This window comes from Apostichopus japonicus, chromosome 16 (genome assembly GCF_037975245.1).
Source record: "Apostichopus japonicus isolate 1M-3 chromosome 16, ASM3797524v1, whole genome shotgun sequence".
Lineage (NCBI taxonomy): Eukaryota > Metazoa > Echinodermata > Holothuroidea > Aspidochirotida > Stichopodidae > Apostichopus > Apostichopus japonicus.
The window spans coordinates 40,336,731-40,408,819 of record NC_092576.1 but is presented as its reverse complement, the minus strand read 5'-3'; the positions used below and the strand labels follow the sequence as shown (position 1 = coordinate 40,408,819).

The following is a 72,089-nucleotide window of genomic DNA, read 5'->3' as shown; positions in this document are numbered from 1 at the left end:
TGATTGTTCAATCACTTAGAGCTATTGAAGACATACCCCGTACGAATGAATGAGGTTTAAACCTTCAAGTAGTCCGGCTATGATACCCATCACCTCAGACAAGTACATAGTATTTTCAAATGTCTCTTTGCTAAAAACCTTAACTAGCCAACAACCAAGCCTCTCACAGGCAATGTGCTCGTACTAAATGCAGTTGAGCTTAAAGAAATTCAAGAGAGACATAATTATAAATTTGATACAATGGTTTTGAAATTGGTCAAATATTAAAGTTATTTTCTCTCATTCTCCTTCATATATCAACATTTCCATCAATCAGTATACACATTTTAATATGAAAACTTAATCAAAGAACGAATTCAACATGACTAACAACTAAAACACGTGTTTTTTGTGGCTAACTGGATTGAGTTCCATTTTGCCAAAGTCGTTTTTGCCTTAGCAACAATTAGTCTGAAGTTTATATTAATTTGCCATTTTCTGGTTTGTGTACTGCAATATACTTAAATAAAAACAAACAAGAATTTCGGTCGTAATCTCTCAGCATTCCTGTAATAGTTATATGTAACTACAGCGTCTCCTTATCTATTGGACAGACAATTAGGCAAAGGCATAGGATATGATGAAGATATCCTGAAATTAATCTTATATTTGAAAGCATACGAAACAATCAATCAATCAGAAAACATTTATATAGCGCCAAAATCAACAAAAGTTGTTCAAAGGCGCTCAAGACAGTTACATTAAATTAATTACAATACACTTCTTGAAAAAGATAACATTTGAGCAGTTTCTTGAAAATATGAATAGTCTGAGCATCCTTGATGTGATTTGGAAGAGTGTTCCACTCTTTTGGTCCATAGCAGGAGAATGAGCGATCTGCAAATGACACAGCATGGGTTCTGGGCACGATAAAGTGAGGAGAAGATGTATATGATCTAAGCTGTCTTCGTGGTGCTTGCAGCTGTAGTAAGTCAGATATGTAGGATGGCGACTGTTTATGGTGAGCTTTGTACACAAGAAGAAGAACTTTGAATTTAATGCGCTGTTGTATAGGGAGCCAGTGAAGAGCAATGAGTTCCGATGTGATAGAGTCATACTTCTTACGCTTGACAATGATGCGAGCAGAGGTGCGTTGGACATTCTGAAGTTTAGTGATTGGGATTTGTTTACACCAATCAAGAGGCTGTTGCAGTAGTCCAAACTGGAGGTAACTGATGTGTGCACAGCTAGCTTGGCTGCCTCAGTAGTGAGCATTTTGCGTGCACGACTCATGTTATTGAGATGATAGTTAGCAGATCTGATAATAGTTGTGACCTAGTGTTGACACAGAAACCAATGCTACCGTTAGCGCTTTCTTATTTTGTCATTTGCAAAATCCATCTCCACTTTCCCACATAACCATGTGAGTAAGGTGGAAAAACACGGACATGTGGCTCGATGATGTCATATTTAGACTTGATCAAGTCTTCAACCCTGTGTGTGTGTGTTGAAACATTAAACCAGTGATGATATCTTCCACATGGAGTAACATTTCTCTAAGCTTCTTTTGAAAGTTGTTCATGGCAGTTATCTATATCAACTACATTAATGATGACATGGCTGTATTTCATTAAAATGTTAGAATTGTTGTATATCTGTTCTGTACCTTCCTTTCCATATTCCAACTTTTACAGGATGTTTCGTATAGGGCAGGTCAAGGGTCGTTTTGATGACTCATCCAAATGAATGTCTTTTCTTCGAAAAACTTGCTCTGCATTAATAAAGTTACATTAAGAAATAGTCACAAGGTATTTACCTATTTCAGTTGGTAATTCCTTGAACTGGATTAGGCCTATACGACATATTGTAGGACATGATATAATATTTCATTACAATTGAAGTCATCAGCAAAACGTTTGGTTCTTTTGGAAACGCTTAGACAATACAAGATATTCTAGTTTATAACTATGTTAAAACACAAGCATACTTATCACTTTATTATCAGAGGTTAACTTGATCATTGTACATGTACAGGCTCCATGGTTAACTTGATCACTGTACATGTACAGGCTCCATTTAACATCTCGGAACCATACATGGCAATATAAAGGATATAAATTAACCAGTGACGGTCGTTAGCACCACACATGCCTTTGTTCCTTTTGTGGCCGGTATTGTTCCCATCCACCTGTTATGCCACTGATCCAAACTAATATTCATGATAAAGCAAATATCCTTGTCTCCAAACACTCCTCTCTGTTTGGGACTTTCATCAGTCGGGATGTAGTAATCTAAGAATAGAAGAGAATATAAACCTTCTACATGGCTTTGACTATCAAATTAATTCATTTTAAATTTTGCATCAATTTATCCATCAAAATTATATTTTTTCCGGTTATTTACGGTCTTTATTTTCAAAAGTCTTAATCAACTCATCTACCATTTTGGCACAATACTTAATTTAGATTGTTATGAATTAAAATATGTGAAAAGCAATCGTTGCGTTTAAGATTAACAATCCCATACACTTGACTATTTCTTTCCCTTCACATATTTTTCTTCTTAGCATGTTGCTGCTTGAAAACACCTAGGAAAATTTTGTTTACGTAAAACACACGTTTGCAAGCAAAAGAGTGATTTGATATGGACCATGAGCAGATATAAGCCGTATAAAGCCATTATGATTACATATAAGTAACTTTGCTTCGTGAGCTCATCAACGATATAAATTAAGAGGATATTTCGGTACAGATAAAATAACAATTGCATGTAAGCAACCTACAAATACTTTTAATTTCGGATAAAAAACGCATTTCTTGCTTTGTATTAATAACATCATGTAAAATTTACTTGAATGCACTGATATTGATCCACCCCTTGGTGTCAATAGACGAGTCATTGGTTTTGTCCATTCCCCGATTCCTTAAATAAAAACAAAAGATAAGAAAAAAGAGATCAAACGCATTATCTTAAAAATGTTTAGTTTTAATCTTAAGACTCATCACAATGGACAATATAATTCACAAGTTTCATTTCCTTATTGAACAAAGGGTAAATATGGTGATTTCAAAACTTCTCATTTTTTCGTTATTTGTAGATGTTTCAGATTTCCTTGATTTTGTCAACTTGAAAAATAAACATACTATTTCAGTAGAATTTTGGGTATGTAACAAAGTTAATTAGAAAAATATTCATTATCATCTAAAAATGCAACAGATTTTCAAAGTGAAAATGAAATGTACACTAGTTTATATCAATTTCGTTTTATGTACACATTGTTAGGACAAATGATATTAGGGTTCTCTACTGTAAAGTGATTGTCAGCTGTGAAAAGAGAAATCGAAACGAGACACTTAGTAATCAATGCTACTGAAGAGGCTTAAAGATGATGTCCCGATTACTCACAATACTCAACTTAACCTATTCAGGCAATTAGGGCAACGTTGTAGTGAGAAATGGATATCCATTGCTTATTATTGATAGGCATTTACAATATACATAATGGATTAACTGCGTCTTAAATCAAACTTCCTTCTAACCTATTGCATACTAGGTAAATTCAATGTCTTCTTCATGTCATATATATTTTGACGTCTCTTTTAGTTAAAACTGTTTGTCCCTTTTCTCTACATTTTTGTTTCCAGCATTAACTACTGAAAATCAATAACCCACTGATAGGGAAGAATTTCGCTGTTAATTGATGACCGAATAACTTGCTACCCATGGTGAAAGTCATAATTCTTCGGACATAACATCTTTTTCAGAGTCCAATGATTGGACAGCTTCTGTATTATTCATTTTTATTTGTGTTTAAATAATAGTCAAGTATGTTCATCCAAAACTATGTGTCCAGCTTTTTGAAATAAAATACTCAGATGTTGCATCAAAAGTTGCACGTTTGGGAGTTAGCTTATAGAAACTTTGTGAAAGAAACTTATTGAAACTGATAAAAAATATCTCTACTAATAAATCATAGGAGTCCCCTTTTGCATAGAAAATTAGGCTACCATTGTTGTCAAACTTCAGTCGTCGACTTGTAGAAAAGAAATGTCAATGCAAAGAAATTTGCATTACTGAATGCACAGGATTTTCATTTTGCCTAGAATTTTTCAAGTCTTCCTACTGAATGTCACTTGCCCCCCGTCCCTGATCCTCAACATTTCAATACCCATATTCAATCCCTTTCTCCTCTGCTGCGCTGTGAACCAAGAAATTTGATAATACTGGCGAATATCACATTTTGAATTCACAATGCCAAAGGTAAATGGTTCCCTGTAGGCTCTCTTGTAGAATAGTATTTGTATATTGTTAAAATAAAATTCTTTCTTGAAAGAAGACAATTTTTCTCTGTTTTTAAAATTGTTACAACGTGTCGAATACTATGATCCAAATAGTCGAATACTACAAACACTGTCCAAAACCGGACTTCGAACGATGTTTCTCTTTGTTCCTAATGAGATAATATTTGGAAGGGTATTTCGAGTAAAGTATATTATTTCCGGTATTTGGTTTTCTGTATTGTAAAAATATTGTGTTGATTGTCCACTATCAATATCTTTTATCAAAGTCTTATCAAAGGACGAAACGCGCTTTCGTATTCTAATTGACAACAATGGGAAAGTAACTTTTGTTTTATTTCTAGTGTTTTCAAATGTAGCCAACGAGCTTTTGGCGGTTTATAAAAAATAAATGAGAGTTATATTACTACATCAAATACGGCATGACTATGATTAATTAGTTCAAAATAAACTATAAATATATTTGAAGTTGAAACTTGACTTATATTTTTAATAAATTAGCCTTTGGTAAATCGAACTTTAACCTCATTGTACTTAAATTTGTTTTTTTTTTTTAATATAGTGCCGATCTCTGAGAACGGTCAAAATATTATTAAACAAATTTCCTAACGATTTTAATTTGCTTAAGATATGGAAGGGGGTTTCACAGAACGTGTTTTGAAGCATGCCAAGGTACCTCAGTCATTTTATCTTAACGAACATCTACCATATGGATTTCCTAAAAGTGATAGTAGATGATTTTCGTCCGTCCGAACTGACTGTTTCCTGTCATATCATGGAATCACACATAATAATGCGATACACTTATACCATCAGTAGGTACTTAGTTTAGGAATTGATCATCAATAAGAATTTGCAGAACAGAATGTAAATATTGCACTGAAACAGTCACGATAACTTGAGAGACTAAATTAATTATTTAAGAATATTAATATAGTAATTGTTATGTTCATATCTTATGTTCATTTCATGTTTATCCGGAAGGTTTATATGTTAGACGTATTCAATTGTAAATACGTTTCACATGATATACATATTATTATTATTATTGGTGACATAGTCCAACCATTCTGGTTTGCAAATGAAGCATTGAATATTTAACTTCATAGCAGGTTTGACCCGAGTGTGCGACATTTAAATCAATTATTCAGGATTGAACAAAATAAACGAAGAAGAACTGCTGCGATTTTAAATCTGGTGTCGAACTTTCCTTAAATGTAATGGCAAGGAAAACGTAACAACAGCATAAAGGCAACTTATTAACAGCCGTGTGACTGCCGCTATGACTTCTTCGACGTTGCTATATATTGGTAATCATTACTATTGAATATGAATGTAAGTAATTGCCATGGTAACGGAAAAGTAATTTCTTCACACCCTCTTAAGTATGTATAATGCAATTCAACATGTCTTTGAGAAACGAAGTAAATATCAACAAGGCGCAGCTACACTAAATTGAAACAGCATAGTTGCGTGACCGTAATGGCTTTTAACAAGTAACTTTCATTGACACTAATCGGGAAATAAATTAAAAGGTGGATATTATGCAGCTGGGATACTTAGTGCATTAATTTGAAGGAAACGTGCAAAGTGATTTTTCGTGTAGCTTTACACAATGTAACAAAACGAGAATAAAGTAAGATAATACTGAGTCACACTTGCAATAAAAAAAAAGGAATATGCGTCATGTGTGTATATATATACACATCGAAGATTTTAATAGCAGATCATTGACCAGTCACTGCCGATTTCTACACTGGCTGTTTTTTTTTAATTGAATAGCTCAATGCGACGTATATGATTACTTGGTACTATCGTTTCTTGTTATTGGATTTTGGACCACATTTCAATGGACTTATTCATTCTGTATCTTACTATATGATTTAATGAGAAGCGTCGTGGTCAAGTGGTTAAGGCAGTGGACTTGTGATCTAAGGATTGCAGATTCGAGTCCTGGACATATCATTGCGTTGTGTCCTTGGGCAAGGCACTTTATCTCCATTGCCTCTCTTCACCCAGGTGTATAAATGTGGACCTGTTTGATAAAACTGTCAGCTGCGAGCTACCTAGCTGTTGCCATGGGGTAGGGATTGTCTCTATGTTTGACAGGTTATCGTTGACCGAGGTAACCTTGCGATTGTAAAGCGCATAGAAATGCATTTGCATATATTTGCGCAATAAAAAGGAATACATTATTATTATTAATGGCTATATGAAGGTTTGTTAATTGTCGCTTAATCAAGATTTTCACACACTCTATGTGTGTATGCAGGGAACAATCTGACTTCCGCACAACAAGAGCAGTGGTTCCACCCTCATAAAGAGCAATCTTAATTGGAAGACCATAAACCTGTCAACATTCAGTTACTTTCAACTTGGAATCCAACAGTGATTGTATCAGGTTCTAATATCGTTGCTCAATCTGTGCTTCCGTTGGTTACCAAACTGATGTCGAAACGAACGTTTCCGAGAATGAAAGAATACCGAGAAGTAATTTTACTCCAGAGCTGAGAAAAACTGGATACAGAATCATGTTTTTTCTTATGTATTACAGTTTTTACTTTGTCTAGAAAGTGTGCCATTTACTCACTGCTCTACATCAAATGGAACAAGAACTTTTCATAATTGTGGCTTGAAGTTTGAGTTTTTAATCTGTAAAGTATTCTCTTGAAAGAAAGGAAAGAAAAAGTCTATACAAAATATCATCAGTAAATGTTGTTTATTTAGTTTATAGTTTAAACAGGATGTGGATGAAATCTTCATTGATTTTATAAACTGAAAGTGAAATCATCTTGTCATTACAAGTAAAGTGTTTTCTTCTGTTGAAGAAAAAAGAAAGAAAGAAGAAACGAAACACTTTTAAGGACGGCCCGGAATCTTCCTCGACTTCCTCGACTTCCTCTTTGTTTCAAAACACTTGAAGCAACACATCATTGAATAACTCGAGAATATAGTTCAACTTCGAACATTTATAGCATATAGACAAGGTCTATAAATCCAATCCTAGTCAAATTTTGTTTTTATAGGTGAGAGCTATTCCTTTGCTCATTGTACTGTGAATAGCATATTTTTTACAACTGTCAATTTGTGAGTGATTTATAGGACAAAGACATTGATGAACCTATTGAACCATCATGAAGCTTGCACATAAGCATCAAATGGGATTATTGAAGTTGCGCAAAAGTACGGTAATGTACAGTATACTTTTGCCGGAGCTAATCAGCTTAGTAAGAACAAATCCTACCTTAAACCTTTGAAACTTATGATATTATTCACAAAGGCTCAGTGAGTACCCGCAAGGTACCCTGTAATAAAAGCAGCGCCATTGAAGTTATGATTACTTAGAAGTATACTTTCAGTAATTTACTGTGAAAAACATTTGATAACTGAATCCATACGCATACATCGCGAGAATGGAAATATACAAAAATCTAACAACCGACCAGTCAAGCTTTGTGACGGTGCACAGTACACTGGATCCAACCTATTTAAACTATTTAGCTTTGCCGATACCACCAGTAATAAAACACTTCTTAATTATATTATGCAGTTTAGGATTTATGTTTGGATCTTTTGGTAACGTTCTCGTTGTACTTGCGATCACCCAGAACAGAAAAATTGCGGATTGCTGCAAATAACTATTTAGTAAGTTTGGCATTTTCTGATTTTGGAACTTGCTGCCTTGTGTTACCTCTACTCGCGGTTGCGTTTGCTTCATTAGAGACTGTGATTTCAAATTCATTTTTGTGTCGATTATTTTACCAAACGAGTACAACATTTACTCCTGTTTCGATTCAACATCTCATATTGATTGCTATTAACAGGTACGTACTTGTGACAAAGAACCGCACCGTATATCATAAACTGTTTAACAAACGAATTATAACATTGCAGATTGCATTTGTATGGATTTTTAATATACTTCTAAATTTGACAGTCTCCGTTACTTCGTACGGAACAGAACGTTTCTTCGGTAAAGAGTTTTGCTTTTACGAAGAGAATAACTTCATCGGAATCTTGTACAAAGTTTACACATTAATTATTACATTTTTTAGTTGTTTTGTTATAATTCCATTGTTTTATGTCCTGACTTTCCGAACTGTTCGCAAAAGTCATCAAAGAGTGAGACAAAATAACCCTGCCACAAGCAACGTGTCAGTAACTCTTGTATCAACAAACCCATTATCATCATCAGCTGGACAAAATCATCAAACGACTGGTCATCAAAGACAATCATGTAGACAATTTTCCTCCTATGAAATCAAACTAACAAAAGTCAACTTCTTTATATTTATAACAAATGTTTTGTTTTTGTCACCTTTGTTTTTTTCTTCTCATTAGAGGTACAGAATTAAAGCATGGGGAATTAGTTTTGATATTTTTCACCGTGGCAATGAATTCAGTCGCAAACCCCTTGGTTTACTGTGGGTTTAATAAAAACTTCAGACGAGTTTTCAAGCACATGTTGAGACTATAATATACAAACAAGCATAATCTTGTATATTGTAATAATCTCATGTTAACTATTTACATAAATGTTGTAAATGTGAACTGTGTCGCAGGAATTGATAACATGAATAAATTTCAACTAATAACCCTTTGAAGCCATGTATTGGTGTATATCATTAACGCTGATATAACACGACCGGAATCAGGCAAATAATATAATTTATGTTTTCATAAACGTGTTCCAATGTGCTGCTGAATTGTCGATGACAACTGGCTGTTTGTTTCAGTCTTAGTTGCTTTGGTGTTAATATCACATGAAAGCAACATATATTTTATACAGAGCATTATTATACAATCGTAATACTGAATACGACGGTTAATATCATACCTACTATGTATCTGCAGGAAATCATCGATTTCATATTCAAAGAAAGCGATGAGAATTTGAAAGAATACAATGGTGAATGTCTTATTGACTAGAATTAATGTAGCTGTATTACCTGCGCTCATACTTTCTTGTTAATATTTGGTTGGTTTATGAGTATAGAACAATGAGTTTGATTAAGTCTATCCACTCCTGTGGAATTGTTATAACTGATTGAAACATATATTCAACTACATGGATCACTTCATAATGTTCCCAGAGGTATAGCTATATAGACATGGGATCCAAGTGCTAATTGTTCCAGCAATCTTAGCCAACAGATCACAATTGTCGGATTGAATCATGTTCTAACATGAATAATGGAATGGATGCTTACAATTTCCTTTTTTCATTTCTCTAGTTTTCCAGTTTTCAAACCACTACATTCACTGATATGTTTTAGGTCACGGTGGATCCTTCTTGTACTCATACTTATATATTGCTCGTGACATATTTTCAATTCATATAAGATAAACAAAATATAATTGCTGCCCTTTCTTTCAATAATATTACTGCACTAAACGGCATTGCTTAAGCTTTAGTTTATTGCTTTATTCACAAAGAGAGTGCCAGGCAATGCATGTTTTCTTATTCTTTTCAGAAATGGTTTTAAAGTTTTCTGAATTAACAGCATCAACTTTGAAAAAATAAATAAAATACAATCATATTATGGTGATGATTTCCAATGATATAATAGGTTGCACTTTTCAACTTTGATACTTTACCACAGCGTGTTGTTCAGGGTCCTTATATGCTTTTAAAGGACAACCGTTGACGTATGCTCATTATCATCAAATGACAATTTTCTTGTTGAAACTATAATATGGTAAGGATTGTTTTTTTACATTATTGTTTCGTCTAATTAATCGATCTTCTTCAGAAGGGAAACTGATTATGACGATTAAAAACTCTTTCTAAAGTAACCAGGAATAATTGCGTGTTTGTTAAAAGTCATTCATATAAAGTGACCTTAGATGAAAGTGATCTGTTTTAAGATATAACCTTCTAATATGAATTTCGTCAACAATTTCCTTTTTAAAAAGTAAGGGAAGACAATAGGTAAAAGAAAGAGTATCGTGTACAGCTTGTATATTTTCTGTATAGAAACGTATTAAGTCATACGGTACATGTATAATGTGTTGTACATTACACCAGTTGTTTATACTCCGTGTGTTGTTATTTCTATTTTGTTTATTCGTGCCACCTGTTATGTTAAACATATGAATTTGCACTTGAGTATATAGGTTGGGTGTGTCTAAGCACTAAATATATCATAAAATCAGATGATATAAATTGCCTTGATTTCAATGTCACCGTAAATGTCGTTTCGATCTTTTCCAATTAACGAACGTTAAATTTAAACATAATGAGTGGCTTCTGAAATTTTATTACATACATAGGAACCGATGGTTAGGACCAGTATTACATCTTTTAATTTAGATAAGATCGTCAAGCCTTAAAGTATTCTGTATAACCAAAAACATTTTATTGTCATCCAATAAGCAACATCAGTGATTTCAATGTCAGTAGTTTCAATACATATTTTCTTCCCTCAAATAGATCACATGATATAACGAACTTTCCTTAATAACAATAATTATACAGTGGGAAACACTTTGTGTAAAATAATTGAAAAAAACATGTTACTTTCGACTGATATTTGTCACGATTAAATACTTAACGTCTGTCATATCTAAGCCATTTACTTTGTTTGATACTAAAATTACGATTCCACCGCTACCCATTCTTTACCCCCAAACCCCCGTGTTTAACATTAATATACAAGTAGTTATATACATTAAGTCAGCTTGTCATATCTTCAGTATTGTATGCTATCCTTACTGGATATCACATGACTTATTTATATTTTAACTTTACCGTCATACACCCCATCAGCCTGTCTTCACTGGTATTGTGTTGTTGATAAAAATATTACAATGCCTTTCACTATTTAGAACATTATTCTTTCTCTATCATTCTAACTTGAAACACAACTATTTCACACCTCCCTAACTCTACCCCTCCAAACCCTCATGTATAATATTAATAGGCAAGCAGTCGTATTTAAAGAGTAACTTAGTCATAGCAAAGGCACTTTCTTCAACAGAATGTAAGGCCTGCCTGCACCGGACAGGATCCACCAGCTACTCGCATCAATTCGCCAAATTTGTCAAAATAAGTTAAATCTCGTCAAGATCTAGGCTAACAATGTTTGGCCTCATGACAAGTGTGGTAGACTTGCTCCTTATTTAAGACTTTCAATTTGGCTGCTTCAAAACACTAACTGCCCTATTACAAGCGATTCCAGTCTTAGGAAGATAGTGGCACTCAATTCTCACTACCTTGCACAAGAAACTCGTAACGTCTGTGCTCATCGCTGACTGACTTCTGGCAGTCCCCGACACTTCAGGAGACGTAATATAAGCAAATGGCACTAGAAGCGGTGGCAAGAGCACGTACTCACTCACATGAACTGTTTTGGCCCAATTAACGGTTTCACTAACACTTACAGACAAGGGAGAACGAAGTCAAGTGATTTAAGACCTCCTTCCTTGGATTCATCGGAACAATATATTTTTCCATGTAACTCATATAAAAGTCAATTGAACCAACATCGCAGATGCTCTGTCACGGGGCCATCTCAGTACAACGGAGTGTTCAATATCAAACGAAACTTGCAATTCACCCTTCCGGAGATGTTGTCGACCGGACAACAACTTCTTTGCATCTATGATAAATATCAACTTGACAAACTGTTACTCTTGGTCATTACACCAGCTAGTCTGGGCAACAGATGGAATCGCGATCGAATGGAAAGGGATCGAATGTTATATATTCCCTCGTTCCAGCCCGCATACCCTCAATGGCCGTGTGAAGTTATATCAAGCACAAAACAAGCACGATCCAATTCACTCCTGCTTTTCCTTGAGATCTTGGATCCCGTTGCTGCACAGCGTGCTCTTCGATGTCCAAAAAGTTCCACTGTTTACATATTATTTCTGCTACAGGGCATTGAAAGATTCACACATTAAGTTTCTAAACTTGACAGCCTGAACATTGTCTACTCTTCCTTCAGAGACCAGGGCAATTCGGTGAGTGATTCTGATATGGTGACAGCGTCCAGAAGTCCCAGTATATTTGCAACTATGAATACAGTTTAGGAATGGTGCTCGTCAGTTCTGGCATCACCTAGCTCATTTCCCGTGGAACATTTCTTTTATAGCGGTATTTCAGGAGGAGAACCAGACACAATTAAGAATTATGGATCCGCCTTCTCGTCCATTCATTAAGATTCTGAGATAGTTCGACAATTGGCAACCTTGGACCAAAGTAGCGGCAAACAGTGGAAAGTACATGCATTTACCTTGACCTCTGCCAAACGCTTATTTTAAGAAACCATGTTCTTTTGTTAAGTGTTTATTGGAAATCACGGTTGGTCGTATTTAAAGTATAATTATTTGGTTTAATTTCTGAAAAGCTCTCTGTCAAGGGACAACATCCTTTGTGTTTCGAGAAACCATTCCAAAAGAGGAGAAGATTGGAATACGAAGAAATGAGATCTATATATAACAAAGAGATGGCCAGAAGGATTCAATTCTTGATGAGGAAAACAGAGAGGAACCTTGGCCTTTGTGATCTTCAGAACCAGGTTTGTGAAGCATTGTCCCATTTATAAACACGTCTGCTTATTCATGATCAATATTAATAAAACTATCATAGATTACCATTGAGTTAAAATTATTCGTGGCTAATACTAGCATCCATAAAGAGGGATTATTGTCAATATATACTTAAAAAGAACGCTTAGTTAAAGAAAATATATCAATATATATATAGTTTCTTCTAACTTTGCTAGGTAGGGGTGCGAGCATGTGGAAAAACATTGTTTTGTCTCCTTTTATTGCGTCCATAAACTCATGTATTCAATATGAGCAATATTGTATGGTTAAGTATTGAATTGTGGTGCAGCGGAAGGTCGCCAGGACGGAAGTATGGGTAGCGGGACGGGATGTTGGGGGAAGATGTGTGTCTAATAGACTACTTTAGGTACTAATGTCTTTATTCTGTGATGAATTAATATTGAAAGAGGTACCCACTCCAGGGTAAAATCAGTTCTTATTCCTGTTATCTGATTATATTTCTTATCATATAACAACCATGCTTCAAGCATGTTGGACTTATGCCTTAACCATGTCTTTACCATGTGAAAATTATATCCAGGGTGCGTAGGTACAGTCACTGATCATTGCACACGTGCTATCAATTTTAATCTCACTCTAAAAGCTTTAATATATGCCAGCTGTAAATGCAACCACACAATTATAGGCTGGTTGAAGGTATTTGCCTTTCATGAGAACAAGCTGATAAAATATTTCACACTGTTGTAATAAACCGTTTCTCCTTTCATTAGTCTTTTCCTGAATCAGTGAAACATATCACTGTATTCTCTTAGGTCAAGACATTACAATTATTGTATTATGAACAATGTATTGGTGACACAGACTGGTCTTGAACACAAAAATGGCCATTGTGGTTTGGAAATCAGTGACTCCATTCAATACTCATTTCACAGCAGGTTGTTTCTTATTAAATACATATATGTAACAGTGGAAAATAACAGAAATAAACCTTAATAGAGGATGAAATTTTAATTGATGTGAAATGGTTTTGTTATCATGTTATTCGCTAATAAGGTAAATCCTGATTGTCAGGATTTTCCACTATAGTATTCCTTTGCAAATGTACCCATTGTTCCACTGCACTGAGTTTCCATGGATCTGTTGATGTCTGTTTGTCAGTAACGAGTCCAAACTAGTGCTCTTCTGGATGCATAGTTATGAAATTTATAATGCGCCCTTATCCAGATGATGGTTTATGCTCAAAGCGCTGTACAATGTAAAACGAAAAACAAAATGGACCTTCTGATCAAAAGCAAAGTTTGAAGATTTGTGTCTTTAGTCTTTCTTTAAAAAAGAGTCTTCCGAGGTAGCGGTATTACTATGGCGGGCCAATGAGTTCCAAGCAGACGATAAAAAAGATGATTCAGCATGGTGAGACGTTTTTACATGTTGAAGAAGGTTACGAGACTGTGAAGAGAGTAGATTGCGACCAGGTGTGTAGACGGAACTAAGACTGGATAGATATAATCAGGTGCAATACCATTCAAACAACGGTATGTCGGATAATTTGTTAGGATCTTGAACGATTCACGATATCTTAAACAATACTTGGTATTTTACCAGTAACCAGTGCAGTACCTCGATGATAAGTGTTATTATGTGGTCCTTCCTTTTGACTTCCACGTATAACTAATCAAACAGGCGCTTTGTAAAGTTGGACTGTGTTATTGAGTGATGACACACAACCGTAAAGCATGACATTGTCATAGTCGAGAGGTGATACACACATTGAAACAGTTATATAAGCACTGGACGAGGTACACATTTCTTTATTTAAAACATATTCCGTATATGAAAGGCTTGTTTGGTTTCAAAGAATACTTTGTAAACACAATAACTCAAGAAGGGGAAGCTTGGTCAGACCTCATAATTGATGTGTAGAACTAACAGAACAAGAAGCATGTCGTTTTGGTGGAGTTCTCTTGTGTCTTTTTCAGAAGTCAAATTGTGAAAACCTTGTTAGAATGATATCTTCATATTGGAAGCTTGGGCAGAACTCATACTTAGGATGAAGACCAATTGACTTTGGTGGAGGTCAAAGATTATTTTAGGTCAACAGGTTAAATAATGAAATCCTTGTAAACATGATATTGCAAGAAGGGAACTGTAGCCGTAGCCGTAGAGACATAGACAAAAGAAGACACCGAGGCTTTGACTGAATATTTACATATATTCAATCCGTGAAAATTACAATATATATATATATATATATATATATATATATATATATATATATATATATATATATATATATATATATACATATATATATACACACATATATATATATACATATATATATATATATATATATATATATATATATATATATATATATATATATATATATATATAAATAAAAATTCTGTATTAACGTACAAATATATCACAAAATAATCGATAAATCGCAAGCAGTACAAAACATACAAAGTATCACATAAAGACTAGAAAATGCAACTTAAACCTCAAAGACGCAACTCAAATTATTTCTACAATTACACATTTACATTTCAAACTCCATGAACCGTAATAGTTCAAACGTACCTCTTTGGTATATTTTACTCCTAACGCAAATGTGTTGACAATTAAAGGCCACACAGTATCAGTATGGGAGGTACATGCTGCCACACCCTGGCATAAGTAACATGTTAAGTATATAGTAGAACTCTGGTAATACAACTGATCCCCAAGTAGATCAAGAATGCTAATGAGCCCTTTGATCTCTTTATGCTACTTGAAGGAATAATCAAACATCAGAAGTCATGATCTTACCTACTGAATAAAGATGAGGCACATTCCCATTGGCCAAGAAGAAACACACTCTCTTACAGAAACCATGAATAGATCTCATATCTGGTTTGTAGATGTTCCATATCAAATTTAAGGAGCCAACTATTGATTTTGGTGGAGGTCAAAGGTCATTTGAAGTCAACAAATGCCAAACATTTACTTCACAGCCCTCTTACCTGTATTTCTACACTAACGCATTTTTCTAAACATAATATCGCAAGGGAAGCTTGGACAGATCGCATATTTGATATGTTATTGTACCACATTGAGTACAGGAAGCTTAATGTTGTGGGTCAATGGTCAATGGTCAATGGTCGTTTGAGTTCACCAGGGGTCAAAATTGTGAAAACCATGTTTTACATTCTGGGTTATGTATTAGTAGTTAATATACTTCATATAAATATTTCAGTTGACAAACATAGTCAGGTCTAAGTGTGTATCCCTGTATGGTGAATATGAGGTATGCATCTCAGCATTACGTAACAAAAACTTAAATTGATTGTTTGGGCCCTAATTTAACTTGATAATATATTATCGTTTAATAATGTGAGACGATTCAATAGTTAACGTTTGTCATATCTTAGCCATTTCAATTTTACCCAATCCATCTCTTACCGCCCAAATCCTCCACATCTAATATTAATAAACAAGTAATCATACTCATGACGTCAGCTTTTCATATCTACAGTATATTATGCTTTCTTTAATTGATGTCACATTCACTTCTTCGCCTCTTAACTCTACCTTCAGATATCTCCACAGCCTCTCTCTTCCTTCCCAAGATATTGTGTAGTTGATATAACTATTTCAATGCCTTCCATCAAATAGGACATTTTTTTCTTCTTTAACATACTAAATTACTTTAAAAACAAGTGTTTCACACTTCCCTTCAACCCCCCCCCCCCGTCCCACCCATCCTCCTCTTCCGAACCCACATGTCTAATATTAATATACAAGTTATCATATTTAAATAATAACCTCCTTTTGTAATTCCACTCATGACTAATCAAACAGTCGCGCTTTGCACAGTTGGACTTTAGTGAGTGGTGATAGACATCTGTTAAACATGATATGTCATAATCGAGTGGAAAGGTTATAAACATATTGATACAATTGAATAAACACTGAGTGAAGTACACAGATCTTTATTTAAAAAATATTTTGTACATGAAAGAATGCCCTTTTTAATTATTAGTAGTTATTATGTGACTTCACAGAAATGTTTCGGTCGACAATAATAGCCAAGTATAAGTGTGTACCTCTGTATGAGTCAAGTCTTGATGGGACTTTATCTAGCATATTAGTCATGAAGTCACATTACCCAGAAACCACTGTTTCAAATGGAAGCCTACTAAATAAACCCTGGAGAAAGCGGAGCGAACTACTGTAAACTACAACAAGAAACACTGATTGGATGATTCTCTAACTGTATTGCGTAAATATACTACTTATTTTGGAGTATTTCTATCATTTCAGTTGAAAAGTACCAACCTCCATACTTTCCCCTTATTCTCCCTATTTTTTGGCCCTGAAAAATGTTATTCTCCCTATTTTGGGGTCAAACAGGTTGACAGGTCTAGAGTTTGCATAGATATGCTCAAAATCTGCATGGTCAGCAGTCTAAACTAGTTCCCTTTTGTAAGCATAATAAGAAATTTGTAAAGCGCCCTTATCTAGAACCGGGTATTAGCTCAAGACGCTGTTCAATGTAAAACGAAAACAAAATGGATCTACCGATCAAAAGCAAAGTTTGCAGAGATGAGCCTTTAGTTTTTCTTAAAAAAGTCTTCCGGGGTAGCAGTTTTATTATGCTGAACCAATGAGTTTCAGGTCTTGGAGCAGACGATGCAAAGGATGAGTCAGCATGGTAAGACTTTGTTGCAGGTTGAACAAGATTAAGAGACTGTGAGGAGAGTAGACTGCGACCAGGTGTGTAGACGGAAATAAGACTAGAAAGATATAATCAGGTGTAGTATGCATGCACACACAGGTATGTCAGAAGTAGGATCTTGAACGATACATGGGGTCTTAAACGATACACGGATATCTTAAACGATTAAATGGTATTTTATCGGTAACCAGTGCTTACCTCGTGGATAAATGTTATTATGTGATCCTCCTTTTTGTAATTCCATTCAGGACTAACCAAAGAGTCGCACTTTTAACAGTTGGACTTCATTAGTGAGTGATGATAGACATCTGTGTATGTTATGCATGACATTTTCGTAGTCGAGTCGAGTCGAAAGGTGATAAACACAGTAATACAATTGAATAAGCACTGAATGAAGTACACAGTTCTTTATTTTACAAATATGCTGTACATGAAAGAAGGCAGTTTTTAATGATTAGTAGTTAATATGTAACTTCACAGAAACGCTTATGATCGACGGTTATAGCCAGGTATAATTGTGTACCCCTGTATGAGTGAATACGAGGTATTCATCACAGCATTACATCACAGAAAGGGAAGCATAAATTGATATATTGAGACCCTCATTTAACTTGATAATATAGCCTTGTTTATTACTTTGAGTCGATTACGTAGTTAAGTTAGTTAACGTATGTCCTATATAATTCATTTACATTTCACCCCTAACCCTTTGTAACCCCGACCCCAAAACCATCCATGTCTAATATTAGTAGACAAGAATTCATACTCATTAAGTCAGCTTGTCATATATACAGTATTGTATACTTTCTTAAATTGATGTCACATGACTTATTCACATCTTAACTCTACCTTAATATACCCCACCAGTCTCTCTCTTCCTTCCAATGTACATATTGTGTCGGTTGATATAACTTTTTCAATGTCTTCCACCATTTAGGATGGTTTTCTTTCTTTAACATTCTAAATTACATTAAAAATAAGTATTTCACATTTCCCTACCACCCTTCCCCCTCATACAAACCCACATGTCTAATATCAATAGACAAGTAGTAATATTTAAATAATAACCCAGTGATATCCAAGGCACTCTCTCCAAATGTCATAACTTTACCCTGCAAATCCCACCCACTACCATCACCACTCCCTCTGCTAAGATTGTATATAGTTGACATAACTTTTTGAATTTCCTTCTAAGAAACACCCCACCCTACCTACTTGTGCTATTCCTCACTATTCCGTCTCATCGAAACAAACGATATGACCATTTAAAACTAATATCCCTTACTTTGTAGTAATATTTGATAATCAACGTTGAATGAAGTAACACAATTAATTACCATATCAACCCCATAAGACTATACACATGGTTCATCATTTATACACAATGATATATACGTAGGTTTCCAATAAAGCAAAGCCAGTTTGTAATATTGCAATATGATTACATAAATGTACCAAAGTAGTTAGGTATATGTCCCTGTACATTAATTCACATGAAACAGTTTGTTCAAGCTCCGACTGTTCATCATAATGAATCCCCACTGACGGTTAGCACTCACGTATTGTACCATTCCTCAGGCAATGTATGTCAATGTATTGCGCATCCCGGAGAGAGTATTTCTAGAGACAGATATTAAAAGCTGCATTACACACATTAATTTGACTTTCGTTTGACCCTCAAACTATTTACAATCATGACGCCAGTTGCTGCAACTTCATTAGTTATGTTGTTAATGACGTCATCTACATTAGACGCTAATGTGTGTTGTAGAGACCGAGAGTATTTTCAGTGACAGGAGAATCAGAACTGAGGTTGTCTTCAGTAACATGTGTTTGCTGTGTATTCATATTCTACAATGGTTCATAATCCTGTAGAAAGTAAAGAAGAAACAATCAATACAAAACATGGCCTTTAACTATTCTATGATATAAACATTGCCGGGATATCATTCCAAACTTGTTTTCTTTTCTTGATTGTGAGATAAGATCATTAATTATCTAGAGGAACATGTTTCGAATCAGTTAACGCATATTAATCTATTGAAAATTCGGTATAGGTGAATAGGCACACTGCGCATTAGAAAAACGTGGTGGATATAATTCTAATTTTTTTAAAGTTGTAGATTTAATCCGAATAGTGGGATCCAAAATGAAGTTAATGTTGAAAGGAACAGAGATTTTACTATTTTAATTTGAGTTACAATGTTGAATTGCAAGCCACCCAACATGCATTAGTTGTAATCCAAAAGCTCTTGCTTATTTCATGGTGTTCCAGGCATACAATAAATTCAGAATTTTAGGTGAGGGTCCAGCAACCTCCATCTGTAATTTGAAACGGAATGACCCATATTTATTTACTACATTCATCCCTTTAATCTACTGAATGTATATTGAATGTTAGTTATTTACTACGTAACTTTAATCCACTCATTGTATATTTAGTTACTACTTTAACTACTTACCAATACTACATTGTATGTGGTTATTTGCCATTTGAACTAGAATGTCCTTAAAAAAACAGTGTATTAATTGACATTTATTGTATCTAACTGTACCTTCATCTAATCGAATATCTCACTCCGAGCTAGGATCACAGTCCTCTCAAGAAACATTTATTACACATTATGACACGAACTTTGCTATTTTCCTGTTGCTTTTGTTGGTGAGTTTAATCACTGATGTCTTCCCAAATACTACCTACAAAATTCGTGGCACTTACCAGCCAAATACCAAATTCTTGATCCAGAAGATATTGTTGATCCCACTTATTGGTGTCAGGAGTCCAGATCACTGTAAGAAAAGAAATCGGTATGTCAATGAAATAATATATACACTATACACGATGAATGAAACGATATTGATTTATTATTGACGGGCTGACATTAATCAATACAAGAAGTAAACATACGTGAGGTTATATTGGAACCTGGTGTATACATCTAAAATGTAAGAGTGACGTCATAGCCTTGGGACTAAGCCGGTCTTGATTTATACTCGTGAACAAGAAATATCAGATGACATTTTTCTGTTTGTACCTCCTGTACTACAAAAATACACTTGAAGTAATGATAATTATAAAACTAATATTAAAATCCGTTAAACTAGAACAACAGAAATTGGTAAATGAAGAATAATAATATAAGAATTTTTCCCAAATCAATAGATTTTCACAAGTTTTTTTTTTTAATACGTCAGTGGTGTAAACAGGAAGCTCCGGGCAAATGGACGGAACGGAAAGGGGGCAAGGCTTGTAAACATAAAAACATCAAAGACAAAACATTAGAGAGAATAATGTAAAGTTTCATAATATAATTAAACGTCTCTTAATATTGCACATAATTACACACTGTCTAGGAGTCAGGCATTCCTTACTTTGTATACACTGCCTAGTAATCGGGCATTCCTTACACTGTACACATCTTCCTAGAAGTCAATCATTCCATTCACTGTACACACTGTCTAGGAGTCAGGCATTCCTTACATTGTATACACTGCCTAGGAGTCAGGCATTCCTTACACTGTACACACTGCCTAGACGTCAAGCATTCCTTACATTGTACACACTGCCTAGGAGTCAGGCATTCCTTACACTGTATACACTGCCTAGGAGTCAGGCATTCCTTACATTGTACACACTGTCTAGGAGTCAGGCATTCCTTACACTGTACACACTGCCTAGGAGTCAAGCATTCCTTTCATTATTTACACTGCCTAGGAGACAGGCATTCCTTACATTGTACACATTGTCTAGGAGTCAAGCATTCCTTACATTGTACACACTGTCTAGGAGTCAGGCATTCCTTACATTGTACACACTGTCTAGGAGTCAGGCATTCCTTACATTGTATGCACTGCCTAGGAGTCAAGCATTCCTTACATTGTATACACTGCCTAGGAGTCAGGCATTACTTACATTGTATACACTGTCTAGGAGTCAGGCATTCCTTAAGTGTTTAAGGCTGGCAGTTTTATTTCTAAATATAGGCTTGCTGTACGGGAAGAGGATATGTAGGTTCTCTTTCAATGCACCTGAACAGCCCTGCTAAAGCAATGACATCTCATTATAATACCACGGAAATACTACACGCATAAACACTGCTAAAAATCCTGACCAATCAACAATCGCTTAAAACAATTACCATATATACGCCAACAGTAAAGCCTGACCAATCAACAGTCATTAAAATAACCCCGTATATATACCAGCAGTTAAGATCTGACCAATCAACGGTCAAGTATACAACTACGTATATAAACCCACAGTTAAGATCTGTCCAATCAGCGGTCTTTAAAACAACCATGCATATATACCAGTAGTTAAGATCTGACCAATCAATGGTCACCAATAAACCTGTCTGAACCGTGCCCAAATATATCAACTCTCTCATCTTTACGTTGTGCCTGTCTCAATTAAACATGTATTACCTCCCATATACAAGTACAGGTTATAAACAGGGAGTTGTTTTCCATACCAACTCCCTGCTATGAATAGATACGTTGTCTCTATATGAGCTCAACAGAAAGGTTGCCTCTTAATATAGCTTACGTAATAACCTTTCAAAATACTAGGCAATTTCCGCTACAATGAGATTTAAAGATTGGTTCAGTTGTCATACATGTTTATGTTATATGAAAGAGGACAATAAAAGAAACACAATGGTGAACTGTTCAAAGATCTTTTTCGGTTAATGAGATATTCAAGTGTAAAGTTTTATCATATTGTGTAGAAACTGCTGAAATCTGACTAGCTGTGATGCCACACCCTCACATTCCTGAAAAGTCCTTGTTTTTTCTCTAAATATTTTGTGAGATTTCATGACTTTCAACCAAAAGATATGTCAGGAGATCTCATATTTGTCAAAGGAAGTATTTGAGATTAAACATCTGAAGAAGTTTTGATTATATTATTTTCAAATGTGTTAAAAAATGTAAATAATTTTTAAAGAAATATATTCACAAGTGTTAAGGAAGTGAGGAAATGACGTCACATCCTCACAGTAAGGCTTTCTACACCAGTCGTTTTCAAAGAAATTTTGATATCTTCAAAGTGTCATGTCTCCTTAACAGAGCATGCTATCATGGTAGTTTCTTCACTGTTCTTTTGGTCTTTTTGTGCTCTTTCATACAAAATAGACATGTTTAACACCTGAACCAATCCTTCAAACGTGTGTCATATCATTTCACTGTAAGTTGTCACTCTCCCCTTGTTTGGTAACTTTTTAGGGAATTTGGCAGAAACCATTATTTTTAATTTTTTAATTCAAGTGTACGATTTGCTAATTCGTGTTCAGATTTATTAATGAATATTTAAGTTCAGCCTTCAAAAGATGCACTGGAAAAGAATGAGTCCAAAGCATTGTTTTAGTTAGTCTTTCAGACTAGTAAAAAATATTGCTTCGAGTCATTTTAGTCTTCGAAACTTGGTTGTATAATAATATATTTCAATTAATATATAGAAATGAAAATAATTATACCCTGACTATTCAGCTCTTAAACTACAGAACTTGATTAAGCGCGATCTGACTTTACGAAAATATGGATGATTTTCTCTAATAAATGGATTGCGCAGGTGTGCAACACACATCTGACCATGGTCGTTGTTGTTCCCTATACTACATACATAAGTAACTCTCACACTCAACCATAGAAGTGTGAACAAAGCAGAATAGTTGCTATAACCATTAGTTATATCTCAAATACACTGATTGGGAAAGTATTTTGCTAATCTACTGTGTTGTGATTTTTTTATCTGCTTGAAGGGGATGACAACTTGTAAGAGATCTAGTTATTTCTTGCGACTTTGAGAAATTTGCAAATACCCGAGGTAAATATTAATGCTTTTGCAAAATTGTTCGTATTTCTTGTATTTTGCAAGCGTTCAAAACGCATCAAGAGGAGATTAGTGATTTACAAAAAAATCACTGACTCAATAAAACAAGAAATATCACAAATACATACCAGAAGCAACCCACTTATCGTGATCCATTTTCAAATCAATTACATAATTATGAGATTTTGTTATTCTAAGAGCATCTCATTTACACAATACATGATGGCATGTGTAAACAAGATACTGTACCATGCATACTGAGCCACAACTTGTGTTCTTCGCTGGATTCGCTGGTTATAAATGAGCATCCTTATTTTGTAAATCTCACTTCATTTTAAATTTACCTATGTTAGTAGTCTTACATGATATTTGTGTTTATTTATGTATGTCATATACTAACAGTAGAGATGCATCCTCTGCTAGAACTTTTAAAACACCAATATAAACTGGTTGATCAATATGTAAAATATACCCCACCTTTCACATCTTGAGATTTCAATGCGGATAAAGATGATCCAATAGGTAAATATGAGGGCAGCAGACAATCACTTAGACTGAAATCACAGAAAAGAAAAAAAAAATCATTAAATACAGTAACACAGTAACACATTTAAGCTAATAATGATGATTACAAACAATCCACCCGCCCCCCCCCCCCCAAAAAAAATGGATCAAGAACCAAACAATATCCCGTGTATCATATATTCCCGTGTATACATTGATTAATTAATAACCTCTCAAATTTGAGATCAATGATCATAAACAATATAGAAGTCTCAACAGGTCAATTCTGCTATGTACATGTGAATGAAAAGTGTCCATTTTTCTGTTCCTTTGAACAAGACCAAATACAAAGCTTGCAATAGTCGTAAACGTAATACCTGTCCCAATAATATAGTTTTTTTTAACAAGGTTGCAAATCATGCTTAGCTTCTTCATTCCTTGACAGTTTTAATTTTGGAGTACTAACGTTATGAATTTAATAATTATTGAGGTTATAAACAATGAAACTCCCATTAAAGAAGTCTCCATCGAAATCAACGGTACCATCGATCAAAAACTCAAACTACGAACATGGATGTAATTTTTCGAGGATTGTGACCTGTTCTAGTCCTCTGAATAGATAATCTCCCAACACCCCTACCGGACCTTCAATTAATGATGAATGAGTAGTTCCGTCCGTCATCACTTGATCTGTTTGTTGCCTTACATACCATGAACCTATGCAGACAAGTAATCTACCTCTTGTACAAAGTTCTACGTCAGGAGACGGAAGGATGCTAAGAGGAACTGGGTGATGACCCGGAAGTGGGTCAGCGGCGGCGCTGTGCTTCATGCTAAATTTAATTTTAGAGGAATAACTAAATTTGAAATGTTCTCATGACAACATAACCTTTCTATAAACTTATAAAATTATTACTAGACACATTAATAATTGAAATTAAAATAAAAGTTTTAAATTTTATCGATACAAGTTATAAGGTATAATTCTTTCAACGTAAACGAAACATGTATATATGTTATTGAATGTTTGTTGTGTTTTCCCTCAGCATCACCTCTATTATTCTACAGTTTTAAGTATAAACATCTCAATGCAAATATCAGTTTGATTGTAAAGCCAAGTTACATTAAATACGCAGAATTCTTTTAGCAAGTTCCCTTAGCATGTTTTATTTATAGTACGGAGGATATGAATAATGATTAAATCACTTTCTCGTTTTTCTTAGTAGTTAAAACATGCTACCTACAGTTTTAATTTGCAGAATTCAATTTCAATTTTCCTCAGAGAACAATATGAATGTCCTGCCTTGTTATATAACCGTGTTTTATATAACCTGTAGCCTGTATCATCGTCTAGATTATATACATATGAGTCATATAACCTACATTGAACTATTTAAAGTACAGCGCCCAGATATGTTCATACAACTCAGTAGAATAAATGTGGACGGGCGAGCAACAAACATACATAAAGGTATATAAGGGGCTCTATGGAAGCATACATGTAGTTCAATAAGACAAGCTCGTTTATAAAACTGTAGTTTGTAATTTTGTTTATTTCGCGTCGCAAGTTGGGGAGGGGAGGTGAGGCTTCCATTGCGATATGAGAAATGTTCAAGTCTATGTATAATAATGCTTGGATTTTGTAAATATTTTGTAGTTAGGCTGATTTGAGAGTACATTTGAAGTATGGATATACGTATGAGTAGCAATTCTTCAACAGATATCTCGATGTATATTATGACAAACCACGCCTATTTTCAATGCAACTTATGGCGTAAATTAGGCCAAATATTAGTGAAAATAAGAGAAGCATTGACAACCGGTTGTTTCTTTTTTCTTTGAAATTTCATTTCCCAACAAATTTAGAGGCAATTAAAAGAGAAAATAAAGCCTGCAAAACAAATCACCCTTAATAATCAACCAAATTTCAACAATATATAATGACTCCAAGAAGGTAACCGTTACTAATTACTAGTTGGTTGCCAACAAAATCAGTGAGTCATTGCGTAAATCGTGCACACCATTTCGGTTTGAATCGTAAAACTTGTTGTGTTTTTCCTTGATGAACAGTTAAAATCAAAAGCAAAAGAAACTACAAACATCGTAGTAATGATTTTGTAGGAATTAATTACCTAAGATAGAGTCAAGTTGAGTGTTAAAATATGTATGCAGAAAAACATGAACAATTAAACAAGATGAAATATTAAATGATAGAATATTTATTGTTAGTTCTTGGCTAACATTGTAGTAAAACAGAGATACAGGTTTACCGATTGTCAAGGTGACCCTCAGCGCTACATTTGATTGATGTATTTACGGTAACTATGAGATGTATGAGAATATGTACTTTAGAGATGCAGGTGACGTATTGCAATGTAATTGACAGGTCATATATAAAGGATACAATGTACATGGTGAAATGTAGACGTGCGTGTTAGTAAATATTATAATGAAAGGAAAGTTAACATTACTAGTAGGACTGTGTGTACACTATAATTGTTTGATGTACAAAGTCAGTGTAGATACAGGCAGAGAAAAATGACACATTTGGAGAATACGGTTCAGCCATGACCCCAATTTAAAACGAATCAGTAGCAGTGTGCAAATTTTATTATAGGTCGTTTGGATTTTTTAACTGGGATCTGCTCTGTAAACATATTCTGTTCTGTTAATTATCAGTTTAGGTCAAGAAGTTGGGATGGGATAGAGTGCATACACACATGGGTTTGTCAGAGCAGGTAGTTTAGATCAAAGATTTTAATTAATATAATTACATCCTAAAATAACTACTCGAAACCATATATTTCATTATCAGATAGTGGGATTAAGGTGAGGGGAAGAAAGGGATTAAATGTTCCAACGAGATGAGACAATGGTGATATCCATGATATGCACTCTGTTTCTGCATTTCACTTACATCACGGTAGATCTAGACGAGGATAAGGCACTTGAACTGTTTAAAAATTGTGTTAGAATTGATGAAAGAGTTATGCCGTTATTAGTTTGCGTTATTTCATGAATTTATATATCCAATTTTATGCGATGTACGTACATCCATGGGGGTAGGAGCGGGGGGGGGGGGGGTACTGGGGGCACGTGCCTACCCCCAAAAAAGCAAATGTGCCCTTATCTTAATCTTCTCCGTAACGTCTGTTACATAAGGTCAAGATGCTCTCTTTCCACCCCTGTCGATCTTCTGCAGCTCTTCTCACATCGGACCAGCTTCTCCAGCCATTCTTGTCTCTCTCTTTAGTTGCTGTCTTTCTCCAAGTCGTCTTGGGTCTGCCAACCTTCCTCCTTCCTTCTGGTGCCCATTCCATTGCTACTCTTGCATGATTTCCTGTCTCCTTCCTCATAATATGACCAATCCATTTCCATCTGCGTCTCCGTATCTCTACACTTATTCTATTTATGCCTGTTTGCTGCATAATTCTGTCATTGCTAACTAGTTCTGTCCATGGTATCTTCAGTATTCTTCGTATGCACTTGAACTGAAAAGCATCCAACTTTTGCTCCTCTCTCTTTGTCACTGATCTTACTAGCGTTTTGAATAGTGTTAGTTTTGTCTTTCTGCCTATTGCAACATTTGTCCATATTCTTCTTAGGTTTCTAAATGCACCACGTGCCTTTCCTAATCTGTTTTTGATGTCTTCTGTACCTCCTCCATCTTTACTGACTTTGGCCCCCAGATATACAAACTCTTCTACGTCTTCCACTTCTATGTTGTTGATTTTCAGTGGCGCATCTACCCTGTTATTCATTCTCATGTGCTTACATTTCTTCATATTCATATTCAAACCGATTCTTCCTGCCATCTCTTCTACTTTCTCTGTCTTTTTCTGGATGTGGCCATGCTTTGCCGATAACAAGGCAATATCGTCCGCAAAATCCAGATCCTAAAGCTGCGTGGTAAATCTCCATCTGATGCCTCTTCTTTCTCCTGCAAGTACTCTCTTCATCATCCAATCTATTGCTAACAAAAACAGGAACCCGCTCATGACACATCCTTGTTTCACCCCAGATGTTACGTGGAACAACTCAGTTGTTTCGCCTTCATCCACGACTGCGCATTCAACGTTGTCATATAAAGCCTTCACAATTCTAATTATCTTGCCTGGTATCTGGTACTCTTTCAGTATATTCCACAAGCTGTTGCGGTGTAGAGAGTCAATAGCTTTCTCAAAATATAAAATGCACATACAGAGGTGAGTTCTATTCATTTGACTGCTCCAGGATGTTACGCAGTGCAAATATTTGCTCTGTTGTACTCCTGTTTGGGCGAAAACCAGCTTGTTCTTGCCTCAAAACCTTGTCCACTCCGTCCTTTAATCTGTTGATGAGCACTCTTCCGAAGATCTTTCTCATAACTGGCAGCAATGTCAGGCCTCTCCAGTTGCTGCAATCTGTGAGGTCCCCCTTTTGGGGGCTTTTAACAATTAACCCCTTGTTCCATCTTTTTGGGGTTGACTCCTCTGACCATATTATATTAAAGAGGTCTGTTAGTCTTTCCACTGGAGCATTTACATCAGCTTTTAACATTTCAGCTGTTACTTGATCTAAACCTGGGGATTTGCCATTGCTAGTCTTAATCAATGCAACATGTACTTCCAGCCTTGTAATAACACCTAAATCGACTTCGACCTCTGCTTCAATACGCTCATCAGTTTCACGAACGCAGTTTAATGGATCACCTCTGTTTAACACAGAGCTAAAATGATCCTTCCATCGATCTTTTCTAGCCTGCTTGTCTTTAATAATATTACCATTTATGTCCTTAACAGCAGCAGTAGTGCTCTTCCATTTACCTGTCAATTTCCGTGTTATAGCGTAAACATCTTTAAGCCTTCCATTCTCTGCTGCTCTCTGGGCATCTTGTGCCGTTTTGTCTATCCAATTTCTCTTGTCACTTCTAGCACTTCTATTTACTTCTCTGTCTTTGATTCTGTAAGTCTCTCTCCATCTCTCTTTGATCCTCTCTGATTTTGTGCTATTGATCTTCGTATTAATTCCCCTCCTTTCATCTGCCTTAACCCATGTCTCTGCTGAGACCCAAGGTTTACTTACTCTCTTGGTGTATCCTATTGTCATCTCAGCTGCTTCTACATATACTTTCTCCAGCCCTTCGCAACATTCCTCTAGTGTTTCAACATCCAGGGCTTCATATCTGTTCTTGACCTCTACATTATATTGCTCTCACATCTGCCTGTCTTTAAGCTTTTCAATATCTAATTTAGGCTTTACCTTTGATCTATTCAAATATTTACAGTTTTAGTCTTATTTTGCATCTGACAAGGTAGTGGTTGCTTATTGCGTCTGCACCTCTTTGTGTTCTTGTGTCTAGTACTGAGGTCCTCATAATCTTGTTCACTAACACATGGTCAATTTGGTTCTTCGCTCTTCCATTTGGCGAGACCCAAGTTTCCTTATGGATAGTTCTGTGTTTGAAGATCGTACCTGTGATAACATATCCATTCACTTGGCAGAACTCACATAGTCTCTCTTCATTGTCGTCTCTAAGACCGATACGAAATGTGCTCTACTGGTATATAAAATGTGCCCCTTTGATAAACAACTGTCTTTTGGATATCTTAAGCCTTTGTTAATTTTAATAGTTTATTTGAACTATTCACGTGCACTATAATAGTACATATTATTGATAGCTTACTAACACATCATATATATTTAAGTGATATAGACCATGTGAAACGGTTTATAGCATTACGAGTGGTAGTTGTGGAAATGATAAAGTGCCCCTCTTTGGAAGCTTCCAACCCATCTGGGTACATCGTTATGTAAGGATCATTATGTTTCGGAATAGTCCTGGATATGGGGCATAAGAACAATTAAATTTTACCGCGGTGAGCAGAGGACGTGAAGGAGATAATACATTTGTAAAGAAAAGCTGATAAAAAGCTACGCTACTAAGACTATATCTGGGTCGTTTCACTACATTTTTCGACAGGGAGATCAGTTGAAAGGTTTCTCACCAGGTCACGGAAAAGCGGAGACGCTAACGTAGAAATGATACTAACAGACTAATGAATTTGTATGATGTAAATATTAGGAACCATCATATGTATATTGCTTGGTACAGAGTTTACACACAATAAAGCGGGCATTGGTTGGACAGCATGTGTTCAAAGGACTATGTGTGTTCAATAGACCGGTTTTATTGTTTTGTTAAAGACTATTGTAGGCAATAAAGGAATGCTAATATTCTTGAATACATTTTAGGTACAGACATGATGGTAAACGTATACAGTGATATAATGTACACTGTTGTATACAACACTGTGTAGATATGATACTCGGCGACATACTGTGGGCAGTGTGCGTCTGTGCAAGGATATGGATGTGAACAGGGAGGATTCACATATTTTGAAAAGAGATACAGGGGGAGATGGAAGAGAGGTAAGGGAGGGGAGAGTGAGGAGAGGGGAGAGAGGAGAGAGGGAGAGAGAAGCAGTGTTGGGATCAAATACATGAGTAAAAAATTAGAGAATGCGAAATTATGAAGTTACAAGAATTGTTCATATAATGGACAAGGGATTAAGATCCACCACAAGGGGAGCAGGGTGAGGTAAGAGAGGTGCATAGGGGTTGAAGAAAGTGGTTCTAGCGGAGAGGTGCAAATGTATAATTGGGTGAGTGACAAAAACAATTATATGGTGAAGGGAAAAGGGTTGTGCTAAATAGGGTTGTTGTTAAGCGCAAAGAGATGTGTGGGGTTCATGGGTACATTATTATATTAGCGGATTAAGATAAACAGAGCATCATAACAAAGATATTTTTTTTTTGTAATATGTCTTTTCATGTTGCTCTGATTTGTCTGGTGAATTTGAGATGAAGTAGGGTCTTAATTGTTAATATGCTTTGACAAAAATGATATCAACAGTAATTGAATTCCAATCGCTTCTATGTATTTATATTTTTGATCTCATTAACTTTAATTTAATTAAGTAATGTGTATTTTTCTAAACTTTCTAAGAAGCAGTAGATTGTTTTTATATATAGTAATATAGCATTTTTGGAAATATTTTCTAGTCAATAAATGAAATATTCTGAACACCCACCCTCGAGTTATAACTGTAATCATCATTACTATCTGTATTTATGTTTAAAGGTATTACCTTTGCTTTATGCATTATAGAAATATATTTACATATTTATTATTTATACTTACACCACTTTCTTGAATCTTGGAGAGTGTTGTACATAGTTAAATATTCCATTAACTTCATGTTTATTCATTTCTCTCCCTTTCTCTGTCTGTATGCTCATCCTCTCTATTGATTTTAGGATTGGTAGAGAGAGACCAGAGGAGACGATAATGTTCCCATCTTCATCAATCTTACTAAAGGACCATACTAGAGTCACCCTGTGTATTTGAAGCTGAAGAAAGGAAAATAATAAATATAATTAATGCCATCATGTTTGTTTATATGATTGATATATGGAAATAATAAGTTACTCTTTAAAGAATATTAATCTTAATATTTATTTTGCTTCTAATATTAACACTTTGCCTATTTTAGTCATATGTTGATAGTTTTATTTTCATTTGTATTCTTATTAATCCATTCAATTAAAGAGTAAATAATGGCGTTAGATTTATAACAGCGTCCAGGTGAATTTATTTTTGTTTGCTTGGGGATAGGTAAAGTAGTTCTCTTATTTGTTTATTTATTAAAATTAACTATATTGTATCAAAGGTAGTTGTATAAGTTAATGATCTAGAATAGTGTAAGAGAGGTGAGGGAGGGATGGTTGTAATAGGGGTTACATAGGGGTTCGTTGGCGGAAAGAGCATCGCTTAAAGGTTAAGAATGGGCGTGCTGTGGCGTCTCAGTGTACATACAGGGTTTATACTTTTGTAGGTTATCTGGTGCCTAAAAAAGTATTTATCGCACACAAGATATTGTTTGCAGTCATATCTTAAATATATTTATGTGATTAGGATTAACTAGAGGGGTTTAGATATGTTAATGGCATATTTAACATGATTACCAAAACGATGCATATTTCGTTTTATTTTCAACATTTTCAACGCTAGTCATATTTTTGCAAAAGGAGGATGGTGGGGCTTATGAATGGGAAATGCTTAGTGCGAAGTTAGATATACTGTATAGAATACAAAAATGGGGTGGCGTAAGGTGAGTTTATGGCTTAATAGTTAACTGCATCAATATCAATCTTTCTGTTTGGTGGCAATTTTCTATGACCTTGGATTTTTAATTTTATTTAACTTTGTATTGCTTTCTAACAACTATCAAGATGTTTTAATTAAAATGTTTCATTTGGAATAATGTTTAAATGGTCAAATGGGCTGATGGGTTCGCTGGAAAATTTGATTTTTGTTTTTTCCATCATATTTCCATACGTGATATATTAACTTTATTTTGTTTAATGTGTATATTTTTTCTGATAATATATCTGATAATATATGATAGATTAGCAAAGTATCACAAGTTTTTAAGTTTAAGCACTAGAGTTTATGTATATTTATTCATATTATTTGTTCTTGTCCTTCTTTCAGTAGAGGGCTTCTTCTAATGTATTATATTGTATCCTTATTTCTGAGTATTATGTTCTACAAGGTTGCCATAGGTTACATGGATGCGGCGTGTATATAAATGAATTATTTACCTATTATTACTCTCAGCAGTGTTAGAATACCTGTACAGACAGAGGTTGTTGTACAGGATTTGTTCTTTCCGTAAGTCGCTTAAACGGTGTACACACCTAGTCTACATTTGTTTATGTTGTAACAGAGTTCGAGGTAAAACTAGTAGAACTGTACTGAAGCAAACAGTACGTCTAAGATTCCTCTGTTTTATTATTTATGATTGTAAATGGTATTTCTGACACAGAAACGGGTTTGCAATTGTTATTATTTCATATTATTATTGATAATAATTGTAAACCGGATCAGAACGTACCTTACATTTTGATTAAAAAAAATGAATTGAAGAAACAAAATTAAATCAAAATCAGAATTAAACTCGGAACGGAAATCAAGTATTAGGGAAACATTAGCTAACTTGGCTCATATTAAGGATTTATTTACGAGAACAAATATTAGGGGTTAAAAATAGATATTAGAAATTGAAGAATAGTTACATGAATAACCAGAGCCAACAGATATGGATGTGTATGAATAGTGAAGTTGTTAGTTATTAGTATGATTAATGTTGATATTATACTATTTAACAAATATTTTAACAAATACTTGATGAGTTATATTGAAAATCAAGTTTTGAAATCCCAAATTATGTGTTTGTTATTATTTTGTGTTGCATCGCTGTTGTTTCTGCTACCCTTTTAAATATTCATTGACACAAACTAGTGTTTAGTTAAAAAATAAATTTTTCATTTAACGATTTAGTGAAAGATTGTAACAGCCTTTTAATTGTTTATTATCCGACACTCAATTACTCAGTTATTACTGTATTCATATTTATTGTTTGTCGCCATGGTGACATTTTAATTTTGAATTCAAAAATAAATGAACTTGTATTGATTGATGTATTTATTCAGTATATCCGTTTATGTTTACTTACGTCACGATTGGATGCTTCCACCAGGAGCTCTATGACTGACCTCTGTACAGACTTTTTGGTGTCTCTGTGGATGACCAAAGCATCTGAACACATCTCTGTAATAGTATGGATGTCATCGGGCTGTTGAAATAAATTAATAGTAATTGTTTATTAGAATAATACTAATCTAAAATTGAGGTGTTAGTGAAACAATGATAGTTTGTGTTAATAGAAAAGATTAATAGATTAGTTAGTCCAGCAGATACTTGAAACCAAAAATAACATTTCGCTGCTTAAAGTTGACTGCTTGCAAATATGACGTACATTTTCTGTATTATGAACGCAACAATCTGGTACCATGTTTAATCTCTAAGTTACTAATGTTAAAAAAAAAAAATATGAAGTTTCTTCCAGGAATATTGGAATAAGCGATATCAATATGATCATTAATGGATTGTAGAGTTTAAACAGGAAACCATTTATCCAGAAAGATAGGCAACCATTTATCAATTGCACTTTGAACCTGAATTGGTAGTATAATGCAGCGACATAGATTGGTGGGGGGGGGGGGGGGGGTATGAGCAAAGGGAGCAATCGCTACCCCTTTGAGTACCCCGAAAAAATCACAAACTGCAAGAAAATATCATGAATGCCCTCTTTTCAGGTTGAAGGAAGCTAAGCGACCCTTCTAAATTTTTCCCCTGAAAGTTCGTATGCTATGTAATACAATACTCTTAATATTGTTTATTTCCTGCAACGTGGGAGGCAGTTTGGGTAAACAAATTATTTGTACATCATGGCTCTCCGCTAAGTGTTATAATGCTAATAATTGCACATTTTAAACTAATGCTCCATAACCTCATCCCCACCCCCCTTTTTTCAAATTTCTGGCTATGTCTCTAGTATAATGACATCTACTGGAGCATTTAAGTTGAAGGAAATAAAAACTTAGAAAGGAATTTAAAATAGAAATTAAAGGAAACGCATGTACCATAAAGTCATTGCATATATTTATAATTATTTTATTAATGAACATAAGTAAAAATGGTTTATCTGGTAAGAAATAAACCACCTTCACAGAACCATATCTACTATAGAGTATCGAGCAAGATCTCGGGAATGAGAAATATTAAATAGTTATGTCCTTCCTGTGAGAATCACATTTTCTGTCTGCGGAATATCTATACCGGGAGACACTATGCACGGAGAACCTCCAAGACGTTGGCTTTACTCTGATTATTGGCCACGCCTTCTCCCCATCCAACCATAATTCCACTTTACATATTACTGTTAAATTCACAGAATACAAATGTTCAATATAAAATACCAAACATTACCAACCTTGCTCCATTTACCAGATTTCAAATCAAGATAACAGGCGTCACGTGATGATATAACTGTACAAGAAAATATGAATTCAACAAAGTTAATAAAAAATATAAGTATATTGAAAATGAGTGACGTTTATTTTTAATATTGCTTAATATTCCATTCCATTAATTTTCCACATTACAATATTTCATTTCTTTAAGCTGCATTTGCTAACAGTAATTTGCAATGGAACTGTACGGTACTATTTTATCAACTAAATTATACAAATGGTGTGTGTGTGAGTAATAACAAACACTGAGTTTAATTCCATGATGACGGGGAAGGGGTATGGGGGGGGAGTACTTCCTTCTAATAAGGTGTTCTATGTGTTCTCTAGGCTAATACATCTAGAGCACAATCATTATGTTTATTAAAATCATAACATTTTGAGTATCTAATGAGAGTAATTTGCTTCTATTACAAATATATAAAGGGACTAAATTTTCAGAGTTTACCCAAACACAATAACTCAATAAAGTCATTTGTCCATGGATTTACTTTCTGTGAAATCTGTTCCTGTTTGCATTTCAAAGGCGAGAGTATGTTTAAGTAAACTGCCCTACCACTTTCACGGAGATGTTTATCAGGCCTCACAATTGGGTCGTTTCTTTTTATCACCGTTTACCAGTAGAACAAAAACATCAAATGCATTTTTCTGCTAGTAGACATCAAGATCTAAATCACAGGGTGAGTTGTTAACAATTGTCTGTTAAAGTCGGTACTATCTCTGTAATATAAGCCTCACATTACTGCTTGTATAGTATTGCTCTCAATAGCCTGTGCAGTAAATGCAAATACCATTGGGAACTTGAATTTAGACAATCGAGTTTTAAAGCACTTGTATGTTTTGACAAGTGTCTGTTTTTGTAAAATTCTAGGCCTGTTAATCACAGCTTAGATCACTATTTGTAGGTTATCTCTGCCTATAAAAGTAGGAAATTCAACATCTCATTTGCCGTTCCATACTTAAACTTATGAGAAATAAAGCATAAAAAAATGATGTAAATGATTAATATTGTTAATATAATACAGGACCTTTAATATTTCTTGATCTTGATTCTTCTGGAATGATATCTGGCTTGATCGATGACGGCAGTTTACAGCTGTGAAGCCTTGAGCGGGAAATAAAAGAATGAAGTTAATAAATACATTTAACACGAAAAAAAAAAATATCTTGTGCCATCACGGCAAGAATGAGTTGGATATTGATGGATTTGTTTTCATCCTTTCTGTTGTGAAACGAGATGTTTGGAAGTTGCGGATGTATCGGCCCACTTTTGGTGACGATTAATTAAAAACAAACACGTGATAGTACACAAAAAGGTAAAATAACTCCCAATACATAAACTTACATGATATTGTAATAATTCCAACAATCCGTCCTTATGCACCATTCTAGGAATATTATAAATAAACACAGTACATAAGTACAGTTTCATACGCGACCCTCATTATTTTACTTTTACAAAACACAGGTATCTAGACCAAATAATAAATAACCCTCATTGAAACCATCGACGCTCCTCTAAAATGAATTTAACAAAATCAATGCAACCTTCCCCCCCCCCCCCTCTTTCATCAACGAGAAAATCGTCCACAATAATGTCTTATCTTGTGCTTTTGATATTTAATATATTTTGGCATGTCTATAGGATACAACACATTATTTTTTGTTTGTTTGAATTTGCTCATTTTTGCTTTATTTGTTTGTGGTTTTAATTTGACTTTGCTTTTAACTTCTAAGGTCAAGCCTTATTCAACTTAATATAATGAAAGTCTCTATCCCAGACAGATCCCCCCTACCCTCACACATGGAAAAAAAAAAGTGACAAATTGATGTTACCTGCCCAGTAACTATTGTAAAATGCTGAGTAGCAAATTCAATTTTAAGGTATTCCCCAATTTACAATCCTTTAAAGTAGCGTAATAATACAAACTGCACCTTGTTTTAAATATGACTTTTATAAACTCAACTAGAATATGACTGGACGATGTCCTGCTCTTACTTACCCTACCCCCCCCCCCCCCCCCCCCCCCAACACACACACACACACACGAAGGGCATGTAAGGTAATATACCATATTTCCTTGAATCTTAGTGACGTTATTCCATATTTTATTAATCCGATCACTTCTTCCTCGCTTAGTTCTTTAATTCCTCCTCCATTGATGGATATCTTCTCTACTGATGATAGGCTGGATAAACAAAGACCGGATTCAAGTCTGATATCTTTACCGTCAAATCCACTGAAAGAACATCTTAGGTATAGATGAGATATTGGTATCTAAAGAATAGGAAAGATAGATCCCAGTTATATTAGGTTTTCTTAATAATAGACACATACATAGCTAGCCTATAGCAAGGATTCACATGCATCAAACAAAGGATTAAATAATCAACGAATGGCTATACATTTTAATAGACAAGAAATATACACAATAATGTTTTGTGTTATATTTGTAAATTATCTTAGTTTTCACATAATAAACTTCACAAATTACTGATAACTTTGAAAAACAAAATTGACAATTATGTTCTTTGCACGCAGGTTTCATTTCATTTAATGCAGAAACTTATAATACGCCCTACACTGTATCCACGCTTGATACGAACTGTATTGTGACCAAATAATAACGTTATCATAATGTTTTATGTCCATTAACGGAATCAGATAAAGCACATTATGTTTAAAAACTTATCATTTTGATCCAGATTAAATCATGACCCCGCACCAATGTTGTTCTTCCTACAGTTGATATTGTTGATCCAGTTAGTACATGAATGTTTTACTACAGACAAACCAGTCAAGGCCAGACAAAGTCCCTGTCGTAAAGAGCCCGCTACAATCGACTTCTCTTACCGATAGCTGTAGTTCATCATTTATAATTAAACTGAAATTTCTCATAGCAACTGTGTTAACTATTACCTTCATTTCGTAAGCAATGTTTCAACATTCATAAGATAAAATTGTTAGCATCAGATATGATGTTGTGTGATGATATGTTTTTATTCATTAATCTGAGAAACCCCAAACGAATGACAATAACAAATATAAGTTTACAATAGTTTTAAGGTTGGCTCAGAAATAAATAATTTAGCCATCTCCCCCTGGTTACTCTTTCAGTGAATAATTTATTTCCCTTTTTTGCCTATGATTAAATTAATGTATTTTACAACGGCCAATCCAGCTGATGTTGGACACTTTTCTGCCGTTATAGTTGCCTGCGATAATGGACTTTTGTTCCCAGGAGACACAGGGGCAGTTACATACATATCATAATATATATCTACATTGAACACTAGCTAGAGAGATGTGGCTAATGGCCTAAATATTTGTAATTAAAAATATACTATTCACAACATTATTAGTCTAGTACTTAGAAAAAAATAGTCAGTCACAGAGATACTGTGTATAAATCCCCTCCCATCAGATTGGCTTATCGATAGACTCTAAGCGACCAGATTAGAAAGTTTGATTAGAATAATTAGCCAACTATGAATAAGTAAAAGAATGTTTAAGCAAAGAGTGACGATTTCAGCAAATTGTAAAACGACTTTGAAATCATTGTGAACAATGCCTAGAATTATATTAAGTATGGCTATTTTATTTATTTATCCCATATTTCCCTATCTTGGTACTTCTTTGGTGTTATCTGTCATTAATCAGCCAGCAGCCATGCACGCTTTCCAGCCTTACAGTGATCTAATATTCACTACCGTTACTTTACTGTGATATGTCACAGGATTTAGTAGAGGGAGTAACATCAATAATTGCCAATTCAGAGAGTAGTAACAATAAAGGCTTCTCGGATTAAATCAAAATCAAAACGACATTTTAAATGCAGTTAGGGCTACTGTATCATTTTGACACAAATAATCTAATCGTTTAACCGTGTATGTATTTGAAGGAAGTTGGCCTAGCTTATGTCTGATTGACGTCCATAAGTTAGAGTTAGGAATCGAAGCTATATTGGAACCCCTAGTCATGAAATAGAAACAATATTACCGTTGCTGATAATCTTCCTTTCAAAATGACTTATAATACACTCGTATTCGTAAGGTACCAGGCCTACAGCGTTCACCTTAATTTCACCTAATTTCAGCTATTTTAATAACATCAGCAAACCACAAACGATATTCTCGCTAAAATGACGTAACTCCAGTTGTATGTCGCAGGGAACGAATGACACACTAGCTAAACGTACACACTTAATGTTACAGTGGTAATACAATGTGTATGTACGTAGATACTTGTTTACGGTAGGATTGCATGTGTTTTGGAAACAGGTGCTTATTGTTGGAATGTAAAGATGAAAGGAAGCGACCTGGAATTTTCGTTTTTTGTTTCTTTGAATTGTATATTTGTTTATGCATAGAAATTGCACTAGTAAGAATGCTGACACAGTGTATCACCAGGTGTTTAAGCAGTGAAGCTCTTTGGCTCGTTGCGTTGTACAGCAAAATGCCATATCATGTTTACGTCTTCATACATACATTGCTCATTCAACTTTGAAATTGAATTGAATTTTCCCCATTTTTTCGAAAGAGTAAGTGTACTTTTCTCAAAAGAGACATGTTATGGCGACCAGAGTGGTAAGAGCTATTCTGCTGACCATGAGCGTAGGTGCCCAATTGGGGGGGGGGGGGGGTGGTAATGACGACTTGACCGAAAAATATAGTGGGGAGGGAGGGCTATTTGTTTGGCAATATATAGAAATTATGTATTATTATTGTTATAACGACTTGACCGAAAAATATTTAACCATACTTTTTCGCGCGCTCCGCGCGCGTTCAACATGTCAGTTTTGCATATCATATAGGTATACATCGGATATTACATCGCATGCCAATTCATACAATATTTTGCCGTGTTACTACCCCACCATATTGGTTATAAGTTTTGAGAGGTCGTTACAATGATAATGATGATATAAGTTTAACCATTGAATAACACATTGTAATTTATTCTACCTTCAGAGAGCGTTGGGAATATGTTGTTAATGGAGGATGTTTTTGAATATTTTTACAATCAGTTCTAGATATGTTAAAATACTTTAATAGTCTATGCTTAAGTTTTGACCAATAAGCTAATTTAAACTAAGGGCAATAGGCCTAAGTTAGGCTAAGCTTATTTTCCTAGTACTCAATTGTTAGGGATAAGCCCAGGACATCATAACCGTCATCCCATGTTATTCTGGCATGTGGATCTATCGTTAGGAATACTGTTTTAGGTAAACTTGGGTGGTGATCATTTTTGTCATTAGGCTTTAGTCATATCACATCTCATAGGACAACCGAAGCCGGTCTAGGGCCTAGTGGCTAACTATATCCAGGGTCCAGTGAATAACAATACAACAGCTGAACAAACGAAACTAGTAAAGTAATTATATTCGTATGTAATTGCTTTCTACTATTGCTTTCTGAGAATGACCTGTGAAACTACAGTCCAGTGAGTCCAATGAAACATTGTTGACGATTTTCGAACCCAAATACGGCACACGATATTACCATTTCGAGTCATTTATGTCAACTTTATCACTTAAGTTGTGCCAAAGACGTAGTGTTGTATTACGCGCCGGTACTTTCTTGCCGTACAAGCAAAGCGCCACCAGTTGGATAGCGGCTTCAGAATATGTGGCATGACGTCATTCTCCTTACCTCGATTTCTATGGGATTATGATAGCAAAGAATAGATGGCGCACTTCCCAAGCATGACATTTCCTCAGAAATACAGTATTGACAAACTACGATCTTTATTTACATAAACTCGTTAAATGAATATAATTACAAAAATTGTAATGAATCCGCGTGATGAAGTAATACAATCTCTGAAGTCACGATTTTGTCCTTCGCCGTATAGAAGTACATATTGTTGCGTTCCGAGGGGTCCTTAGCACGGCCAGGAATACTGTAAGAAGATCTGTATGGAGGAATCGATGCTAGCCTGTGTATCAGTTAACCGCAGAGCAGCAACTAGAGACCAAGCCAGATTACAAACACACAACAAAAATGACTCTGCGCCCAAGACTTTCGATACTTTTTAAGAAAAAGTCACCCAGGAAAGAACCTGGGCACGAAAACCAAACTACCAAACGACTGATCCGCTCTCAGCCCCAGTCCCCTTGCATCGGGACTGTGACTGTGTGATCATCGTCAGGTGTGTATCACCATTCCCGAAGGGAACAGATACTACACATGATCTTAGCCAAAAGGCCGAGAAGAGTGTGTCAGTGCCAGTTCTTTAGAAAGGAACAATTTTACAGGCGTTTTTTTGACCGTCTTACTCTGGTCCATATACCACGCAATATAACAATACAACATGGGAAGTACAATCCCTTTAACTATTTAATTAACAACAATAACATTATGCCCCCAAACATGTGCAGACATGTCGTAGACATTTAACTTAATGATAATGTTGGTTTACTAAATCAATAACTCTCTTAATTAGACAACAAAACACATCAATTAATATTTAACCCCCTAAAATTACATCCTAAAAGATTATGAATATTCATGACATGGCTGGCTATGAAGCTAAGTGCAGTTTGCTACGGATGAGTATAAAGGCCATTCACGTTACAATATATTGCAAATGGTCATGTTGGAACTTTACACAATTAACAAGTCAACAACTAGTTATTCAAACTGTTTACACCAGACTGAAAGCTTTAGAGATCAAATTCAACCAGAATGCAAAAATGCAATGTGGTTTCGATGATGTAACATGAGCAGTTTTGTTCATGAATCTTACGTAATGTATAGTGACGGTGTACATGTTAACAAGGGTCTCACGATTTGACCTGTGATGACCCCAATAACCTTTGGCCTCCACCAAAAACAATAGGCTTCTTTAACTCAATGTGGTGCTTCTACACACTAAATAAGAGGTCGGCCCAAGCTTCCAGTATTGAGATACCGTGATTACAAGGTTTAAACAATATGACCCCTGGTGACCCCAAATGACCTTTGCCCTCCACGAACAACAATATACTTTTTGTACTTAATGTGTACTTCTTCACACTAAATATGAAGTCTGCCCATGCTTCCCATCTTGAGATATCGTGTTTACAAGGTTTTCACAATTTGACCCTGGTGACCCCAGATGACCTTTGACCTCCACAAAAACAATAGGCTTCTTGCACTTAATGTGGTACTCATAAACACCAAGTAAGAAATTGGTCCGACATACCCTTCTTGAGATATCGTGTTTACCAGCTTTTCACGATTTGACCTCTGATGACCCCAATAACCTGTGATCTTTACCAAAAGCAATAGGCTTCTTTAACTCAATGTGGTACTTCTACACACTAAATAGGAGGTCGGTCCAAGCTTGTAATATTGAGATACCGTGATTACAAGGTTTTCACAATTTGACCACTGGTGACCCCAAATGACTTTTTGAGATTCTTGCACTTAATGTGGTACTTCTACACACCACATATGAAATTAGTCTAACCTTCCCTTCTTGAGATATCGTGTTTACAAAGTGGGCGTCATAAACGCACTCACACATATATACACACCCACACCCACACACACATACGCCATGATGAATGTAAATGTTACAATTATCATCGAAACCAAAAATCAAAATAATTAAGAAGAAATTTCCGTAAACAAATGACTTACCAACAACGTATAGGCTTCTACACATCAAATATGAAATTGGTACCACACAGATTATATTTATATATTTGGATATGCAAAACTGACACTTCATCCGATAAAAAGCTATGAACATGCCGACAGAGAGTTTAACATTTCCCTGCGTCTAAATAACGTCCGAACACGGGGACCAAGTGTACTTGTACTAAACCCCCAGAATAAAATCAATTAGGGCTTGGAAAGAATGTTATATGTTGTATTAACAATGTTTTGATAAAAATTTAGAATACCACGAATACAAAAATATCTATTTTGTTTCGTTACAGGTGAGCTGCGATTTTAGGTCAACAAATGTGACTTGCTATATCATGAACCCATATTTCATGTTAATGTTCATAGTCGGTCCAGCGAGTGTTATTTGTTACGTTAAAGGTTCTTTCTTGTAATTTCTTTGGAGGTAAATATTTATGACATCTAAAATAACATCTGGACACCGTTGCAGTTCATTATATAACATAGTCATATAGTCCATTATACTAGTTTCACATTTGACACGTAAAGTCAAAAATATGCAATTTGAACGGAATGTGAACATTGTAATCTTGAGAAGTGAAAATGTCAATGAATCATATGTCGAATTTGATTTGTCGTTGGATGTGAATATTCATTTTGTCAAAGTAAGAAATGTAAACATTGTAAGAGTTATATTTCAAGATGGTGTATATATGATCGCACATTATATGTTGAGAAAAATAATTGCAAATGTATTGGTGTTCAGCAAGTGCTGACGTTCTGGCTTACACCTATCTTTGTGACAAACAGTTCCTATTATGGTTGAAACATGGTATGAAGTAGTGTTTTTTCAATATAACTGTATTTCTATGTTTCTGATTGTATTCTATATAGCTATTAAACACGATATATGGTAAAATGTTACATACCTGATTCTTCGATGCAACATCTAGTATTTGTAGCGTAGATCTTTGTAGTAGTTTACTATCTGACTTTCTAATGTATGTTCCTTTAGACGACACTAAATCAGAAACTGTTTTGATAAATCTGTTAGTTTTGTCTTCCTGTTCTAGCATGCACAAAATTGCAAACTTTCTATTTTCACTTTTCTGCTGCAGGTATCGGATAATTTTCTCCCCGGTAATTTTGTTAATTCCACACGCAAATCTGTACAAATACTGCAGGTCAAAAGGATCTAAATTTTGCAAAAGCTCGTCGATACAATTCGTATTTCCACCAGATAATTGTTCTGCAACGTAATGTGCAGCATACCACTCACAAACGGTCTTGTGATGAAAATGAACCTCTGTATTGTACTGAATATGGTTTGATGTATCCGTGATATTTAGTACTTCTTCTTCCAAGAATAAACCAATACGAAGATACAGATCGTAGCACTCATGTCCTAGCTGATTGCGAAGCTGCTCAAGATTCCAAACAAGTTTCTGATTCTTTCCACTCAAAGCTTCAAAGGCGATTTTGTCTAGTACTTTGTGTTCTTTTTCTAATAACTCAAAGTTTGTGACATTTTCGTCTTTCATTTTATTCTTCATATGACTGTGAAAACAAGATATCATATACCGGAAAAAACTAGTTACAGAATTGAATGTTGAAGAATGTTCGTTTTCGTACGTCATGTGCGCAAACATAACGAAGAATAGAGGAACCTGACAGAGGTCATCAAGAACGGGATTTTCCTCCAATTTCCTCATGATTCTATCCACTGCTTCTCCATATGTTCTAACAACAGCTTTTCCAACATACTTTCTACGCGCCTCTTCCTCGAAACCTGTAAGCCGAACACGGTCGGAGTGAGGTGCAAAATCTTTTGGTAAACAAGATGGTCTTGTCGTTAGAATGACGTTAAACCCCCGAAACATATTTTTCTTCATAATGTGATAAATGTCTGTTTCTGTACTTTCTTGATCGGGATACTCGTCAAAGCCATCCAGTAAAACCAACACAGATTTCATTTGCTTCAATATTTCTTTTATATCTTCCTCACTTATATCTGAATCCCTCGGTAGAATGAATCGTCTAATCGCACTAAAAATAGATTTAACACCTCCAAGTTGCCGTAGACGTAAATATATAATAACGTCTACTTCCTTTAACGGTGATGTAGATAGAGATTTGCACCAGTCATAAAGTAACTGTAAAGTCAATGTTGACTTGCCGTAGCCAGGTTCACCTTCCAGAATCTGTCGCTTTGTTTTTAAACAGTTTTCTTTGACTAATTCTTGATAGGATGACAATTTATCCCACTGTGTCTCTCCTCCAGATATACCTGTCATGTATTCAATACCGCCCTCAACAAATACCTTGTCGACGCAATACATTCTGTCTTTAATGTAGGGGATTGGTTTCACAGAATCGTAAAATATTTCATACTTGGATTTTAATTGTCCGATGAAGGGCTCAGCTTTCTCCGAGTAATCTGTGATAAGAAGAACCATGGTGAGCAATGTATATGATGAGTTTCAAATATATTAACTGGTTAATAATTTATTATACAATGTATCAAATATTACCCTTTTTGACGGGCAGTGTCACTTTGAATTAAGCAGACTATTCAAAATAAGGAGTTAAGATAAATACAAAATACCAACATATCCATCGATGACGTGTGTTAGATATCATTTGGTAGAACGACCTGACAAGTATCATTATAATCTCATCCACCAGAATAGAGTGAGTGTATATGTGCACCCACAATTTAGCTATAATGTGCAGAATCTTGGAATCATGCAGGATTACATAATTATCACTACAATACAGTGTATACGATGTTGGATGCTTACAAAATGTTGATCGCATCATGACAAATGACATGTTCTTTGTTTTGTTAATGTAATGTATATGATCAATTTACGATATTAACGTCAAGTTAATATTTTCTGCAACACATACCATTTTCCATCATTGGGATACCCTGTGAAAAAAAAAACATTCCACTGGTTTTAATATACTTTAAAACGATAACATAAAGTCTTATATTTTGCATCAATAATACTTCCTGTAGCGATCTCCGCTTTATACGTTTAGATTTGATATAGAGCTAAGTGTCTAACCTTTGAACTTAATGGAGGCTGTTTAACAGACATTGTATAGTTACCGACATGATGTATCGTTGTGTTGTTTCGCGAATTATTTGCAATAATATTCTACATCATGACTGTTGGTTGCAAGAGGGACAACAGGAATATTTCCAACGACGCCGAAGTTGCATTTATCGCATATATGTATCGTATGTATGGAGAACTAAGGTTTTTTTTTTTATAGTATCGTGTCACATCGTTAATTGTCATACATAGTGCAAACGGCGCTTCAGTGTTTAATGAATACTTGCTTACATATTTTGATGATGATGAAAGCGATTATACAGCTTAATGAAAACAATAATAATTACCAATTAACTCCAGTCAAGAAACGCAAAATGAGTAACCTTATGTTTTGCTTTAAGAATATAGTGACTGCCTACTTCAGTTATATAAAGAGAGTAAAATAATAAACATTACCTCATTGTCTGTATCTTCACGCTTAATTCGTTTCATTTTCATTTTCCTCGCTGAAAAGAATACGAAGATTTATTAAAAAATCCTGATGTAGAATATTGTGGGTAGTTTAAGATGTTGTAAAGGAAAGAAAATGCTTACTTGACCAACATTGTTTGTGTGATTATTTTACAAATAACAAATTTCGGAAAATTTGCAGTTCTGTTCTCGTACAGAAAAAAAAAAATGCTATTATTGTGGCTCAATTTGAGCTTAAAAAAAAGCGCAATAACAGTTCATCTTCCTTTCTAATTATATATAAGAAACACATCAGGAACAAGTAAAGTGTATCAAAAAAGAGCTCTCGATATCCTAAATATTTCACTGTTATGAAATTATTATCTTAATAAAGAGTTGTGCAGTGTTCAATCTATCAGAAAGAAACTTGAAAACGACTGTTTGTGCAAACGTTATGACTTTCTTTACACGGTGGACACTTACTTTAATCTATGAATAAATATATTTACTTTCAGAAAGTGCAGGGTACATATTAGTATCCTAATCAACAAGCTTCCTCTGTGGACATATGTGACTACGTTTGGTACTCTATGTTTCCAGGTATTGTTATTATGTTGAAAAATACAGAAATACACATATAGCTAAATTATGTATAACTCGTGTTACATTAATAGTATTATGTACCTCTTATTTTGCATATAATCACCACAACGGCTGTGATGATCATCATCAACATCATCGTGACCAATACGGCGATTATGGTTATTGTGATGGTGTATGATTTCTGTTCTGTGGGAAGCACTATAAATAAAACAAAAATACGGAAATAATAACAACAAGTAATCATGAATAGACTTCTCAAAGCTGCACATTTAATGCGACGTGTATTAACTTACCATTTGGAAAGAGCAGATCAACCTTCGTAGAAAGGCTGAATTGCTCAGCATTCTCTCCTACAGCACGACACTCTACGGTAACTTTATTTTGAGTTGTTAGAGTAAAGTCAAAATTAACTGTCAGAAATAGATCATACACGTCACCCATCTCTGTCACCGTTAATTGATGTTGTGTAAAGTCAATGGCTGTTTGCTCTCGAAAGGCTCTCCATTCAAGAGCTACTTTAGGTCTTATTCCCAGCACCGAGCAAGTCAAAACATCTTGAGGTTGTTTCTCCAGGGCGCAATATTGTTGGTGATTGCATCCATCTATGACGGGAAAAACTGGAGTTGGATCAACTGAAAGGAAATAATACATCAAATAGATTACATGTTTGTATATTTGGTGTTAGATTTCGAGTCTTTTGATCCCATCACTGGCATAAGGTCTAATGGATACAGCATGGCGGAGTCAAACCATGTGCCCAAGCGAACAAATTTCTTGATACTGCATTCCATGATAACGAATTTCTGTCAAAATTCAGGATATGTCCAATAGTTTAACATTACATTACAGTGTAAGATGTGTGTTGCCACATACTGGGACAAGGCATGACACATGTTCAGGTATATAATTGCATACGTAAGTTTGTTTTGTCTATGGAAGTTTACTTGCGACTGTGGTGTAAAATATTGGATTGCATCTTTTACGAGGAAGAACGGATTCGCCACAATTTTCCCGGGGTATTGATACACAAACAGACATGATCAGTATCACATAGACAATTCCTAATAGAGTATATAAGGTGTCCATTGGAGATTTCTATTATTTTCATTCCATATGGATTTGACTTGTACTGACATGGATAGTGTTATTGGCTCATTAATTGCCTGATAGTAATCGAATAACAGGGAACTGAGAAAAACAAAAAACAAACAGGGGTATGTGGGCAAGATAAATATTGATAAAGCCCATAACAAGGCGGTCATTGAAACTGATTCTGAACTTTCATAGTAACAGTTTGATAATTTGATGAAGAAAAATATGATGCAATGTGGGAAATGTAAGCAAATACCCAAGTACTTATGCCATTTTGGTGATTCGGTAGAGACTGAGAAGCATACAAGATAAAATGATATAAACCATCATACCAATCACAAGCACATCGTACAACACAATACCGCCACTGACACCGTTATCGTAAACACAGGCGTAGAGTCCTTCGTGTTCTACCAACGCGTTCTGTAAAGAAAGACTGCCCTCATTTTCTAGTTTGTATTCCTTGTTGCTGATTTTTGTGTGATTATTTTTGTGGAAGATGCCCACATACAGAGTTTCAAAAGCATCTTGTTGAGGTGACCACTTCCAAACGACTAAATTTAGTCGAAGGTCTGTACAGGATAAATTCATCGGTGAATGGATCTTAAAATATCTTCTTATGGGAATTGCCATGGAAGTGTAATCCATCTTTTTTTCAATCAAAAGGACGTGTTCGTCTTCCACCAGATTCAGTGGTACACTATTCGCTCGGCAAACCAGAAGACTTAAAACAGATGACTCCCCGAAAGAGAACGTCGCTGTAACATGTGATGTATATGTTACATTATCCGTTGTGAATTTCCTGTAGTTTGATGGTAGGATGTGATCGCCACCATGAGTTCTTATCGTCCAAGTCAATTTGACTGCGGGACGGCTATCCCTGACAGAGCAATTAACCTCAACGGATTCGGCTGTCGACCTAACACAGGTAGTACCGTATGTGTTGGAACACTCTTCGATGGCGGGAATGGTTATAGCTGGTTTCACTATACAAAAATAACATTGAAGAATACATTTTAAGTAATGATCACATTGATTATTGATAGATACGTGACTGTATCTGAAAGTTATTGAACGACGATGCGCGTTTCCATGTAATCGTAGATTATTTCAGAAAAAAATCAGTTTGATTATTTTAAGTTATTGTAATACTTAGATGCCTGAAAATTATTTTTTACCAAAACTGCCGGAAATTCCTGCATTTTTGGTTGAAATGATATCTATAGCAGTTCTAAAAAATTCAAATTTTGGGACATTTTTATGAATGAAACAGCTGGGTGAATGATTCCATATGCAAACTTGAGCTTACAAAATAATTTACTAAATTTTTAACAATGTATAAATAATTTTTCCAACGGGGAAAACAATATTACATAATGTGATACAATAACGTAACACGCCCGTAACATTTTAGATCAGTGTACTGTATAGTTATTTTCTATACAGTACACAAGTAGGCAGTAGTATCCCGCTTGTAGTGAGACCTCTGCTCGGCACTGCACCTAATGACCTTACTACGGAAATCATGGAGAGACACGACATACATAGACCGATAAATAAAATTGAGTGTAAACGTTATATCCAATGGGTAATAATTAAAGGGCAGTTCCGTAAACTAGTAAACCTTTTCACCAAATTTAAAAAAAAAAACGTTGAATCATTACATGTACTCTCTTAAAATGATAGACTGACTTCTTCAGTCTTCTTTGAGACTGAAATTTATTTCAGTGTTTTACACTGAGCTTAGACTGAGAAACACTCTACGTAGACTACATTATCAGTTACACCGTTCAGTCGCTGTTTTGGACTGACTGTATGAACTAATCAGCTAATCACATGTGGCATGGCATCTTACCATTTCCAGTCTCTGTATTCCACTGAAAAATGTATCCAATCAGAGAATAGAAATGCGCTTACATCATCCGAAAACGTGCAAATATGCCGCACAAAAATAAGTGACAACGAGCGCTACAACTTGTGTACATATACTACTATATACTTCGCTTTATAAAGCGAAGCCAGGTACTCGCTGTACTGCACGTACGTACGTCGTACACACAGCTAGGCATGAACGATACAGACGACCGTATGTCTAAGCTAGAGTAGAGGTTATAAATTAGCAATGGCTGGCTCTTTAAGAACTTTTCTTACAAATAAAGGTTTCCACGAAGAAGTGATTACACTGTTCGAGGGTATGTATGTATTTTTTTTGGTTGTTTTCCAATTAATACAGAATAAAAGCTTGGCAGTTCGTAACGTTAGTTATTCTAGGCTAGTGCGCGAGGTAGGCTAGGTAGGCCTAGCTAGGCTATACTATAGCAAATAGGGCCTAGGGTATTATTATAATTAGTGTGGCCTATTTACCCGATCGTCGGGCGAATAAGCACGCTTGTCCTGCAGTATGTACTCGATCGTCCCAAATGAATCTAGGTTAACCTCATAAATAATACTTGAACATAACAATGTTGAAGAAATTGCAAAACACAGTACTATTATGCATAGATTGTAAGCACCCTTAATTATTTGAACAATGTAGTTTACTGCTACAGCCATTACAGCATGAAGCTATTACGATTCTGTTAAACCATTATCATTGTATTTAAATCATGTGGAATCTGGAAAAGAATTGGTATGCTTTTGTTATTTCATTAAACATATAGTGGGCCATCAGTCTTTATTATAATATGTTACAGTAATATTACCATTCACTAATCTTATGAAATCAGTTTCTTTTACAAGCAGATAGACATATTAGTGAAATCAGTAGGCTAAAATGTAAATCATATTCCTTGTTCACTGTTTTTTTTATGCTGATGTAATGGAATCAGGAGATGGCATGAACAATTCCTCCTTAAAAAGATAAATTTCTGAAAACAACTATCAACAAACCTTGCTTGGTAACCATGTTCCTGCCAAAATCAACATGATTACCTATAAATGTTAGGTTGAATTTGAATCCACCCTCGCATAACACATCTCACCCGCCATGGGTGACATATTGCTGCATTTTGTGATTGATATATCTCCTTCGTACAATGCCAGTCATGTTCTTGTTTCTCCATTCACTCCTAAATATTATTGTAGTCTAGTCCACATCGAACTCTACCTCTCAACATATCTTTTTTGAAGAATGTTTTGATTTATACCATATTGCTTGTCTTTTATCACATTTATCTTCACCGAACAAGAGGGCACATATATTGAAAGCGCAGCACAGGACAGACAAGGACAATATCGGCAGCCTTTCCTCCTATCTCTCGGACCAGAATTCAACCCCAAACAATTCTTCATTGTGGCAGATAAACTGGCCATTCAAGCAGGGACAGAGGCGTAGAACATACATTTAACATAGAATATGTTCCCCTCTACAACACTAGTTTTGTGAGTTCCATGCTTCCATGGTGTATGGAATTTTGCAACCAACAAAGGTGAAGTCTCTCGTCCGTATCCTTGCCACATCTATAAGGGCAGTCAGCATGGAGTAACTTCAAGGAGTGAATGTTACTTTTTTATTGCTCTGTAGTCCGGAACCACGTCTGTCAGCGTGGAGTAACTTTAAAAGGGTGTGAAGACTCGCGCAAAAAGAAACGTCTAATGCCGGTAATCTGACCTAGTTTCGATCCCAGAAAATACACACACAGCTTGCTACCGTCGGTAATTAGACACTAGTGTACATTCAGTACATACAGCTGCGGTCAATACCCACATCACAGTGTATAAACGATACAGCGATGAACATCTCAGGTCCAGCTAAAGATTTCAAGGTATCACGTTTCTTTACTGTCTGTCTTTTGTAGCGACACGAACAAAACGTCACTTGCAAGCAACAGAAAGTTAACTTTTTCAGATGGCCGCATGCTGTTTGGGACAAGTCTTCAATGCCTTTAAGGGATAACTAACACATACCCTAAAACGTTAAATTGATTACCCAGAGCCTAGACATGTTTACCAACAGTTTTATATGAATAGGGCTCCAGAAATAAATATTTCAATGATTTTTGGTTGTCAATTTTTTTTTAATGATACTGACCTAATTATGGATGTAATTAAACAAACACCTAGTTGCCAAAAAAACTTTTTTGTATGATTTTTCGAACACAATCTATGTTATTTTAATGTTTACTTTAATGTTCCCACATTTCACTGCACTCACTATGTTGAAGGTTTATTTAATTAAGCAATTAATTAAGCTAATATTATTTATTATGCACAATATTCCATAATCTGTGCCATGAAAAGCAAGTAACCTGATTATTATACAGTCAGTAACTGCAGACAATTCCATTTGAGAATATCCTTTCCTCATTATTTCCCCCCCCCCCAAAAAAAACGGGGAAATTTTAGTGTTGTAATGAGTCAAAACTGTTTTCAATTTTTTAGTCGACTCTCGAGTGACATTTCTTTTTCAGCTAGAGCCCGACATTAAATGATTCACGTCAGATAATTTATAAAACTTCAAAATTTGATTGAAATCCCAATCAAAATCACTATACATGATTACTATCAGAAAGTTCAGGAATAATTGAGTGTGGTATAATAGTCACATGTACTGTTTTTGCATACAAATTTGCTTCATATGTATGCCATATCATGAAATTGTGAATGCAGTTTATAATAATTCATGTTTATCTAATAGCCATTATGAAGTTAGTGCCATTCTGAATTGCTTGTAATATTTTGTTTTGCATGTGCTGGATAATGACTTGCAGCAATCGCCAATCTATATCATTGAAACACAAAGTATTAAATGTTGACCGCACTGATATATAGTTTAACCATTCCTAATATTTTATAAATAACCTGCTGAAAATTTGTCATATGTTTTCCCCATTTTGAAATCATTCTAAGAAATTGTAGCTACTATACATTAATGATTCACAACTGAAAAAAAAGGAAATGTACCAGATCCATTGTACTATGGTCGTGTTTCCATCCTATCCCTTTTGTAAAGGCAGCATCGTATAGTTACTATACCCTTTACAGTGGAAAATTTAAAGTTCAGTGAGATCGGAGATAGGATCAACTGGGTATATAAGGACTCAATTTACAGCTGTGTTGTCAATGAATTCCAGGGTTTTACCACCTGGTGGTGACATACAAATAATTTAAAGTGCTTTCTGTTGCAGTGGTGTTGCCAGACATTTGAATATTGGTTGGTGATATGTCTATTTGTGAATTCCCTCCCGGGGGAGGGGTTCCCCAGGCCACCCATTGGCGACACCACTGATCTGTTCTCAGCTCACCTAATCCTGTTTCCAAAAAAAGAACATTTTAGATGGCCCAATTCAAGCAGAAATTTGAACTGAAAATATGTCACTGTTATTCAAAGTATCTTTATAATTTGAACGTTTGTTGGAAAGATAGCATGTTTTGTTGAACACCTCTCAGAATATTGTAGTTTTGATTTCTGTTTTTTTTTTTTTTTAATATGATAACGAAAATTATATAAGAATATATTAGTGGGTTAGTGGAAATAAAATCACTGTTCGGTGGATATTGACCATTATATTTCTTGATGGAATACCATTTTTAATGTACTTTGTGTGTGACTGTCACAAAGATTTTCTGGTCTTTATAGCCTTACATGATTGGATGTGAAGGCGAAGTCGTTCCATGACGTAGCACCTTTCAGTAAATTCCCCTGCATTAACAGATCTTTGAATGTTGTGTTTGATGGCCTTAAATGCATCTATATTGAAGAATTCCAGCACATAGCCAACACGGAGGAACAATAGAAAAGCTTGTTCAATCCAGAATTTGCAGTTTATAAGATTGACAGTATAGCTGTGATGTGTAATAATTCAGTCTAAAGGACCGACTGTTCAGTCCAATATCAGTCTAATATACTGGGAAGTATTCAATCTAATTTAGACTAGTGCTGCAATAAATCAGTCTAAACTGCCGACTTTTCAGTCTAAAGTGGTTTGATTTTCAGTCTATTAGACTGCAGAGTATTTAGTCTAATTAAGACTGACCTTCAGTCTTTACATTTCAGACTGGAATTCAGTCTAAGTAGTTTGATCCCTTATCCCATCCATTATTAGACTGAAATTTCAGTCTCTCAGTTTAAAAGAGTAGGGTATCAAATGAACGCTAAAACTATGGAGTTTCATAATATGTAGCTAATTTTTACAGAACACATTGTTTTCAGGCAGATTAAGGTGTGTATTAGTCAACCGAAGAAATCTCAAATTTGCTACACAAAATTCACCCCAAAACAAAATGCCTATTTTTGCCTGTGTACCTTCAGAGGAATAAATATTCTTGGATTTGCTGAAGTGATATAATATATAGACTCAATTTACAAACAGATAAAGTTGCTGGGATTTTCAGTTTTCTGTCACATGTACGTCCGTCACATTATTTTTGTTTAGAAAAACAATGTATTTTAACATGTTTATCACTACATTACCCCTGAATTTAATAACCAAACCCATTTAGTTATTAACACAGACATTAGGTAGTTTGTGGTTGTTTCATTAGTATAAATGTAGTGGTATGCAAACACTGCATACTACAGTGTCAACTAGCATATATATTTGTGTTATTGGTTAGCACTTGGCAAGATATCAAAGAAATGGCATGGTATTGAACCTCATGTACAGTATGCTATTGTCTACATTGATATAACACTTTCATCCAAAAGCCTTGTTCACATTAGAAAATGCACAGAGGGGATCCGATCGAATCATATCCCCAGCTCGAGATCAACATCCTAGTGTAAATACTATCCTACTCAGGGTCAGACCGCGACATGTTGGTCCCCTGTTTTGGGGGATATCAGTTCCAGAGTGTGAAAACTCGGGGGATCAATGTGACCCGAGATCAAGGCAAACGAACTACATAACACCATGCCTGTTCCACGCACTATTAGGCAAATTAACCATGGACATATATGGAACTATTAGATACAAACTATTTGTTTGGGTACAAAATTGTTTCTTGTAGTTCTGCCATTTATTCTTCCCTCTGACCATGAGGTTTCATTTCGATATCCAATATATATATTACACTGTGTTCAACCAGTTTTGAGTAAAATAATGAATCAGTTTTGGAAGGAAGATTGTCTGAGAGTCATCGAGAACTGTTATTGCAATTGTTAGTATTTTGTTACTGCTGTAGTATGCTTATTATTTGATGTAATTTGTTCTACATTTGCTTTAGGTTCATTAACTTTTGTGTTGGGTTTCAGGTATCATTATGTGGAAGAAAAGTTAATTTTGAACCACATGTGCTCATAATTTTATTTGTTGGTGAACAGAGTTACCAGATGGATCTTCCTAACTTCACAGTGTTTGTGTGTATTTACTTTTATACATGTTTCATAGTTGCTATACTAACCAAGGGTGTGCCTCTGTATCTCTGTAACTTGACATTAGATATTTAAGAACTATTGCCAGTAATTGCTCTCACTGCTGAATAGCTATTTGTAGTATATGCACACCCTGGTTAATACTGACTTCTTTCTCCCACTTTCACCTCAATCTTGAATCTATATACATTGCATGCAGAAGAAATTTGCCATACACTTTGTGCATTCGCACTTTTGTGAGAGTCACCATAGAAATATTGTAACTTCCTGTTCATTGACTCAGAGTGGGCAATCAGAGCTGGAGCATGAGTTCAAGTGTGAATGCTATAGGAGATTTTGGTATAACATATTGGCGGTTAAATTGTCAACACACAGGACCAAGAACAGGGGATCCAGTGTGAACACAGCCTAAGAGCTCCTGAAGCAATGCAACACAATGTATCTCACATTTAAAGTTCTGAATTTCTTGTTTGCTGAAAAGTGCTGTTATGTCATCCATACAGAAGCTTGTAGTACATGTATTTTAATAAAAATAATTGTCAAATAAATAAACAGGGTGTGAAGAAAAGTGAAAGCAAAAGGGTTTGGTGCTCATACTATCTTAATGTTAATAAAGACCGATCATTCTGACCCGTTAGAGAACTTCAACACCGTAGGGGTCTAATATCTTCCATTAGCCACAAGTAAATGCTGCATTATTGTGTACAGCTGTCAACAATGGAAACTCTGGTTGAAGCCCTGTCACAAATTGAAATTTTAGGGATACCAAGTAGTGCTTTTGTTTGTGACGGACGTACATTTACTATATAATTTCACACGTGTACGTCCGTCACAAAACATTGTACGTCCGTCACAGCGGAATTTTTGAAAATATTTCAGGGAAGTGATAAAGGTTTCAACTGCTTGTTTACTGATATGTGTAGTTAAGAGTCTTCTTCATAACATGTATAGTCGTTTTTAATTGTATCCCATTCCAATTTACAGACATTTTCAAAAGAAAATTACGATCTGAAAAAGTCACTTTCTCTGGGTACGTCCGCCACAGGGAGGTTTTTTTGTGTATTTTTGTAGTTTATTTTGATGGACAAGGGATGCAACTCCATACAAGAATAGTACAAGGTAGATGATCCATAAAAAACCCAAATGAAAAGTTATCTCCTATATATAGCCATTGAGATATGGCTCAACAAAATGTCCGAAATGTATGTCCGACTTTACGGAATTGCCCTACAGTTCGTTCTTGGTAAAACAATTAAATAGGAAAATACTGCAGTATGCGATGCCTTAACGGCTACACATGTAATAAGATGTAAATAAAAATGTTTTACCCTGTTTTCCATCTTAAAGCAAAAGCGTCACAAATGTGAAGGATATCATGAGATGTAATCACCGTGAAGTATATTTAGAATATATTAAACAAACCATATTAACCTTTTGTTCTTTTTACAACACGTCTAAAATTTGGTTTCGCTTTGATATGTTGCTGTACTATGTAAACCGGGATAATCTGATAACTAATATCGCTTTGCATGAAGTAATGTTTATATTTATTTTCTTTATTATTGTAAAGATATATCACCTAAATGCATCCGTAGTTTTCTCCTTGGTGGTTGGAGGATGAACAACTGCCCATAGTAACAACCCAATGACCTTTGACATGGGTCTATTATTCTCCCTTATTTAGATGCATGGTGTATCACATGGTCACAGAGACACTATTGTTTTAACTGACTATAGTAACAATCCAGTGACCTTTGACATGGGTCTATTATTCACCCTTGTTTAGATGCATGGTGCATCACATGGTCACAGAGACACTATTGTTTTACCTGCCCCATAGTATCAATCCAGTGACCTTCGACCTGGACCTATTACTCGCCCTTGTTTAGATGCATGGTGGTCACAAAATACAATATTGTTCTAATTTTGTTTATTTGGGGAAGAACAAGTCAAGACCTGTTGGGGAGGAGAGGTTGGGAAGACCAAAGAATGGGAGAGTTAGTTAGTGAATTACTCTGGTAGAAGGTGGACTACAGCTAATGATACAGAGATGTAGTCTTTTCTTATACTCTTTTCCTGTTTATTTTTAATACCTTTGAAGTAGAGACTTACAATTAGAGATGTAGCTTTTCACAATAATTGATGTCTATCTCTAGTTTTTGTGTGTTAGTTGTACATATTCAACCCAATGTTACAAGTAGGAATAATTATGACAGTTATGTATGCATCATTTATCCACTGGGGTAAAAATAATTTATATAATGTGACAAAATTAGGGCTAGCCTTGTGACACAATTTGAGACAAATGGTGTCAGCACTATTAATACAGAGGGGCCTTCATTGTTGTGTACAAACTTGACGTCATTTTTCACATATAGATGAAATCAGTACCATGGCGACCTTTAAGCAAGTTTATGTTGTAAACTGATTTTGGTCATTAACCAATCTCAATGGGAATAAACAGTATAAAAGGGTTCTCTATATGCACGTGCATTACGTACATATTTTCAGTCAACAAGAAGTACGAGTGAAAGATAGATGCTTTGCCAGCCTCAGATTTTCATTACGTAAAAGGTAGCTCTTTGATTTAGGCAGTGTAATGAAGTATTAGTGATATTTTAATCGCGCAACAATCTGTGGCTTAAATACAACATTGATAAATAATCGGGAAAATGTATGAAGCCGGGCTGATCGAGTAGCGGCTCAAAGTTGCAGGGGGTACTGTATAGGCTTAGGACTCGCGCACATCTTGGTACTGTATAGTATATGCATAATAGTAGAGGAGCCTACCAACCTATCTTATCAATCGATCAAACCTTGCCAATAAAAGAGTGTAACAAACGTTCACTGTGAAGCCCCTTGTTGGCACATATCGAAAATACTATAAATAATACTGAAAAGTAAAGGGTTCAATCATACTTTTGCCAAACTGAAATTAAAAATAAAAGAGTAGAGTAGCCTACTTGCAAACATTCTTCGCGTTGGAGCTAGATTGCGCGATGTATAAACAACGAAGAATCTGCTGTTAAAACGTATCTTGTGTACACTATGACCACGATACCACCGATCTACTACATATATGGCGGCTTAAGGAGTTTTTGAAAATATATCTAATTTATAAGAAATTTCACCGAAAATTAAGGAAGAAATTAATCTGTTTACAAACGCGGTTTTTGTTGTGATTACTGTAGGTACTGCACGGAGCGTGGGTTTTGTCGCAATCTGCAATTGCGAAAATGACGTCACGTTCGTTACTGTTCAAATCATATTTGAAATGTCCATCCTTAACGATTAAAAAATCGTTTCTTTGTCAAACGCAACATTAGCGTTCTCACACTTTGACAACATGTTTGGACAATTATTTATCGTTTGTTTAAGGTAACTTCTTAGGGCTATCAGACGATCCTTTTAATGCACTTGTTTATACACTTTGAACTATGTTCACATACTACTGCCGAAGCTAATATCCTCTATGATAAAACATAGTGAATATGAACAATGTTGGGACCATTTGATATTTTTGACCAGTTAACCCTCGGTGCTCAGACTGTTAAAATTGCAAGATCCACTGTGAGTTTCTTAAAAGCAGATAACAACAAGAATGATAACTCTTTGAAACAGATTAAATTTCCTGAATGACTTCATGTTTTGTTGTAAACCTACTGTATATAGATCTCTTTCAAAAAACTCTGCTGAACTAATATTGACCAAACTGTGTTCAACAAGTGGAAATCACTCGCATTGGCGAACTCACATATTAACCGTAGCGATAATTTTAGAGTTATTCTGTTTACAAGGTTTTCAGATTACGAAGTATAAAATTCAAGAAAGATGTACTTTTTAAGTTATCGTGTTTACAAGGTTTCAGAGACTTTGGCCTCTTTTGACCTCAAATTAACTCTGAACTTCGCAGAAAAGAATAACGTATATTGCACAAAATACGACAGATCCATATACCAAGGATGAAGTTAATCCACCTTGAATGTTTTTATACCGTGTTTACAAGCACGGGTCATTTACACACACGCGCATACATACAGCATATTACAAATATATATTACAAACACGACATAGTTACAGTCATATTAACCTACTATGTCGTGTGGGAGCGTTTATTTGATAATGATTGCTTATGTCACTTTTTTATCACGTATTTGATTTCTCTTCGGATAGTTTAGGTTTAAAATAATGAAACTATCAAAGCTACATACCGGTTGTGCGCACACAGATATCATTCGAATGTATTGAACCCGACGTAGAGACTGCAGTTGATACTCGGAATACAGATTCATGGCTCGCAGTCACGTTATTTATAAGTAACGATCCGTTAGGATAAATATCAAACTCTCTAGATTCGTAGCCATCTCCACTTTTCTCACCATCATTGAGTAACAATATGCTCTTCCCTTCGTTAACATTGTTCCAAGCTATAAGTGCCAAAGAACTTCCATTACATGAACACGGAATAAGTCCCAGTGTACCAATCTCAACATACTGTGTCTGTTCGCATTCTGTATCTTCTACCGAAGTTGCTGCACAATGGGAAGAAAGGAATGTGCAATGCCATAGTTCTCGACCTCATCAGTGAATCTTTTAACTTCAGGCGTTAAATTATTCAATTAAGAAGGAATAAAATCAACAGATTAAAGAACAAAGAAATCCAGAGATAAATCCCTCCCAGTGGCTACTTGCCTTTAAATACATTACATATGTGGTGTGCAAGCTAATAATGGCTGAAGTTCAGATAGAGAGCAGTATAAATCTAAACATATTCAATGCTTACATGGTTTGATGACAAAATCGTGTGATATGATATCACAACGATAATAGAAAGAGAGAGGGACATTTTTTTGTGGTTAATAAATCTGTATTGCATGCTCTCTCTCACAGCAAAGAACTGAATTTGCTTTTTTAATTGTTATCCTTATGAGATCCATTTGATATAATGACCTCTGTTGACCCCATATGATCTTTGACCTCTACAAAAAATTATTCGGTTATTGTACTCATAAGAAAGACACACGTAATCTATGATCTCTGTGATGTGACCTATCTTGGGATATGGTGTTTACAAGGATTGTGTTTGCAAGGATTTACAGACTGCCACCTTTGCTAACCTTAAGTGACCTTTAACCGACACAAAATTCAATAAGGTCCTAGTACTGCCTATGGGAAAGCCACAAGCAAAATATGAGAGCCCAAAAAAGTTTCCTATCTGGAGGTATCGAGTTTACAAGGATTTCAAGTTTTTTGTGTAAATGTTTACACTACATATAATGCATATGAGCAATATGGGCGATATGGGGCATCTAAAAACCAAGAATGAAAACTATCCATGGTTCAAATCTTGTGATATCGTGTCCACAAGCGGGCGCCACTCACGCCAACACACGTGCCGTCATAACTGCACAGGTTTCTTTTGTCATCAAACCAAAAACGGAAAGACGTGCACGTTTTCAAAATGTTGTGTGGTAATTCATATCTAAGCTCTTACAATATACAGCCATTAGAGTACAGCTATACTAGTAGGTACGTAATGAATGATTCTCCAAGTTTTACTTGATTACAACTCACCTGGCGATAATACAAGTATTATCGTGAATGCTATAAAGAATCCTGTGTCGAGAATCGCCATGTCTTGTCATATGTCCGAGAAAACCATTGACGGATGGTATATGTAGTTAAATTGTATTTATTCTGAAAGCGAATAATTGGTGACAGTAGGCTATATTTTGTGTATTCTGAAAGAATAAAAGGGAAATAGAAGAAAAGGTAACAGCGAACTGTGAAGCTGTTAAACATATCCTAGCAATAACTCGGTAACGGTTTAAAAACCATAACCAGTTTCTATACTTATAAGACTACTGAGGAGAATCGGTTTACCTCGCAGTATAACTCGTTTCATTACGAATCTGACAAGCTCTTGGAAGCCAAGGAGGCAGTATGAAACTTCCCATAGTCGAATTAGGTTGCTAAGGTACAATGTATGTTCTGTACATGCATGTACTGGTTGAAATTCGTTTTATAGTAAAGTCTTTTAATGAAATGAATAAACCAAATTTGTTTATATGACATACACACTGCACAGTATTGAATTGAATGACCTTGAAGTACAATACCCAGGCTCAAAAAATGTAAAAACATCAAAACAGGCAAAAACATTTTTTTGTTAACATCCCAAACTTTGAGGATTTGTCATTTCAAAATAAGAAGGCAAAACATCCTCCTGAATTGTTTTGTACAAACAGGGTGGTACTAGATCTCTTCCAGAAAAAATATAATCAGATTTTTTTCAACCTGACACGTTTTGAGATACGATGGCGACATATTGCGGAATTTCAAAGTATGATAAATCGGCGAATTGTGAAGCAATGGAACTGAAATTTTCAGAATATGCTAAGTTCACGGTGTTACAATCAAACACAAAATTTGGAAATTGCTCAAAATTTAGAATTACAACATACTCCAAAATTTGGTGATTTGATATGGAATGACCCATTGTGACGCCATGCATCTACATACTTCTGGTGGTTGAATGGTTTAAATGATTCAGTCCGGGGTTGTTTAATTACATTCTGAGCATATGAAAATCTGCCCTTTAGTAAGACTGCCGTTCATTTTTTGCCACTTGCAACTTCTGCACCTTTCAAGGATATAGTCTGAAACATTAGCCTGTGTGTTACGTAATCAATTCACCAAGCCTAACAAAGGAAACCAGCTTGGAAAAGTAACTTCCTCAGCTCAAATTTCCAGTGATCTACCACGAGAGCCAAATAAAATGTCCAAGGCAGGGAATTATGGCAGTGGTATTAAAGGGCGCCTTTTTAAATGGAAGATACTCGGGTATACACACCTTTTTTTTCAACCTCATACAATAGAGTATTTAGGAAAAAACTAGCATTCAGACATCGGCATGGGTCTAATTTAAGTTAAGTGTACCTCAGAATATGTTATTTGACGTTTAAACATTTATATCCGTCCTTTTGTCTGAACAAAAAAAATGTTGAAGAAAGTTCTTAAAGATCTCTTTCAAATACCCACCAAAATGACTGTTAAATGCAACCATGCTCTCAACAGAAAAAGCCTGATATCGAGTTCCATGTATTTAGTATGTGGGTGTCTAGAGGTGCAAAATGCATGCAAAAAATCGAGTAGACTTTTTTACAAGAAGACTTAACTATTGTAAACGATTAGAAAGATCTCTTATGTGAAGACTGCGTACATTAATTATGAGTACGTTTCTCATGAGAAGATATAAGTAAAGTTTCTTGGGAGATATTTGAGTAACTTAAATTACGAGCAAATCTCTCGTGAGAAGCCATTCCAATATCACTCTCGAGCAAATACAAAAGCTCGTGAGAAGATATCTCGTGAAAAAGAGTCTCATGTACAGAATCACCCGTGAGAATATTTCTCGTAAGAACAATGACTCGTGAGTATAATGACTCGTGAGAAGGTACCTCTCACCTGAAAATATTGATGTTTACAAGTTGACATTATTCCTTTCCTAAATTGTTGCTTTAGGATAGTAAACCTTTTAGCCAACTGTACATAGGCTCTCTAGGTCGCAAATACTCTTACGACACAAAATAAGGTTGAATTATAATCTAGTGAAAACGTTGCAGTGGATTACTTACAGCCTAACAAACCTAGCCCCTTGTCAAGTATTCGAATAGGTTGACTTCAAACACGCAAATATTTGGGTCCTAAAATTAATACAACGAGCTTTTTATTATCAATCAATTAAATTATTATGTCTTTAACATTATACCAACCATTGACTACGTCACAAATACGGTTTACTATGCATTAAATTATCACAATTTACATTCATTTATCTTATCCGTTCGCTGGCTACTTTCCTCCCTGCTCGCATTAAACTATTAAAATTCCATAATTACAGTGCAAAGTGGCATGGTCACGGTATACAGCGCAATATATTACATGCACAAAAGGTTTCATGCAACACTGCTCTTATATGACTAATAAATGATAAGTTGTAATCGTGCAGTTTTAGTTAAACAAAATAATGAAATGTTTTTCTATGTAGTATATTTAATAAAATGCAGTCACTTTACAATACATTAGTTTCTATCAGATTCAGCTGTAATCACGTTATAAATACTATAATACTATATAATTATATGTGTTCATTTCACTGCAGGGAACTTGCTACAACGTCACGGCCATATGACATCATTACAATTGATTTGAAGCCAGGCAGCTCCTCCTGTAATGTACAACATGGACTGGTCATACGAAACATACGTGTTACATTAACAGTAAAAATGAACTCCATCTCGCTCTGTAGTCTTATCCTGTGAAGTGTTTGATAAACACTGCCTAGAATTGTGATTGTTCTCGTTTTTTTAATCTTACCTATGCACCGATGTTATCCCTTTTCTTTCCAGATTCTAAACGTTTACAATACAACATGGTGGATCGCCCCATCGTGTTTATTCCTGGTACTATATGATACAATGTGCTCAAACCACGGTCATATGTGCCTTACATTCAGCCGCATCGTATCATCCGTACGTAATCCGCAGCAACACCCGTAACATAAATCGCGTTGACGTGATCGTACATAGTCGGCCCAGATTAGAATCTAGGCTCCGCCCACATTTGTTATGTACCTCAACTCCAACGGAGGAGAGTGTACATACACTGCGTACTTGTGTTGCTCTTATCAAAGCTCCAGTAGCCGTTTGAAAAGGACTTTATATATATTTTATATTTCCTTTTCCAAATGTACTGTAGTGGTAGAGTTGGTATAAAATCTGACACATTTGACATTACTTTTCTTAATAAAGAAGCTGAAACAGCACATGAGAGATGCATAGAAAGTTGATGTTTTCAGTTATATTTTTAATGTGAGGAAACAATATCAGTTGCTTAGGAAGTTTGTCAACATTGAGCATTTAGGGGGGGGGGGGGGGTAAATACTAAATAGGGATATTCAATGGGCCCTACTCAATTTATTGCAGGGTTCAGCCCCCCCCCACACCCCCTAAGCATAGGTATATACAGGCACACAGCCATAGATTTGTCATGCGAAGGTTTAACTTGTTTTTTTTCTGATCTGGCCAACAGTAGGGTTCCAAAGGGGTTCCCTCCCACTTTAGTGCTATCTGCCACTAGCCAAGGTCAGCAGTCTGACCTCAGTATTGGGGTGGAGGCAATAAAGCTATTAAAATGGGGGGGGGGTCATAACCCCATGATCACCGCTGTCAAAACTGGGTAACCGATGCCAAAACCGGGTAACCAACGTCAAAACCAGGTAAACCGATGCTAAAGCTGGGTAATCGATGCTAAAACCGGGTAACTGCCACCAATACTGGGTAACCAGCGCTAAAACTGGGTGTCCGCTAAACCCAGGTAATCACCTGGTATATCATATATATTATAGGGTCCGTGTATCATATCATTGGTTTGGTAAAAAATACAAATAGCATGATTTATAAAATACATAACTTAATATTCCAGTGATATGTTTATTTTCGAAACAACATATATACATTGACAAACTATAATTTATATATCATAAAAATACTTATATATATATAATAATAATAATTAAAACATGGTGATATGCAGTACTACACTGTGAAGATGTGAGAAGTGTGATGTGTTTATCGTGACACGTCACATGTTCAACGATAAAATGCATAGTGTTTCAACCCTAACTGATTAAACCTCGTTGGTTATTTTGACAGTGACTCATCATCCCACCTACTAAACACAGTGTTTAAATATATGTCCCTTGCAGCATACGTATGGCATGTCATGTGTTAACACATGGCCCATATGCCTAAAACAATAGATTATTGAATATGATATGCAAATTAGGTTATAGCAATGCATATATCATAGCCAAAATTGCATTTTATCAATAAAGAACCTACCTATGCACCAATATTTCTATCAAGATTAATGTAAAATGCAGTTTAAATATTTTTATTTTACACATACAAACAGTCGAAACATATTTACACTTTATATTAATTATTTTAAATTTGTGTTACAATATAAACACAAGTTGGTGTTCAAATGCCTACATACGTTTATTTTTAAACACCATCGAATGTGCTTTTGCATTTAAACACACTTTTTATGTTGCATACGTATATACAGACACATACTGTATGACACAGTAGACAAACACATACATAAGGCACATTTAGTGCTGCTCGATCCACATCGCAGCACTTAGAGAACAAAAATATAATGCAAGAAATAATAATACACAAATATATACAAAACTGCACTGCGAAGCAAAGGCTTAAACACTAATGTTTAACATAAATTCTTAAGATCAATGTGTTCAAAGGCTGTTGCAGCCCGGTTTTAACTTTGGTGTTCAAATCTAAACACTTTCAATGTTCAGTGTACTCGTTGACTACCACACTTTCTGAATAACTTTGCAAGAAGCAATTGGGCACATCACTAGTGTTGTAATGCTTGAAAAGTAGTCGATACTGGAGTACTACTAGAGTACTGATTTGCAAGTACTCGACCGTTAGTATTTGTACTCGGATGTTAAAGTACTCGGTATCGGATGACAAAGTACCCATACTTGTATCATAAGTACTCAGTATCATAAGTACTCGGAATATGCTAGTACTTTTCCAAATATCCTAGGGAATGTAATAGGGAATATCTCTAGAGCTGCTTTTGTGTTCTAGTATAAGTCTGTGTAGATATCAATACTCCAGGGAATGCAGAGTCGCAACTCGCAATGCTGCCGTTCAATTATTCAACAGTATTGGAAAATACTCCACAAGTACTCAGATCAAAAAGTACTTGCACTCGGTACTCGGACCCAATTGTATCGTACTCGGACAATATAGCTCATATTCGGATCATAAAATAATTAAACTCTGATAATGATACTTACTATTCAGATCCAGTGTTGGCACTATGATTATGATTTATTGGGTGGAATTCCCCCTTCCAAAATTTTCGGGGGATTTCCAAATTTGGGAGAAAGGGGGAGGGGGTGAATTCGGGGGGATTCGGGATCACGAATACCAATATTAAGCATACATTTGGACTGGGAGAAAATACATTTGCCAAACTGGTTTAGCTATTGACAAACCATTAGGATCCTCAACCATCCGAAATAGAGTAAAGGTTTAAATTCAACAACCTTGATAGAAAGTTTACCGAGACAGTAGCAATGTTCATGTTGGCATGCATTAGCTGACACCTGGTCAATCGGTTACATCTCTATGTTCCGACGTCTCTATGTTCCGACGTCTCTATGTTCCGACGTCTCTATGTTCCGACAATTCTTTTGGACTCTAATTTTTTTGGACCCAATTTTTTTTCGGACCCATATTTTTCGGACTCAATTTTTTTCGGCCCCAATTCTTGTTCACCCAAATTTTTTTGCGGACCCAATTTTTTTTGGACCTCATTTTTTGGACCCAATCTTTTGGGACCCATTTTTTGGGACCCAATTTGTTGGTACCCCATGTTTTTTGGGAGACTCATTATTTTTGGACCCCCATTTTTCGGACCGTGGGGTGGGGACTGACGAAGAAAAAGTTGGTGTTAGGGGTCGCAGGTCCCGGTGGTCCACTTTGAGGTCCCAACCGTCCTTTGGTCCTAATAAGGGGTCAGGGAAAATTGGTCACAAATCATGTTAGTCCAAAATTTGGGTCCCAAAAATTGTGGGCCCGAAAAATTTTGCCCCAAAGTAATTGGGGTCCCAAATAACATTGGTCAGAACAAATTTGGTCCGAAAACATGTTGGTAAAAATTTTGCCCAAAAAAATATGGGTCCGAAAAAATTGGGTCCGAAAAAATTTTGGTCCAAAAAATGGGGTCCGAAAAAAATTGGGTCTCAAAAGAATGGGGTCAGAAAAAAATTGGGTCACACAAAAATGGGTCCGAAAAAAATGGGGTCCAAAAAAATTAGAGTCCCAAAAATTGTCGGAACCTAGAGACGTCGGAACATAGAGATGTCGGAACATAGAGACGTCGAACATAGGGATGTCGCCGGTCAATCACTAGATGACATTTTACTACTATGACATTTTACTACTTCGTGCAATTAAACGATGGTCAAATACAAACCAGATTGCAACCGAAATCCAACATTAACGAGAGCTCTAGAGTTAGCGAATGGAGCAGCATTATCTTTTAATCACGTCAAAGATAGTCAAGAATTATCAATCGGTACACAAAGTATAAGCAAAGCCAATCCATGACAAATCTATAGGATAAAGAGAGTAGGCCTTAAGCACAGCATTATCATTGTGGTAAAAGAAATCGTACTGAATCGTATGCTCAAAGATAAACAATCATACCGCGGCAGTATTAAAGGTCAAAAGCGTATACGTTCAATAAGAGTTCAAAAGTGAAACATGAAAATGATGAAAGTACCAAATCGTTCTAACCACAGACTGTTAAGCATGCCAAAAACGACAAAGGTGAAAGTGATGACTCATTGCGGGAAGAATGTTTGCAATAACCCAAAATGGTGGAAAGAAGCTACATCACAACACATTGACATCAATACTCGAAGTGAAGGTAGGCAGGTTTGTTTTGAACTATATAGGGCGTCATTCACCGTAGTTGGAGAGGCATTGTATCAGGAGTATTTTCCAGCTTATGTACTGTAACGCCCCTGTACCCCGGCCGAGCGGTAGCGTGGGTAATCCGGCAGCTGGAGGCCACCTGATGTCAGGGCAGGGGAAAGGGGGATGCGAAGACTTATGCTAGCAGGGCTTGTACCAATACACAGAAACGAGAGAAGAATATAGTTTAGGAGAACTGGGTCTCAAATCAACAATTTAATCACTTAATTAACTTTAAACATACAAAAATAAGGCAGTGTCGTTCTGCCTTAATAAAGATAAATGCAAACAACGGGGAGAGATTAAATTTAAATAAATAACAAATAAACTACGTACCACGGGCGTGGGCAGCACGGGTCTTAATTGAATCACGAGAGTGCATACTCGACACTTGACGCCAACGGCAGACTAAACAAATACTGCCTAGTGTGGTCCCGCCCCGATTAACTTCTGCAATACCTCCGGGGAGAGCCCTAATTTGACCCTACCTCCCGGACCCGCTCTCTAAAATAAATAACCCTTGCCTTTAAAATAATAATATACTGTAATAGCCGTGCTGCTCACCGCTGGTCTCCAGTTCTCTGCCCGAAACTCAACGAAATCAATGAAGTTTCCAAAACACAAATACATAAGAAACAACACCGTCTTAATGAAACAAGGTATAGAGAGCAAGCGATAGTAAAATAGATACACGCTAAACAGAACAACTCGTGTAATAAAAAAGCGAATGCCTGGAATGCTGGTAATGACAGACGACGGGGAGAGCGAGAGAGATCTGCATAATAAAACAAAAGTAAATGGAATGGTGAGTGTATGGGCAACATACCGCGGGGTAAATTGTTCAATCAAAACTCGGGGAAACATATTTTTAGTAGCCCTGGGTGTGTTCGAAATACGGGGTACACGCATCCCGAACAACCCAGGGCGTAACAGTACTAAGTACAGATAAAATCAGAGTGTGTACATACACTGGAGAAAGGCTTAAAGATATTGGTTTAATGCAATCTGAAGAAAAGAGCGATAAAGATATCGTGAACTTACCAAGTTTACGTTGTCAGTGAGGCAAGACCGCTGATATAATCATATAACTTCACAGCGAAACCGTTGTTAGCTGTTAGTTGTTAGGTCGTGATTGGTACCTGTTTGAAGGTAGCAGCCATTAAGACAAGGCACTAACAGCAGCCAATAGTGTATACATCAACGTTACGCGCCGTTGGTCATTGATGTTTACGGTACGCTGTGGTGGGAAGAAGATCCCAGCAGCCACTAAAGACAGACTAAATTAACGGACAATAAGAGCACGGTTCCTTTTTCTTACTTGTTTTAAAGCAATAATCATGCAAAAGGTAAAAAATGGCACCATAAGAGAAATGAGATATTGCTCTTTCATGTGATATATTTTCTGGAATAGAATGGTGAACGATCTATGCATTCATAGTCAACTTAAACTTGTAGAGAAAGGCGTAAATTGCGGCAATTTGTATTCCAAATTTGTTTTGATTTCCCCCCAAATGTCTATAGAATTCATGAATGAGAATATGCAACAGTCAAGAGATGTATGTAACAGTCAATGACGAAGTTAAGTTATTCCTCGTACACGTGGTATAGGAAAACAGTCAGTAACAATTTTATTTATTGAAATAAATAATCGATTACAAACTGTTCGATCCTAACGTGAAGGTGATGCAAAGGGGAATAGAATTAGCTTGAGACGCCTGGTAATTTGTTATGATCTAAACGTGTTATTAATTCAAAATCGGTTACTTTGAGTTATCGACCTCATTGCGAATTCAATAACACCAATACGGACATCTGTAAACGCGCTGTATCTACGTAAAGTGTAATGATCCCAATTAAATATTCTTTTGTTCAAAACGATCTATTTGAGCTATCGACCTAGTTTAGATTTCCGGTTTTTAAATGGATCAATTTGACACAAACTTAACAACCGATCAGCCAATCTATGTGACTACACACAATACACTGGATCCAACCATTTTACGTTTGCTCATACCACCTATCTTTAAATATCTCTTGATATTATCATGTGCAATTAAGGATTTATTTTTTATTGTTTTGGTTATGCTCTCGTTGTTTTCGCGATCACACAGAACAGAAAATTACGGATTGCTGCAAATAGCTATTTAGGCTATTTTGACCCAATTCTGATTTGGAAACTTGCTGCCCTGTGTTACCTCTACTGGCCGTCGCGTATGCTTCATAAGAGACTGTGATTTCAAATTAATATTGTGTCGATTATTTTACCAAACGAGTTCAACATTTGCTCATTTTGATGGATTTTTAATATAGTTCTAAAATTGACAGTCTCCGTTACTTAGTATGGAACAGAACGTTTCTTCGGTTATGAGTCCTGCATTTACGAAGAGAATAACTTCATTGGAATTATGTACACAGTTTCTACTTTAATTGTTACATTTTGTAGTTGGTTTGTAATAATTCCATCGTTTTATGTCCTGACTTTCCGAACTGTACACAATTAACCAAAGAGTGAGACAAGATAACCCTGTAACAAGCAACGTGTCGGTAATTCTTGTATCAACAAACCTAACATCATCATCCGCTGGACAAAATAATCAAACGACTGGTAATCAAAAACAATCATGTAGACAATTTTCCTCCTATGAAATCAAACTAACAAAAGTCAACTTCTTAAATTTCTGAAAAGTGTTTGTTTTTGTCTCCTTTGTTTTTTTCTTTCTTCTCATAAGAGGTACAGAATTAAAGCATGGAGAATTAGTCTTGATATTTTTCACCGTTGCAATGAATTCAGTCACAAACCCATTGGTTTACTGTGGGTTTCAAACTTCAGACGAGTGTTCAAGAACATGTTGAGACAATAATGTACAAATTAGCAGAACCTTGTACATTGTTATAACATTGTGTTAAATTCTCAGTACTTGTTGCCAAATTTAAACTTCGACCTTTCAAGCTAACTGCATTACAAGCTCAGTAAAAATGACACAGTTCTATGCAATTTTCATAGCAATATTCATTATTTTTTTTTGAGTTAAAAGTCGTTAAACATTTTCAGCTGAATAAAATTCGCCAGATTTATTAACGAATCCGTAATTTATACAAACGTCAATCAAAATTTACAAGCCTGCTCAACAGATTATGCCCCTATCAGATCTCTCTGTTTTGTTTATGACTGTTAGGCCTAGGACTCCTTTCACTTTCGTGACTAGCCTGTGTAAATCCCTTCTCTCGAATATTTTCTTTCTTTCGGTCTTACCAATGTAGCTTGCTAAATTGTGTCATTTCCTTCTATTGCAATGAATAAATAGGTAGTTTCAGGCGTTTCCTGCGTGGAATTGGGTAAAACAAGTAGACGATACGAGTATATATAGGTTACATTTGTGTAATGAACATGCTGGGGTCACGATGATTTTACGGTAAATTTTACGGTAATTTTTCGGCCATAAGGGCAACAGAAAATAAATGTCTTTCGATGGCGACAGCTTTTCTACATTGAACCTATTTGGTAATAGTGATTTCGAATAAGAAATATTGAATCTGCTTCGGAATTTTGATTTCCAAAATTCATCAGCAAACACGTATTGAGACTTTAACTATTAACATAAATGTTGTAAATGTGAGCTGTCGCAGGAAATAATATAATTAATAAATGTCAAATTATAACCATTTGAAGTCTTTAACTGGTGTATATCATTGATATAAAACGACTGGAAACAGACAAATAGCAATTTTTTTCATCAACGTGTTTCTAATGTGCTGCTGAATTGTCGATGACATCTGGCTTTTTGGTTGTCTTGGTTGCTATGATCTTATTATTACATGATAGCAACATATTTTTTTTTTTAAATCATGCCTATACAATGTATAACTACGTCGGTTAATATTACCTAATATGTATATGCAGAAAGTAATCAATGTCGTATTCAAGCAACGCGCTGAGAATTTAACAGACCACGAAGGTGAATGGATGTCTTACATACTCTAATAGATGTAGATGCATTACCTGCTCTTATATTTTCTTGCACTTTTTTGGTTGGTGTATGAGGAATGAAGAGGGAGAGTTTGATTAAGTATATCCAATCTAATGAAATTGTTATAACTGATTGAAAAATATATAACCATATAACTATATCAACTTCACCTCCTGTCTCTGGATTACCTTATAATGTCCCCAGAGGCGTAGCTTTATAGACCGGGTATCCAAGTGGGCTATGGATCCCCGAAAATTGGTTCCAGCAATTTTAGCCAATGGATCACAATCGTCAGATTGAATAATGTTTTAACATGAATAATGGAACGGATGCTAACAATATCATGTTTTATATCTCTAGTTTTCCTTGACACACCAGTACATTCACTGGCATATTTTAAGTCACGCCGAGTGCACAGTGCATCCTACTTTTGTTTGATTGTAGTTACATACTACACGTGGAACGGTCTGAATAACATTTTCAATGTAGATAAGATAAACAAAATATAATTGATGCACTTACTTTAAATAATATAGCTGCGATCATAAACGGCAGTGCTAAAGCTTTAGTTGTTTTTATCAACAAACAGAGTGCCAAGGCAATGAATGTTTTTCTTATGAATGGTTTTTAAGTTTCCTGAAT

The 72,089-nt window shown here is 35.4% G+C and overlaps 1 protein-coding gene and 1 pseudogene across 2 annotated transcripts; both read right to left on the bottom strand.

Annotated features, from left to right (window-relative positions):
• Positions 1 to 17,840: 17,840 nt before the first annotated feature.
• On the bottom strand, positions 17,841 to 68,221 carry LOC139982939 (uncharacterized). 2 transcript variants are annotated; one of them, XM_071996151.1, is made up of 17 exons: positions 68,044 to 68,221; positions 60,470 to 60,636; positions 59,107 to 59,427; positions 47,916 to 48,569; positions 46,785 to 47,123; positions 46,573 to 46,689; positions 45,895 to 45,944; positions 45,287 to 45,308; positions 43,306 to 44,813; positions 36,835 to 37,040; positions 35,791 to 35,867; positions 34,726 to 34,781; positions 33,406 to 33,525; positions 31,029 to 31,237; positions 23,819 to 23,895; positions 20,231 to 20,301; positions 17,841 to 19,380 (listed from the first exon to the last, which is right to left on the bottom strand). In XM_071996151.1, the coding sequence occupies exons 2-17, from the start codon at positions 60,528 to 60,530 to the stop codon at positions 19,363 to 19,365; spliced, it is 3,906 nt and encodes a 1,301-aa protein (XP_071852252.1). In that variant the 5' UTR covers positions 60,531 to 60,636; positions 68,044 to 68,221; the 3' UTR covers positions 17,841 to 19,362. The 2 variants fall into 2 exon arrangements, with proteins under 2 accessions (XP_071852252.1, XP_071852251.1); XM_071996150.1 differs by lacking the exon at positions 68,044 to 68,221 and adding an exon at positions 63,275 to 63,411.
• Positions 40,909 to 40,981, bottom strand: LOC139983941 (U2 spliceosomal RNA; annotated as a pseudogene).
• Positions 68,222 to 72,089: the final 3,868 nt, after the last annotated feature.

What these genes read in the sequence shown, in the direction of transcription:
- LOC139982939 (XM_071996151.1), bottom strand. Translation starts at nt 60,530, where the DNA reads ATGGCGATTCTCGACACAGGATTCTTTATAGCATTCACGATAATACTT. An exon ending in TATCCCAATGATGGAAAATG is followed by an intron (nt 44,814 to 45,286) that starts GTATGTGTTGCA and finishes TTCTTATCACAG; the next exon opens with ATTACTCGGAGAAAGCTGAG. An exon ending in CTAAGATTCAAGGAAATATG is followed by an intron (nt 35,868 to 36,834) that starts GTATATTACCTT and finishes TTCCCGCTCAAG; the next exon opens with GCTTCACAGCTGTAAACTGC.